Source organism: Tasmannia lanceolata, unplaced genomic scaffold (assembly GCF_043159265.1).
Source record: "Tasmannia lanceolata isolate RefF3 unplaced genomic scaffold, GAP_Taslan_0.1 ptg000003l, whole genome shotgun sequence".
Lineage (NCBI taxonomy): Eukaryota > Viridiplantae > Streptophyta > Magnoliopsida > Canellales > Winteraceae > Tasmannia > Tasmannia lanceolata.
In genome coordinates this window covers 17,302,335-17,374,423 of record NW_027518680.1, presented here as the reverse complement: position 1 = coordinate 17,374,423, position 72,089 = coordinate 17,302,335, and the positions used below count along the sequence as shown (strand labels likewise).

The following is a 72,089-nucleotide window of genomic DNA, read 5'->3' as shown; positions in this document are numbered from 1 at the left end:
AACATGAAGTTATGAAGCATTTTGGCCACGGGTATGAGGTCAGAAGTTTGCACAAGCATGTTGGGCCGATAGTGCTTGGTAATTCGGTCAAACACAGTGTCGTGATCAAGATCTGGGAGGGAATGGATCTCATTGCCTTGCCAAAAGTAATGGTCAAAGTCGTCGGAACTAATTGCGAGAATCTCAGCAAGTTGATGAATATTGACTTTGATGGGGGTGTTATTGACACGAGATTCAATTTGGAAGTAAGAGGGACTGATAGTGAGATTGGTATAGAAAAGACGAACTAACCGAGGGTAGACAAGCTCGTGGAGATGAAGAAATTGGGTCCACCCAACGGCTTCAAATCGCGCTTGAAGGTCGAAATGGTGGAGAACGTCGGGCTCAATGAATCGGCCGGTGAGGATGCCCCGATTAGCCAGTTTTGGCCATGTCTTCTTGGCTTGGGCAGAAGAGAAGTATGAATCAGAAATAAGCTCCGTTTCCGGAACCGGAGCTTTAGCCTTGGCTTTCTTTCTTGATGGTCCTTTGTCGTCTTGCCCGCCGGAGGAACCGCCAGGGTTTGAATTTTTCATTCTAGGCATGGTTGGAAAATTAGGGTTTGAAGAGAAGGACAAAAAGAGAGAAAAAGATGGATTTGAAGCCGTAAATGGAAGAATATGATGAAAGAAGGGGAGAGAAGGAAGAAAAACGGGTTGGATGTAGGATGGAGAGGAGAGATTGGGGAAAAGAAGAGGCAAGGACACCTAAAAGATGAAAAAATGAGAGAAAGGGGAAAGGGTTTCAAGAAAAATGGTGTGGGTAGGGTTTAGGAGAGAAATGTAGGGTTTGCTAAGGAAGAAGAGGATCGAGGATGGAGGGAGGATGGATGGTGGATTTAGGGAAAAAAAAACAAAAACAAATGAGGTTTTTGAGATGGAGGAGAAAAAGGGAGAAAGAAATTAAAATGAGTTGAAGGAGTCGGTCGAGACATTAAGCGCGCCTGGGCCGACTCTCGGAATTCCGAAAAAATAATTCAGAATTCCGACACCCTTTTTTTTGCGTAATTGGGTTACTGCGGAATTCCGTGAGCGAAATTCCAAGAATTTCGTGGAATTCCGCAGTAACATATTCATCTGTTGGGGTTTTGTATATGGCTGTAAACACCCCATTTTGACCGTACCTTGAGCCTCCCGTGTTTGAGCAAAAACCCAACCAAATTAATCACTTAGGGTCCCAAACTTCACCCTAAGCTAGGTTAGGGTCCCATCTAGCTCACCGCAAAATTTTGTCGAAGTCCGAGCTCGTTTGCCTAGTAAACGAGCCGAGAGAGGACTGTGGTGTAAATTTAGAGGGGGGGTGAATTATTCTGGAGTGAGCCCGCATGGATCCAAATGAGACACGATTCGGGCGTGCGCTCATCTTTTTTTTGCGCCAATCGCGCGCCTATCAAAATTAGTAGTGCCGATATCAACTCCCAAAATTGCTATAGATACAAAACTTAAGCTCATTTTTCAGAGGAGAGGGATTTTTCTAACCTAGCAGAGAGAGAGAGAGAGAGAGAGAGAGTTCTATGTGATATTCTCATTTGTCCGGTCATCTTCTCCGGCCACTACGTTGTAACTTCGGCCAATGTCGGCATCATTTTGATGTTTTGTCCTTTGAATCAAAGATCCAAAACTTTCAAACCCTCATTGCAAACCCTAATCTTTTCCCCCTTTCTTCTCTGCTCAATCTTCTCCGGTGTGTTGGCCGGAGCTTCGGGAGAATATTTTATTTCAACAACACCGGCTCTTCTTCTCTTTCTAGTTTTTTCTTTTCTTTTCTTGCACAGATTCTCCACAGAAATCCTAGTCTTGCATTTTTCCTTTTTCAACAATCCTAATTGCCTTTAAAACCTTTGAACTTAGTTTAGAAACCCTAACCTTAGCTAAAAAGCTTAGATCCATCACTATTACCATTTTGATTGCTCGATTTTTGATAGATTTATTCACTGCTGTCTGAACGAAGCTTATAGCTACACAGATCTGGTTTTATACGGTTCAGATTTCTTGCATTTATGAGATTCATCATAATCGTGATTTTATTGCTGGAATTTTCTGCAATTTTGGCTGACAAATAGAAGTTTCAAAAGAGGAAAGAAGAATACAGGTATGTTCATCTAGATGATATTTTATTCTGAGTTGAAGTGAGTATATTATATTTCTTATCATTTGTTGTGATCATATAGAGGTATTAGTGTTCGTTTCTGTAAATTTTGGTTTAGAGTATGAATTTGTTAGCTAGAACAGAGCATCCAATATTTTCTAGAATTTCAGTAGATGAATATTGAAAAATGAACGGATTCTAAAATTTTAGTAAAGAGATTTACAGAGTTTTAATCATTTTCTGAAGTGTATTTGGAAAATCAATCACTCTTGTCACTGTTGGTTTAAAATTTAGAAAATACAATATTCGAGTAAAACCTCAACTTTCTGATTTGTGAGTAGCTATCATTGGTTTTATGGCTGAATAATTAAGAAATTCTCTATGATAATGAGTAGCTCATAAATATGCAGAAATAAGAAAATTAATTAATTAAGCCTTACTGCATGTATTTTGGTTGTCACTTGTATGGGGTAGTTGAGTCAAGGTAAACACTTGTCATTATTGGTTTTATATGTTGCCATTCCTAAATTGAATCCATGTAACCTTGTGCTAACAAATGGGATCAAATCTCTTAAAAAATGACACTTGTTATTGATCCTTTCTGTAAGCCCAAGGGTCTACTCTCCTATCTTGTTTTGATGATTCTAAACATAATTGATTGTGTTTTTGAATACTAATCAATTTGCTTTGAAGTGTTGTGTTTGAGATAGGATTGATCATTGAAGAAACCAACACACAACATGGTCATGCTTGGAGATATCCCATACAAGAGTCAAAGGAGCTAAGTGAAGCTCACCTCATCTCTCAAGCAAGCATACACAAGATGGAAGATCAATTGAAGACCAAGACTAAAGAGAAGTTGAAAGCTACATAGGTATCATTGTACATCCTTTCTCTTTAGATTTCCAAGTCAAGGCAAAGTGTTTTCAAAATGTTTTTCAAAGAACACTTAAGAACTTAAAATGGATTAGTGAATGCTTATGTGGTGGACCAACATGTTGGGACCCTCATAAACATTCCAAAATAATCATAGGAGATGAGTTCCAAAAGCCAAAAATCAAACAAGAAATAAAATCTCAAAATATGTGGATTTTTAGGCTTCTCGGAACTCCGAGATTTTTTCTCGGAGCTCCGAGCTCGGAACTCCGAGAGTTCCCTCGGAACTCCGAGAAAAGGTCCAGTAGCGTCTGGACATTTTCTCGGAACTCCGAGAAATTTTCTCGGAACTCCGAGAAATGGTCCAGTAGAAAAATTCCATTTTCTGGCCGTTGTCTCGGAACTCCGAGAATATTTCTCGGAACTCCGAGAACCTTGCGACAGCTCAAAAAAGAGCCGTTGGGTTTTGATTTAAAAATTGTTTTCTTATTCTCTTAAGCCCAAACGGTCATATTTTGAGGAGATACTATTTATACAACTTCTAGAGGATTATTTCCTCTCTCTTGATTTTTGAAAAACCCTCTTAAGCACTCAAGCAAACTTGCAACCCTTTCAAGCTTAAGATTTTGTTTTTCCAAACTTGCCTTTCACTTGTGAACCTATTGAGTTTGGATTTAGAGCTATCACTTGCAATCTTTGTTGAAGAGCAATCAAGGAACTACAAAGGGCATCAAGCTTTCAAGAAGAAGCCAAGCTATCAAATCTTCCATATCTTGTATAGGTGGCTAGGGCATTCCTTTTTTAATTCCCTAGAGAGCAACCGCTTAGAACTCGGCGGAGAAGGAGAGTCTTTGTAAATGTGTAAGGGCATCCTTGTTTAATATCCCTTGGAATTGTAACCGCCTCGGAGCCGGGCATCGTGGAGGTCTCCAATAGTGGAATCCCTCAAGTGCGACCTTGAGTAGAGTGGAGTAGGCCGTTGGCCGAACCACTATATATCGGTGTGTCATTTCTCACTCTTGCATTTCCATTATTGTTTGGCTTGGCATTTCACTTTGTTCTTTCAATTATATTTGCACTAACCAAATATTTAATTAAGTGAAGAAAAATTCCAATTAGGGTTTATAGATAATTTTCAAAAGGCCTAATATTGAGTTAAATTCAATTCACCCCCCCTCTTGAGTATTTCAATTGGTATCAGAGCCTCGTCTCTAATTTTTGAAAACCCTAACCGGTATAGAGTAAAGATTCTAAAATGGCAAACTACCCTCAACACCATGAAGGTTATTCAAACACTAGGCCACCCTATTTTGATGGAACAAACTATGGTTTTTGGAAAACCAAAATGAAAATCTTTTTAACCCAAGACTATCAAATGTGGAGAGCAATTAATAATGAATACATCTTACCCACAAGAAATTTAAATGATTGGACCGAAGCCGAACAACAAGCTTCGAATTATAATGCCAAAGCCATGAATTCTCTTATTTGTGCTCTATCTCCCGGAGAATTCAATAGAGTATCAAATTTGAATTCGGCTAAGGAAATTTGGGACACTTTAGAAGTCACCCATGAGGGAACCAATCAAGTAAAAGAATCTAAAATGAACCATCTTTTTCGGCAATACGAACTCTTTCAAATGACATCCGATGAAACAATTGCCGACATGTACACTAGATTCACCAATCTTGTAAATGGATTAAGGGGTCTTGGAAAACAATTTTCCAATAGAGATTTAGTGACTAAAATCCTTAGGTCCTTACCTTTGTCTTGGGAATCCAAAACCTCCGCAATCACCGAAGCCAAGGACATGAACACATTGAACCTAGATGAACTAATAGGGTCCTTGATCACCCATGAAATGATTTTCAAAACAAAAGCACCCGAAATCGAAACTAAAATCGAAAAAGGAAAATGAATTGCTTTTGCTTGTAATGTAGGTGAAAATGAGGATGCAAAAGAAGACATGGAAGATGAAGTTGCCCTCCTAACAAGAAGGATCAAATTCTTGCAAAGGAACATGGGAGGGATGAGAAATAGAAGGACAAACCCTCCATTCAAGAAGAAAGAAGAACTCGGTGATGGATCTTCTCAACCACGATGTTACGGTTGCAAGAAGCTTGGACACATTCGCCCGGATTGTCCACTCAACAATGAACCCACTTCAAACAACCGCTTCAAGAGAAGAGAAGGCAAGAAAGGAATGACCGCCACGTGGGATGAAGAAATTGAAAGCGAAGGCGAACAAAATGATGGCGAAGATTGCTTGATAGCAAGGAACGTATGCTTCATGGCCTCAACAAACGACAACAATGAGGTAAACACTTTAAATGATGTTATTGTTTTAAAAGAAGTTCTTGATTCCCTACAAAATGCAAATGATGAACTTGAAATTCAATTTGATAAAATTGCATCACTTGAAAATTCTCTTGCTAACATGACAAAAGAATTTGGTTGGTTGAAAAAGGATCATGAATTTTTAGATGATAAGAATGAAAAATACAAAGTAGAAATTCATGAGTTAAATGCTTCTATCAAAATCTTAAATAAAAACCGACAAGAACTCTCAAATGAAAACAACAATCTAAAGCATGAAAATGGTAGATTATCTTTTGAGTATGATGAACTAAAGAAACTTTTTGAAAAATTTGAAAATAGTTCATTAAAATTGGATAGGCTTGTAAATCTTCAAAGAATGTCAAGTGACAAAAGTGGACTTGGACATAAATGGAACATCACAATATCCAACTATAAAACTAAACTTGAAAAGGTTTCTTCTAGCGGTACCAAAATTTGCTTTTATTGTGGTCTAGAAGGTCATTACAAGGTTGCTTGCTTACATGCTAAACAAGATAAGATTAAGTTGAACTCTAATGTGAAAACAAATGAACATAGCAAGATTAGGAAGATTTGGGTACCTAAGGGATCTCACTTGCCTATTCATATGTAGGTATGCCTTAAAAGCCATAACAAGAAGAACACATGGTACCTTGATAGTGGATGCTCTAGACATATGACCGGAGACCTTACTCAATTCGCATCCCTATCGCTCAAGGATGGTGGAGACGTTACCTTTGGAGATGATAAGAAAGGAAAAGTCAAAGGTGAAGGCACCATAGGTAACTCTACCTCTCCCATACATGATGTACTATTTGTTGATGGCTTGTCCCATAATCTTATTAGCATTAGTCAATTATGTGATAATGGTTTTGAAGTTGTCTTCAATCCCGATAAATGCATTGTTAAAAATAAGATAGATGGAGTAGTCAAATTCATAGGTTCTAGAGACAATAACATTTACACAATTGGATTAGATGATCTTAGACTCCAAAATGTAACTTGTCTTAATGCCATTAGTGAGGATTCTTGGCTATGGCATAGGAGGTTGGGTCATGCCGGAATGGATCTCATTTCGACCCTCTCCTCAAAAGAAAGTGTTAGAGGATTGCCTAAGTTCAAATTCATCAAGGATCACATTTGTAGAACTTGTCAATTAGGAAAACAATTGAAAAGCTCATTTGCACCTAAAAATATGATCTCAACTTCCTACCCCTTGGAGCTACTTCATATGGATCTTTTTGGACCAATGAAGACTAGTAGCCTAGGTGGAAAGAGGTACGTGTTTGTAGTTGTGGATGACTACTCACGATTCACATGGGTCATATTTCTAGCACACAAAGATGAAACTTATGAAAACTTCCTTACATTGTGCAATCAAATACAAAATGAAAAAGGTGTTGCTATCTCATACATTAGAAGTGATCATGGAACTGAATTTGAAAATGTACATTTTGACACTTATTGTAATGAACATGGCATAAAACATAATTTTTCCGCACCTAGAACACCTTAACAAAATGGAGTAGTAGAAAGAAAGAATCGAACTCTCCAAGAAATGGCTAGAACTATGTTGCATGAAAATGATCTCCCTAGATATTTTTGGGCGGAAGCGGTTAGCACCGCTTGCTATATTATAAACAGGGTATATTTAAGGCCAATTTCTAAGAAAACACCTTATGAGCTTTGGAAAAACTTGAAACCAAATATAAGCTATTTTAGAGTGTTTGGATGTAAATGCTTCATTTTGAACATTAAAGATAATTTACACAAATTTGATAGGAAATCGGATGATGGAATATTCTTAGGGTATTCTTCTCATAGTAAGGCATATAGAGTATTTAATAGGAGAACCCTAGTAGTAGAAGAATCCATGCATGTGACATTTGATGAAAGAGAGCCAACACCACAAGAAATGCCACATGATGAGGATGAACCCATTGAACATCTTTTTCCAAAATTGAGTGCTCCTCCTCATGCATCAACAAGTCATACATTACCTAGTGAGGAAGTAGAAAATGAAAATGATGACTCATTACCTAGGGATAGGAGAACATTGGTAGATCATCCTGAATCCCAAATTTTAGGTGATGCCACATTGCCAGTAAGAACTAGATCATACTATCGTAGTGTGAGTAACAATTTGGCGTTCCTATCCGAATTAGAACCAAAATCCATCAAGGAAGCTGAAAAGGATGAATATTGGTTGATGGCTATGCAAGAAGAGCTAAGTCAATTCGAAAGGAACAAAGTGTGGAGGCTAGTGCCTAGACCTAGTGATCATCCAGTCATTGGCACGAGATGGGTGTATAGAAATAAATTGGATGAAAATGGAATTATCACTAGGAATAAAGCTAGGCTTGTAGCCCAAGGGTACAATCAGGAGGAAGGGATAGATTATGATGAGACATTTGCTCCTGTTGCCCGTATGGAGGCTATTAGGATACTTTTGGCATATGCATCTCATAAAGGATTTAAACTATATCAAATGGATGTCAAAAGTGCCTTCCTAAATGGCTATATCCAAGAGGAAGTGTATGTTGAGCAACCTCCAGGTTTTGAAGACTTCAAACATCCAAATCATGTCTTCAGGCTTGATAAAGCTTTATATGGATTAAAGTAAGCTCCTAGAGCTTGGTATGAGAGGCTTTGCACTTTCTTAGTTGAAAAGGGATTCGAGATGGGAAAGGTGGATAAAACCTTATTTATCAAAAGAGAAAATCATGATATCCTCCTTGTCCAAATCTATGTGGATGATACCATCTGTGGCTCAACTAATCAAAAATTGTGTGATGAATTTGCAACCTTAATGAAAAATGAATTTGAAATGAGCATGATGGGAGAGTTAACCTACTTCTTAGGACTCCAAATTAAACAATACAAAAATAGAATATTTTTAAATCAAGAAAAATATACAAAGGAGTTATTAAAGAAGTATGGCATGGATAGCAGTAAGACATCAAGAATTCCCATGAGTACTACTGCTAAGCTAGAAAAAGATGAATTTGGCAAATCTGTGGATCAGAAATTGTATAGGGGTATGATAGGTAGTTTGCTCTATTTTGACAGCCAGCAGACCAGACATTATGTTTATTGTCTGTCTCTGTGCTCGATTTCAATCGGATCCTAAAGAATCTCACCTATCAGCAGTTAAGAAGATCTTCAAGTACTTAAGAGGAACCCAAAGTCTAGGACTGTGGTATGAAAGATCATCTTCCTTCACTCTCATCGGATATTCAGACGCAGACTTTGCTGGATGTAGAGTAGATAGGAAAAGCACTAGTGGGACTTGCCAATTCTTGGGTAAGTCACTTGTTTCATGGTTTAGCAAGAAGCAAAATTCAGTAGCTCTGTCCACAACAGAAGCAGAATATGTGGCAGCTGGAGCTTGCTGTGCTCAAGTCCTATGGATGAAAAGCACATTGATGGACTATGCAATCAAAATGGAAAATATTCTCATCCAATGTGACAATACTAGTGCTATATGCTTAACAAAGAACCCCATACAACACTCAAGAACAAAACACATTGAGATTAGGCACCACTTCATCAGAGATCACTCACAAAAAGGGGATATTTGCTTAAAATATATCAACACTGAAGATCAATTAGCGGATATCTTTACAAAACCCCTTAGTGATGATAGAATTTGTTATATCCGAAGTGCTTTAAACATTTGGAGTGCGGATCAAATTAAAGAAATTGCCAAATAAATACTTTGTGCCTTTAACCAGCTTATTTATATAGTATTTATATATATAATCTTTGTTTGGTAGTATCTGCATGAATGAGATGTCAAACTTTTAATCTTAAAAATCACTCAATTGATATTCTTAGCCTTCTTAGTTTTTCTAAGTTGGAGAGGTATCTTCACTTTAATTAAAATACCTAACATCTTGACATATGTCAACATCTCGATCATGAACAGGTATATGTGCATTACTTGGTTAAATATTTTTATACCATAAGCATTGATTTAGGGGGAGTTATCTACTCCTAAATTTTTTTTTACACCCTTTCTGTCGATGACAAAAGGGGGAGAAGGTTTGAAATTGATTATCTATTCAAATTTACTATATGCACCTCATGCTTATAACTTGTATCATTTATATGTGTGCATATATTGAGGGGGAGTTCTAGTATTCACTTGCCTACTATGTCACTCCACACACACCTCATAATCAATTTTGTTTGTCATCATCAAAAAGGGGGAGATTTTAAGCCCAAGGGTCTACTCTCCTATCTTGTTTTGATGATTCTAAACATAATTGATTGTGTTTTTGAATACTAATCAATTTGCTTTGAAGTGTTGTGTTTGAGATAGGATTGATCATTGAAGAAACCAACACACAACATGGTCATGCTTGGAGATATCCCATACAAGAGTCAAAGGAGCTAAGTGAAGCTCACCTCATCTCTCAAGCAAGCATACACAAGATGGAAGATCAATTGAAGACCAAGACTAAAGAGAAGTTGAAAGCTACATAGGTATCATTGTACATCATTTCTCTTTAGATTTCCAAGTCAAGGCAAAGTGTTTTCAAAATGTTTTTCAAAGAACACTTAAGAACTTAAAATGGATTAGTGAATGCTTATGTGGTGGACCAACATGTTGGGACCCTCATAAACATTCCAAAATAATCATAGGAGATGAGTTCCAAAAGCCAAAAATCAAACAAGAAATAAAATCTCAAAATATGTGGATTTTTAGGCTTCTCGGAACTCCGAGATTTTTTCTCGGAGCTCCGAGCTCGGAACTCCGAGAAATGGTCCAGTAGAAAAATTCCATTTTCTGGCCGTTGTCTCGGAACTCCGAGAATGGTTCTCGGAACTCCGAGAATGGTTCTCGGAACTCCGAGAACCTTGCGACAGCTCAAAAAAGAGCCGTTGGGTTTTGATTTAAAAATTGTTTTCTTATTCTCTTAAGCCCAAACGGTCATATTTTGAGGAGATACTATTTATACAACTTCTAGAGGATTATTTCCTCTCTCTTGATTTTTGAAAAACCCTCTTAAGCACTCAAGCAAACTTGCAACCCTTTCAAGCTTAAGATTTAGTTTTTCCAAACTTGCCTTTCACTTGTGAACCTATTGAGTTTGGATTTAGAGCTATCACTTGCAATCTTTGTTGAAGAGCAATCAAGGAACTACAAAGAGCATCAAGCTTTCAAGAAGAAGCCAAGCTATCAAATCTTCCATATCTTGTATAGGTGGCTAGGGCATTCCTTTTTTAATTCCCTAGAGAGCAACCGCTTAGAACTCGGCGGAGAAGGAGAGTCTTTGTAAAGGTGTAAGGGCATCCTTGTTTAATATCCCTTGGAATTGTAACCGCCTCGGAGCCGGGCATCGTGGAGGTCTCCAATAGTGGAATCCCTCAAGTGCGACCTTGAGTAGAGTGGAGTAGGCCGTTGGCCGAACCACTATATATCGGTGTGTCATTTCTCACTCTTGCATTTCCATTATTGTTTGGCTTGGCATTTCACTTTGTTCTTTCAATTATATTTGCACTAACCAAATATTTAATTAAGTGAAGAAAAATTCCAATTAGGGTTTATAGATAATTTTCAAAAGGCCTAATATTGAGTTAAATTCAATTCACCCCCCCTCTTGAGTATTTCACTTTCCCCTTTGGTTACCTACAAGACTTTGCTACAACACCTCACCCTTTACTTTGGATTTGTGTCTGTTAAGTTGCTAAATTGTTTGGCACCACACGGTCCTTTGTGCCTTGGTATTAATGCATCATGTCTATTTTAAGCTCACTGTTTAGAACTGAAATGGCATTTTTTTAGACATGATTTTCTCATATGAGAATTAGTTATTTTAATAAGTTTCATCGAAGATATCACCACTTCATGTGTAGTAGAAGTCAGGCATGTCATCTTGAATTGCCCTTTTGTAACCACCATTACTTAACTACTTAGTGAGAGAAGGGTTAGAACTGTTGGATGGCAGCCCTCACCTCCTTTGTATTGGCAGCCACCTCACCTTTTTTATAATATCAGCCCTCTCACTTTAATATTGGCAGATACCTCACCATTTTGATAACAGGTAGCCCTTTCACTTTAATATTAACATCCCTCACCTCTTTTGATATGGGCAGCCCTCACACCCTTAATAGTAACAGCCCTCATTTTCTTTTGATATGGAAAGCCACCATTTCACTTTGATAATGGCAGCCCTTTTCGTTTTTTTATATAGTAGCAGCCTTTACCCCTTTGCCTTCTCATTTTTTTTACAAACAGCCCTAACCATTTTGATAGTAATAGTTTTTTTTAAAAAAAAATATTAGCAGCCGGATGAATTGGATGAATGTAACATTTTTAGATTATGGTGCATGTAATATTAATATTATTATGATGTTTAAGATATTTTAACTCATCCTGTTCTATTAATAAGAAATGAAGCAAAATGTATTTTTAGTTTGGAAAGGTTAGTGTATACGATAAAATGTGGGCAATTATGTTGTCATAGTCATTTTGGAATGTTTTGATAGAAAGTGCTATTTATCTAATCATGCTTGGTGATTGTATGTTTGGCTGCCTTTGGTTTATGAAACTTCCTTAGGTGATTAAAATGACAGTTTTGACAGATACTCAAATACTTGAATGCAAGCTTTAGGTTGAAGGAATGAAGCATGGTAGTGTACACACCATTTCCTTATCTGGTTCATGAGAATTGCCTTTATGAGTACTGTTAGGATTTTGACAACCCTTAAACTTTGAAATGCAAGGAGAATTGGTGTGGTTTCTCTTCTGAGACTGGTTTAGTCTTTTAAACACATTTAATCATTAAATCCTCTTTATCATAGTAAGAAGGGCGATGAAGGCGCTAGCCCAAGCCCATCTTTTAGGGAGACCTACTTGGTCCATGTAGTATCCCTCTTTCTTTTGTCTTTTATAAAGACAGCCTCAAGTTGTTAGATCCTTCCATTCATCGCAAGGGCGATGAAGTCGTTAGCCCAAGCCCATTACAAGTAGCACTCCTCTCTCTTATTTAAAAGACTTGCCCAAGTCTTTTAGATGTGTATCCCTTAAACATTAGAATCCCCTCTCATTGCAAGGGTAATGATAGTGCTAACTGGAGCCTACCCCTTTTAGGGAGACAAGCTATGTCCCAACATGAATGTCAAACCCGTTTAGAGACAGCCTTTGTCTCATTAGAGCGCCAACCCTTTTAGGGAGACAAGCTATGTCTCACGAAAACATGATCAAATCCTTTGGAGACAAGCTTTGTCTCATTAGCAAGTCATACATAGGAGACTTTCCAAGTCTCAAATAGAACACTTCCTTTAGGTTAAGGACCGACTTGATCTGTTAAAACCATCCCCTTTTTATCATTGCAGGGGCAATGGAGCCCATCTCTGTGTTTAGGAGACTTGCCTAGTCTCACTAGCACCCTTATTATATCATCTTCTTTTAGGAGACTAGCCTAGTCTCATTGGCACTCCCCCCTTAGGGTTGTGCACTAGGAGTCAGTCCTTTCGTATAGGATTCAGTCATTTAGCATAGGATGTCTATCCTTAGTTAGAGAGTCAGTCCTTCTTTCCGGAGTTAGTCCTATCATCATAGGGGTGAGGATTCTGTCCAGCCTCTCATCAAATCATGTGATTTTTTTATCCGCTCCTGCAAGGTATAGGATGCTGTCCAACCCTTGCAGAGTTGTTATTCTGTTCATTCCCTCGCAAAGCATAGGATGCTGTCCAACCTTTGCGGGATATCAAGAGTCTGTCCTCCCCTTATGATGATAGGATTCTGTACTCTTGTGTCAAAAACATAAAAAACATTTCAAAAACGAAAAATCTTAAAAATCTTGAGTCATTCAGAGAAGTTAGGAAATTCTGGTCCGAACTACGTTGGCTTGATCCCTTCCAACAGGGTACGTAGTGCAGCTTGGGATCCATATCCCAAGTCCAGCCAAACCTTTCAAAATAATCATTTCAAATTGTTAGCCCAAGGGTTCAACAAGTACTCCTATTGAACTGTTTTGATGATTAACAAACTAAATTTGTTTTAAAGGTTTTATACACTAATGATTTCCATTGGCAAAGTTATAATGTTCACAGTGTACCATCCTCAAGAGTGCATGACAAGGTTGAACTCAAGGTTGAACTCGAGGTTGAACTCAAGCACAAGAATGGCAAATCAACTCAAGCATCAATGGAGTTGAGTGAAGACATGTCAAAGCCTCTACAAGGTGCCAACAAGATTGAAGACCAAGTAAATTTAGAATATAAATGGTCCTCAATGTTTAGTCTAGGTCTATGGCACAAAGGAGAGTTAAAATCAACCTAGATAGAATTTATTGGGTTTGTGAATGTTCATAGTGGTGTCTCAACATTGTTGGACCCTCATGACACTCCATTTATCTTGAAAAGTCAAAGTTCCAAAAGCCCAAACAAAATCAGCAAAAATATAAGGAAAATCTGCTGGCCGTAGGCTTCTCGGAACTCCGAGAATATTCTCGGAGCTCCGAGCTCGGAACTCCGAGAATTGTTCCAGGTTAAAAAAAAATAGCCGCTCGGAGCTTCGAGCCCGGAGTCCGAGACGACCGTTGGGGTGCGAAAATTTTGTGTTTTTTGTCCCCTCTATTTATATGAACCTAGGGTCTCTTGGGTTTTTTACCTAAGGACATTACAAAGATTTCAAGAGCACAAAAAGCCATTTGTTCTCCTTCTCTTGAAGATCTTCACTCTCCATCTCTCTCTTGTGCCATTTACCTTAGATTATTCTTGAGAGACCTTAGGACCTTCACTTGTTCAATCTTGTTCTTGTGAGACTGAGTGAGCTTTACCTTAAATTAGCCTATCTAGAGGCAAGCAAGCTTTTTCATTTCATCTTCTTTGTATTTGGCACAAAGGGCGCCGTAGAAGACCCTTGGAGCGTGGAGCTCGATTTGTACAAGGAGGAAGGAACGCCGTATTTAAGTTCCTTGGAGAAGATAGTGGAATCCTCAAGGAAAGTAACTTGAGAAGAGTGGAGTAGGTCTTGAGCTAAGACCGAACCACTATAAAAATCTTTGTGTCAAAGCTTCTTTGCCTCTTCTCCTCTTCTTGTGTGGTAAGTTTTCACTATTGCTTTGAATACTATTTTGGATTTCCTATTCAATCTAAAACTAGTGCAATCTAAGTTTTCAAAAATCTTAAAATTAGGAAAGAAACTCAATTCACCCCCTCTTGGGTTGCTAAGTGGAATTTCACTTGGTATCAGAGCATAGGCTCTTACATAGGAATTCTCTTTGAAAACCTACAAGGGAAAGATTCAAATGGCAACATTTTCTCATAGCAATGAGGGGCAATCCACCACTAGACCTCCCTTCTTCAATGGCTCAAACTATCCATATTGGAAAGCTAGAATGAGAGTGTTTTTAAAATCTTTGGATTTTGATGTTTGGAGAAGTATCCAAAATGGATATAATGAACCTAGTGTTGATATGGAACTATGGGATGAAAATGAAAGAAGATAATCCACTATCAATGCAAAAGCAATGAATGCCTTGATTTGTGCCTTATCTCCCAAGGAGTTCAATCGAGTTTCTACTCTTGAAACCGCTAAGGAGATTTGGGATATGCTAGAGGTAGCTCATGAAGGGACAAATCAAGTGAAAGAGTCCAAGATGAATCTTCTCTTTAGAGAGTATGAGCTATTCATGATGGACCCAAATGAAACCATTGCCGAAATGCATACTAGGTTCACAAACATGACAAATGGGTTGAGATCCTTAGGTAAACAATTGTCTAGCAAGGACTTAGTTACCAAAATACTTAGGTCTTTACCTAAAGATTGGGATCCCAAGGTCACCGCCATTGAAGAAGCAAAAGACGTATCAAAAATGGGCTTAGAAGACTTAATAGGTTCCTTAATAACTTATGAAATGATTTTAAAAGGAAGAGAAACCTTAAACAAACAAAAGGAAGATACAAAAAGGAAAGGAATAGCTTTCAAAGCAAGAGTTGAGAGTGAAGAGGAAGAGAGTGAAGAAGACACACAAGATGATCTTGCTCTCTTCACCAAGAGATTCAAGAAATTTCTCAAATTCAAGAAAGGAGGCAACTCTAGCCAAGGAAGAAATAGGCCCTCAAACAAAGAGGAGATGAGATGCTATAAGTGCAACAAGGTTGGTCATATACGGCCAAATTGCCCACTCATCAACAACAATGACAAGGATAGGAAGAATAGAAGACATGGCAAAAAGGCTTTGTGTGCGGCGGCTTGGGATGAAGGGAGTGCTTCATCCGGAAATGAATCCAACGGAAAGGATGAAGATGACCTTTGCTTCATGGGACTCGCCGATGTAACACAAGATATCTCCTTATCCGAGGTAAATGATGTTGATGATATGTCTCATGAATTCTCTAATGATGAACTAATTTTTGCTTGTGAAAAACTTCATGAAAATTTGGATTTACAACTCGCCAAAAACAAAACAATGAAAAAATCCTTACAAAATATCACTAGGGATTTTGGATTCTTGAAAAAGGAATTCGATTTGCAAACCAATACAAGTGAAAAATTGATTTTGGAAAACAAAGCTTTGAATGAAGAAGTAGACAAATTAATCTTTGAAAACAAAAGCTTAAAAGAAGAAAATGAGAAACTTATTTTGAAATGCAAAGAACTTGATTTAACATTTAAAAAATTCTCATGTGGCAAAAATAAACTAGATGAAATTCTTGAAAATAAGCTTGTCTCTCTAGAAAAAAATGGTCTTGGTTACCAACCCTTTTCTAAAGGAAAAGCCTCATTCAAAAATAAAGCTATAGGAAATTTCTCCTACATCCATGCTAACACTAGTGCCTTTATTCCCACTTGTCACTATTGTGGTAGAATAGGACACTTAAGGTTTGCATGCAATGTTAAGAAATCAAAAACAACAAAATTTGTGTGGGTTAAAAAGAATGAGCTTTATGATGTTGCTAACCTTGAAGGACCCAAGAAAAATTGGGTACCTAAAACTTCAACATGAGCTTTGATTCTTGTAGGTGTGCTTGAAAGGAAAACCCTCAAAGGACAAGTGGTTTTTGGATAGCGGTTGCTCAAGGCACATGACGGGAGATGTAAGCAAGTTCGCCTTTGTCACCATGAGTCATCAAGGAAATGTCACCTTTGGGGATGATACAAGAAGCAAAATCCTTGGTGAAGGTACCATTAAAATTAAGGACATTAAGGTTGAACATGTCTTGCTCGTTGACGGTCTTTCATTTAATTTGATAAGCATTAGTCAACTATGTGATCTTGGTCACAAAGTTCTTTTTGAAAAAGATAGATGTAAAATTTTGAATTCTAAGAATAATGAAGTTGAATTTGTTGCATATAGGGATGGCAATATGTATTCATTAGCATTAGAAGACCTTGAAAATCAAAACATCCAATGTCTCTCCGCCATGGATGATAACCCTTGGTTATGGCATAGGAGACTTGGTCATGCTCATATGGATTTAATTTCAAGATTATCTTCTAAGAATCTTGTGAGAGAGTTACCTAAACTCAAATACATTAGAGATAAAGTTTGTAGTGCTTTCTTTCATGGAAAACATGCTAAAAACTCTTTTAAACCCATAAGTGTATTATCTACCTCTTGTCCACTCCAACTCCTTCACATGGACCTATTTGGTCCCATGAAGACTAGTAGTAGAGGAGGAAGTAGATATGTATATGTGATTGTTGATGACTACTCTAGATTCACTTGGGTATTATTCTTAACTAGTAAAGATGAAACCTTCAAGAAATTTGTCAACTTGTGCAAGCGAATTCAAAATGAACAAGGGGTTTTCATAAATGAAATTAGAAGTGATCATGGAACCGAGTTTGAGAACTTTGAGTTTGATACCTTTTGCAATGAAAATGGAATCAAGCACAATTTCTTGGCTCCAAGAACTCCCCAACAAAATGGGGTAGTTGAAAGGAAAAATAGATCTATTATTGAAATGGCTAGAACCATGTTAAATGAGCACAATGTTCCAAGAAACTTTTGGGCGGAAGCCGTTCACTCGGCTTGCTATATTTTAAATAGAGTGCTCATTAGACCTCACCTTAACAAAACACCTTATGAACTATGGAGTGGAACACCCCCCAAAGTTAGCTATTTCAAAGTTTTTGGTTGTAAATGTTTTATATTAAACATGAAAGACACCTTGCATAAGTTTGATTCAAAATCCGATGAAGGCATCTTCTTAGGCTATTCAACCCATAGTAAAGCTTATAGAGTCTATAACAAAAGAACTCAAATTGTGGAAGAATCCGTGCATGTCAAATTTGACGAGTCATTTGAACCTCCGAATGTCATTAATGAAGATGATGATGGTGTCAATCTTCTAGAGCCTCTTAGTCAAGTAGAGTCCATTGTCCAACCCTTAGAAAATCTTAATTTAGAAGGTCAACCTATAGAAGAACTTGAAGTAGAAAGTCTTCCTAAACATAGTAGAATCATGTCTAGTCACCCCTCTACTCAAATCATAGGTGAAACCTCACAAGGAGTTAAGACAAGATCTCACTATAAGAATGTTTGTGCCAACATGGCCTTTATCTCCCAAATAGAACCCAAGTCCATAAAAGAAGCTGAAAAGGATAAATTTTGGATGATTGCTATGAATGAGGAACTAAACCAATTTGAGAGAAACCAAGTATGGAGATTAGTTCCTAGGCCTAGTGATCACCCGGTTATTGGGACTAAATGGGTGTTTAGAAACAAACTCGATGAGCATGGAGATATTCAAAGGAATAAAGCTAGATTGGTAGCCCAAGGTTACAACCAAGAGGAAGGTATCGATTATGATGAGACCTTTGCTCCGGTTGCTAGATTGGAAGCCATAAGGATGCTACTTGCATTTGCATCCCATAAAAACTTTAAGTTGTATCAAATGGATGTGAAGAGTGCATTCCTAAATGGGTATATTATGGAGGAAGTTTATGTTGAACAACCTCCCGGTTTTGAGGATTTCAAATACCCTAATCACGTATATAGGTTGGACAAAGCCTTGTATGGTCTAAAGCAAGCTCCTAGAGCTTGGTATGAGAGGCTTAGCTCCTTCCTATTAGAGAGTGGCTTTCAAATGGGCACGGTTGACAAAACCTTGTTCATTAAAAGAAAAGGAAAAGATATGCTTATTGTTCAAGTCTATGTAGATGATACAATATTTGGTGCTACCAATGATAAGATGTGTGAAGAATTCGCACAATCCATGCAAAAAGAGTTTGAGATGAGTATGATGGGAGAGCTTACCTATTTCCTAGGACTTCAAATCAAACAATGTAAAAATGGAATTTTCATCAACCAAGAGAAGTATACTAAGGAACTCCTTAAGAAATTTGGCATGGATAGCTCCCAAATCAAGCCAACCCCTATGAGCACTTCCACCAAATTAGAAAAAGATGAAAGTGGGAAACCGGTTGATGAGAAAAAGTTTAGAGGAATGATAGGTAGTCTATTATATTTGACCGCTAGTCGGCCCGATATAATGTTTAGTGTGTGCATTTGTGCTAGGTTTCAATCTGGTCCTAAAGAGTCTCACTTGAGTGCCGTTAAGAGGATATTCAAATATCTCAAAGGAACTCCTTCTTTAGGATTATGGTATGAACGATCGAATGAATTCAACCTAGTAGGATTTTCGGATGCCGACTTTGCCGGTTGTAGAATTGATAGAAAAAGCACAAGTGGCACTTGTCAATTTCTAGGAAGGTCTCTAGTGTCCTGGTTTAGCAAAAAACAAAACTCGGTAGCCTTGTCTACAACCGAAGCAGAATACATTGCGGCCGGCGCTTGTTGTGCACAAATCCTATGGATGAAGAACACTCTCATGGACTATAATCTTGCATTTAGTAATGTTCCAATCCATTGTGATAATACAAGCGCCATCAACTTGACAAAAAATCCAATTCAACATTCTAGGACTAAGCACATAGAGGTAAGGCATCATTTCTTAAGAGATCATTCTCAAAAAAGGGATATTGAAATTAAGTACATCCACACCAATGAACAATTGGCGGATATCTTCACAAAACCCCTTAATGAGGATCGATTTTGTGACCTTAGGAGTGGACTCAACATTTGGAGTCTAGATCAAATGAAAGAGTTTGCACATGAAGCATGAATAGAAGACATAATTATCTTTGTATATATATATCTCATATTTTGATTGTGACTACATGGTTTTTGATGATCCAACCCTAACTCTAAAAATCACTCAATTGGTACCCATAGCCCACTTCATTTCAAGGGGGAGTCGGTACCATCACCCTAAATTAAGATACTTAAAACTTTGGCCTTGCGCCATCATCAAAACCCTCGGAAAGTCATCTGTGTGTTCATGCATTGGATCATGGTTAAGTTGCAATTCAAAATATCACATGTAACTATGTTCTCCTCCCATTCAATTCAAAAAAAAAAAAAAAAAAAAATCTCGGAACTCCGAGATTTTGTCTCGGAACTCCGAGGAAATGAACAGAGGGCTCTGGAGCGTTTCTCGGAACTCCGAGATTTCTTCCAGGCTTCTCGGAACTCCGAGAAAATTTCTCGGAACTCCGAGAATCGGACAGTAGAAAAATAAAAAATTGCGTGTGTTCTCGGAACTCCGAGAAAATTTCTCGGAACTCCGAGAATCGGACAGTAGAAAAATCAAAAAGTACGTGTGTTCTCGGAGCTCCGAGACTATTTCTCGGAGCTCCGAGAATCAGTCCAGGAGCGTTAAAACCCCTGGATCCGGTTCATTTTTACATTTTCTCATCTCCCCTTTCCCTCTTCCTTCCCTTTCTCCTAAAATCCTACCTCCATTTTCGTTCTTTTTCTTCATTTTTCTCCTTCCACAACCCCTTTTCCTCCTTCAAACCATTTCCTTTAACTCTCTTCTTCCTACCAAACCATTTTTCTTCTTCAAACCCTAGAATTTCTCCCTTTTTCGTTTTTTTCTTCTTCCTTTCTCCCCTTCTTCTATTTTCTTCCATTCTAGGGCTATTTCCTTGTTTTTAAACCATTATCCTTCTCTATTTCTCTATTTTTCTCTATTTCTCTCTATTTCTCTCATTTTCCTTCATTTTAGGGCTATCTCTCCACTCACATTTGTTCTCACAATGCCTCCCAAAACCAAAAATCTCAACATTGGAGGCTCCTCCCAAGCTGCAGACCCTGAATACTTTCCTGAAGAAGTTCCCGAGGAAGAAGGGCCTTCTCGGAAGAAGGCAAAGGCAAAGGCTGTAGCGGCTGAGGTTGTGCCTAACTCATTTTTTACTGGGGATAAAGCCAAGAAACTCTGGGCCGACATCGGCACTAGGGGCATCCTCACCGGCAGGTACATTGATCCTCCTGCCCTTCAAAATTTCGACTTACAGGCCAAATTTGATGCCCTTCACTGGACATCCATCCTACACCTCAATGAACCAGTATACCCTCGATTGGTGCGTCTCTTCTACGCCAATCTCACAATTTCTCCTTCCTTCTTCAAAATTGAATCCAAAATCAAGAAAACAGTGATCAAACTCAACTATCACACCTTTGCCACTCTTCTTGGGATCAGCTCTGATGGCCTCACCCACTATTTCTGGCCGGAAGATGGGACACATTCACTTGATGATATCGATCATGACACGGTCTATGGTCGGATCACGCGGCGCTACCACTCAAATATGCCTGTCCAATCCGGCGACCTCATACCAGTAGCGCGCATGCTTCACAATTTCATGTACCACATCTTCATCCCTCGTGCTGGGATGCGTGAAGCCCTCAGACCCTTAGAGGCCTATCTTATCTATAGCATCCTTGAGGGCCGCCAGCTTTGTCTACCGTACATCATGTTCCGCTTCATGTTTCAGACTCCTGGCCGCTACCGCTCTTCGTTGCCCTATGGCATGGTCCTCACCCGTGTCTTCCGTCACTTTGGCATCACCTTGGATGGTGAACTGACCATGACTCCGACTGCCCCGTTTGATGAGCAGACCTTTAACCGCATGGTTTTGAATCAAGTAGCGGTTGACGTTGTTCCTGCCGCTGAAGGCGGCTACGAAGCCGATGCTCAGGCTGCACCGGCCCCGCAGCCATCACAGGATCCATCTTCATACTGCACTCGCCAGGATTTGGCTCAGATGCAGGAGGCTATTGAACGATCCATGGCCTCACAATTTGCGCAGCTATCTACCCATGTTGACTCTGAGATCTCTGCTCGCTTCCAGACCATGACTACAACGTTGATGAGCAGTGGGCCGCTTATTATCGCTACCTCTCCGGTGACCAGTGGGGCCAGGCGCCGGGCAGCTCTTCTCATCAGCCACCGCCTCCTCCGCCTCAGTAGATGGCTCGAGTTCTCTGATGCTCAGATTTCTATTTCTATTCGGTGTATCTATCTGTTCTGTTTTGTGTCGATAGTCTTTGGACTATACGCTGGTTGTATGGATCTTTTTTTTTGGGATGTATTAGGTTTATCTACATCTGTCGCCATTATGCTGTGTCATGAATGCTATGTACGCTGACTGATTGTATGCACTTTTCTGGATGCCATTTCACATCCTCTATATATATCTCTATGTTTCATTCTTTTTGCTTGCATACCTTGTATTATGCCTACTCTCTCTATCGCATTTCACGTTACTTGTTCATTTGCTCTCACCTACCCTCACTCCTTTTGTTCCACCTTTTTGGTGATGACAAAAGGGGGAGAATATTTGAGCTCCCAATGCATATATTAAGGGGGAGCAAAGCTCTATGCTTAAAATTTTGCAATCAAATTTTCATCCTTAAAGTAATGCCTTAAATGTTCAATTAAATCAAACTCTTAGGGGGAGCCCAAAGTGTTTTATTCATCCCTAAAGAAGGGGAGCTCCTACCCTAAAACAAATTATGTTTGTCATCATCAAAAAGGGGGAGATTGTTAGCCCAAGGGTTCAACAAGTACTCCTATTGAACTGTTTTGATGATTAACAAACTAAATTTGTTTTAAAGGTTTTATACACTAATGATTTCCATTGGCAAAGTTATAATGTTCACAGTGTACCATCCTCAAGAGTGCATGACAAGGTTGAACTCAAGGTTGAACTCGAGGTTGAACTCAAGCACAAGAATGGCAAATCAACTCAAGCATCAATGGAGTTGAGTGAAGACATGTCAAAGCCTCTACAAGGTGCCAACAAGATTGAAGACCAAGTAAATTTAGAATGTAAATGGTCCTCAATGTTTAGTCTAGGTCTATGGCACAAAGGAGAGTTAAAATCAACCTAGATAGAATTTATTGGGTTTGTGAATGTTCATAGTGGTGTCTCAACATTGTTGGACCCTCATGACACTCCATTTATCTTGAAAAATCAAAGTTCCAAAAGCCCAAACAAAATCAGCAAAAATATAAGGAAAATCTGCTGGCCGTAGGCTTCTCGGAGCTCCGAGCTCGGAACTCCGAGAAAATTCTCAGAGCTCCGAGAATTGTTCCAGGTTCAAAAAAAATAGCCGCTCGGAGCTCCGAGCCCGGAGTCCGAGACGACCGTTAGGGTGCGAAAATTTTGTGTTTTTTGTCCCCTCTATTTATATGAACCTAGGGTCTCTTGGGTTTTTTACCTAAGGACATTACAAAGATTTCAAGAGCACAAAAAGCCATTTGTTCTCCTTCTCTTGAAGATCTTCACTCTCCATCTCTCTCTTGTGCCATTTACCTTAGATTATTCTTGAGAGACCTTAGGACCTTCACTTGTTCAATCTTGTTCTTGTGAGACTGAGTGAGCTTTACCTTAAATTAGCCTATCTAGAGGCAAGCAAGCTTTTTCATTTCATCTTCTTTGTATTTGGCACAAAGGGCGCCGTAGAAGACCCTTGGAGCGTGGAGCTCGATTTGTACAAGGCGGAAGGAATGCCGTATTTAAGTTCCTTGGAGAAGATAGTGGAATCCTCAAGGAAAGTAACTTGAGAAGAGTGGAGTAGGTCTTGAGCTAAGACCGAACCACTTAAAAATCTTTGTGTCAAAGCTTCTTTGCCTCTTCTCCTCTTCTTGTGTGGTAAGTTTTCACTATTGCTTTGAATACTATTTTGGATTTCCTATTCAATCTAAAACTAGTGCAATCTAAGTTTTCAAAAATCTTAAAATTAGAAAAGAAACCCAATTCACCCCCTCTTGGGTTGCTAAGTGGAATTTCACAAATCTTCCAAAAATACAAAAATTCTTCAAAACCTTTTCAAAAAGATCTTCCCCTAGAGTTAGGAGTCTGTCTTAGCTGTTTGGGGCGTTTTAGAGTTAGGAGTCTGTCCTGATTTGTATTGACATGGTGTGTCCTGTCGTGTGAGTGTCCCTAGAGTTAGGAGGCTACGAGTTGATCGGTTAGACATTTAGTCGAACCGATGGCTAGACTAGGAAGCATATAGTCAGCCCATGGTTTTCTTTAGGATGCACAGCCTAGTTACACATAAGATGTAGGGCCCACCTGCATTAGCTTAAGGCTAACCAACTTGCACTAGTTAGGGCATATAGAGAGTCCTAAAAATTACAATTCACATGAACTTAAGCAATTGTACAAAAAGTTTTAAAAAGCAGTCGAGTCTAGTGGATCGAGTCTAGGATAGTGGTTCTAGATGGTTAGGCATCGTAGTTAGAATAGGTCATCGAACTACGTTGACTCTGATTCTTCCCGAGGCCGGGATACGTAGAGCAGCTGGGATGGACGGCCATCTTGGTCCGAGTCAATATATTAGAGTTTTAGGATTCATTTTATCCAGTTATGTTTAGAATTGAATTGTGTTGTGTGTTTTGTTGTGTTTTCTTACTTTCATGTACAGATCCTATACCTTTAGCTGTAGGATGCATGTGTTTGTACACCAGAACTCAGACACCAATTAGGTATGACACTCATAACCTAGCTATTATTAGGCGACACTTCTTTCACTTCTTTATGTTTGCTTATTATTCATCTCCGAGACATGCATGATTCGATAGACGTCTTCTCGGAGATATTTGTTCCCATTTCATATGACTTTCGCCTAAAACTCTTCAAAATCAATAAATAAATGGCATAAGAGACCAGGTGTTTGTACTTGGGCGGATGAGGTGCTCTTTAGACATTCCGAATTTGTAACCAGGCACGAACCTTATTTTATATCTCTGGTTATCCGTTGCAACAGAGCATAGTATGGGATCCTTGGCCCACTTCCTTGGATGGCGACTCTTCTTTGTTTAAGGTACGCCTCGAATCTGGGCTAGTCCCCGAATCGAGAGGTATCTCACCTTTGTATCACCACTCATGCTGTGAGGGGCACTTCTTTCAAGAGTTCCTTGGTAGAGCTCTCCATTCACGTGGATGATCCATAGAGACTTAGCGTGTGGGGCACGTCCTCCCGCGCCTCTCTCGGATCGGGGTCCACAATGGCTACTGTGGAATTCCGAAGCTTTTCTCGGAATTCCGGGTTCGGAATTCCGAGAATTTTGTCGGAATTCCGCTTCATCTGTTTGGACGTTGGTTTTTTATTTTTTTATTTTCCAGTTTCCCCAACCGAGTCTGGGTTGAAAACTGATTATTGGCCACAAATTTACTTTTATAACTTCGACTGAAGTAATCAACTTTCGGCTTACATTGGATCTCAAAATCTTAAACAAATTTATAGATTACAAACCATCATCCATGTATTTGATAAGATCCACATATAGAACAACAGAGATGTTTTCGTGTCGGAATGTGTACCACTTACATATCCGTGTAAAGCCTATCTTATTTACAACAACATTTTCTGGTTGTTGGTACAAAAAGACAAACCAAATACAATGTTCCCAGCCTTTACCCACATATAAACATTACAAGGAGATTGTTTCTTACAAGCCTACATTTGAAATGGAATTCAACCTCGCCATGCCTGCCTGTTCATCAACTCCTACAAGTTCAGAACCGTGCCACACCGGCCTTCTAAGAAATCCTCCAACAATTGTCCTCTCATCAGCTCTATATCTGCCTGACTGAACTCTGGCGGAACGTCACGTGCCAGGCAGTCCATCTCCTTAAGCACAAACAGCCCGCAATCATTGCTGCAAAACAGCAACACATCATCGACCACGCTCTTCCACAATTAATTTAAACTTCCAAACTGATTTTAAGTGAAATTTATTACCTGTTGAGTTGTAAGGACCTCTTCTCGATTTCCACCACTCTAAACTTGCTTACATCCAAATCCCACATACTTAAGTATAGCCGTTCAAGGTATCGTATCTATAAAACAATCCATACAAGGTAAGGATTTTATATACATTGAAATATAACCAAGGAAAGTGGGACCCGGACTCACTAATGGTACAACATCTCTATAGTAGATCTGCTCTCTCAAGGAGTTGAAGATGTAGAACTTCTCATCCACCATATCGAGGACCAGGAGAATCCAATGCTGAGGGACATGCACCGGGAATAAGACTCTTTTTAGGGTTTCCGGCTGGTACTCGTTTAAGCCTTTCACAAACTTCATAAGACTATCGGAGCCAGTGTAGTCTTTGCTAGTTAGACAATCCTAAAAAAATAATACAAGAGAAGTTAATGGAGTGAGCAAAACAAATTCGAACCTTGTGAACAACCACCTATAAAGAAAATGATTGGGAATGAAATACTATCTATTCTTACATAGAGGAAGGTAGTAATGGCCACACAGGCTCTTTCTCCAGGCTTTCTTTTATTTTCGTCCCGGACGTTTAGATATTCGGCGTATACATTCATAACGTACGTAAAATAACATATAGAGATTTGAGACAAATATCGATGGTGAAAGAATTCAGCTCTAGAATAAATAACCAAATTATTTACCGGAGAACTTAACCACTCTATGGGGTTGTTAAGGATAAGCAAGTCCTCGGCACACAGGAACTCCTTGTTGACCTGTATAACTCGTTCGCTGCAAAACACCTGATAGTTTAGGATTTACAAAGGCTAGATAACTATATTGTAAAAGGGCTCCAATCCAATTTACCTTGGGGGAAGCGCAAGAAGCTTTAGGAGCAACCGATGGCATTGCGGCTCTGCCACCAGTAATGCTTTATCATTGACCTTCTTAGTCCCAAAGCAGTATACGGCGAACTAGTGTATTGAGAGGGTTTACTTTTCCTCAAACGCAGCTTCACTCCTCTCTCAATACTCCAAATCACTTTTGCCACAGGTTTCAGTGGACTGTCGGGGATGGAAATCACATTCTGTTTTATTTCCTCCTCCAAGGAATCCTGGCTGGGGATGACTACCACCCCTCGGTCATCCCCTCCCATCATCTCCCCCTTTCCTTCATCCTGCGATTCAGCCTCCATTCCACCGGAGGCAATGATCCTCTTAAGCTCGGCTATTTCATTTTCATGTCGTACTGACCTCCTTTCAAGTTCTCTAACCCTCTCCACTAACAAATCAAAATCAGCCTTGCTTATAGACACATGGTATTCCTTCACTTCCCTGTCAACATCTCTTTTTCTCCCTGTCCTCCCCTTAAAAAGTATGCTCCTCTGAAAAGTGGAAATGAAAAATTAGTAACATATCACCCAGAGAATGTACTCTATAGTAATTGAAAATAGACTTAAAATTCAGTACCTTAAGTAACATATCACTCAGAGACGCTATCGTTTCTTCCTCTAAAATCCGAATGTCTTGGAGGCATTCCTCAACTGTTGGGGCGGTCGCAGAAGCTTCGTTCTTATAAAGTTATCAACAATAGAGAAAATTTAGATAACTTGAATATAACGACCCTATGCAAGAAAGAGAGTGATGTTCGTTACCTCTCCCATCAGAGTATCAGCCTCATCTGCCGTGAAAGATAGCAGGCTCTCTTCTCGAGGAAGAGGTAGTAGGCACCTCACAACCTGAAATTGAATAGTTAATCTCGGTTAGAAGAAGTGAGTACTAGGGGAGTACAGAAGCTCTAGGTCTAACCTGGGTCTTCTTTAGCCTCCCATCACGGATCTGTCTGATAAGGGCTGCATGGTCACTCCTCCGTGTATCGATCCCTGTGATCCACTTTAATAGGCGTGGATGTGCATCTGGAGCTGAAGGTGCCCACAAGGTAGTATGCTCAAAGAGCCACACCTGGAATGAAGACAGACAGTCAGCCTTTAGAGAACAAAAAACCAAACTTACAAAAGAGCAATCATGTATATAATATATGTACTCTTCACTTGTAGCACAATAGCGCATCCGGTGATATATGCTGTATTTCCGTTTTTGGAATATGAATCCAATGACTACCAGGAAGTCGTAGACAGGGTATGCCCAAGCAATTCTTCCCACAGTCTCTGCTCCTAAGTAGGGGAAGAGGCAGGATTTCGTCCTATGATCCACAAGTTCAGCTCGGGCAAAAAGCACAGAGCAGCACAGAAGCAGCAAGACATGACTCACTGTTGCGTGGACCGGTGCAATCTCATCCGATCTGGACTCCGTCCTTATAACATCTGCAATCTCACCAAATCTCGCCCAAGCACCGGAAAACCTCCAACCTTCGACCTCCTCTGTCGAATGCCAGTCTATTCGTATTCTATCTCCTATAAGGCTTAGGCTCAATGCCAATGCTAAATCCCTGACCTCAAAGGGGAGTAATATGCCACCTATTTTAAATGCCCTAGACTTGGGTATCCAAGATCGCACGAGGACGGTCACTATTGCCTTGTGCAATTTCAGACCTTCCAAATTAAGTAAGGCTCCAAATGGGCCGCTCTCTAGCATATTGGTATGTGCTTTCCTCAACTCAAGGGACCTGAAGAAGTCGTCAAACTTAGAGGGGCAGCATCTCGACGTAGCATAAGACACCTGCAAAACAAACCATTATTAGATATATACAACATTTTAAAAAATACAAGGCTTAAAAGAATAACGAAGGCATTACCATGGTTTGATGAGATGATCACTAGGGGGAAAAGATGGAATCAAATCCACTAAATCAGATTTGGACCTGTTCAAACATAATGTGATGAAAAAAAGTTAACAACTGATTTAAACCAACTAATTTCTCAAATATTTCGGGTTTAAAATAATGATTTCTGATCAATTTTTGGTTTAAACTATTGATTTTTCAAGATTTAGGGGTTTAAACAAATGCTATATATCAAATATTGGTTTAAACCATTGTTTTTCAAAACTTAGGAGCTGATTTCAAAAATAGAAAGGGTTTAAACAAATGATTTCTCAAAAATTATTGATTTAAACCATTTATTATTCAAGATTTAAGGGTTTAAACTAGGGCTGCAACTCGGGTCGGGCGGGTCGGGTTTTGGAGAACCCAACCCTACCCGAGAAATATCTCGGGTCGGGTCGGGTCGGGTCGGGTTTTTTTTCGGAAAACCCACGATTCCCAAACCCGGCCCTACCCATCATAAATCTCGGGTCGGTTCGGGTCGGGTCGGGTTTTTTCACGTTGACGCAAATTTTTAAGGAAAATTCTTGTTTGGCAAGGCAACTCAACTCATAGAAGCAGAAATTACACTCACATTACACTTGAATCAAACAATGATGCAATTACACTCACATCATACTTGAATCAAACAATGCTGTAATCAAACAATGTTGTAATTACAATCAAACAATGCTAAATCAAAGATTGAATCAACTCAACTCATAGAAGCAGAAATTACACTCACATACAGTAACAATGGGTGCGTGGGTTTTCACTTTTAACTTTGAGATAATTACATTTACACCCCCTCTAGTTTCTGACACATCCACTTCCACCCCTATAGTTTAAAACGTGAAAAATACACCCCTGTAGTTTCAATTTGTTTAAGGTTTGCCCCCTCAGCTGAAGGTTCGTCCATAGATTGAAGGGTTAGGATGATCCGATGGAGCTGATTTTTTGGGCACACCATATCTATGTCAGGACCTATCAAATGAACGCTTTGGGTCATCCAAACAATGTGGATGTGTCAGAAACTAGAGGGGGTGTAAATGTAATTATCCCTTTAACTTTTAACTAACAATAAAAAAAATGTACATACAATAACTTATGTAACTCGGGTCGGGTCGGGCCCCTTCAAACCCGGCTCGACCCGAGATTCATGCGGGCTTTTGAATGCTGAACCCGGCTCGCCCCAAAACCCATGAAACCTGAACCCGACCCAGGCTATTTTCGGGTCGGGTCGATGCGGGTCGGGTAAAACCCGGCTCGAGTTGCAGCCCTAGTTTAAACCAATGATTGCTTAGAAATTATTGCTTTAAACTATTGATTTTTCAAGATTTAGGAGTTTAAACCAATGCTTTATATCAAATATTGGTTTAAACCATTATTTTTCAAAACTTAGGGGCTGATTTCCAAAATATTAGGGGTTTAAACAAATAATTTGTCAAAAATTATTGATTTAAACCATTTATTATTCAAGATTTAGGGGTTTAAACCAATGATTGTTGAGAAATTATTGGTTTAAACTATTGATTTTTCAAGAATTAGGGGTTTAAACCAATGCTTTATATCAAATATTAGTTTAAACCATTATTTTTCAAAACTTAGGGGCTGATTTCCGAAATATAAGGGGTTTAAACAAATGATTTGTCAAAATTATTGATTTAAACCATTTATTATTCAAGATTTAGGGGTTTAAACCAATGATTGCTCAGAAATTATTGGTTTAAACTATTGATTTTTCAAAAATTAGGGGTTTAAACCAATGCTTTATATCAAATATTGGTTTAAACCATTATTTTTCAAAACTTAGGGGCTGATTTCTGAAATAGAAGGGGTTTAAACAAATGATTTGTCAAAAATTATTGATTTAAACCATTTATTATTCAAGATTTAGGGATTTAAACCAATGATTGCTCAGAAATTATTGGTTTAAACTATTGATTTTTCAAGAATTAGGGGTTTAAACCAATGCTTTATATCAAATATTGGTTTAAACCATTATTTTTCAAAACTTAGGGGCTGATTTCCAAAATATAAGGGGTTTAAACAAATGATTTGTCAAAATTATTGATTTAAACCATTTATTATTCAAGATTTAGGGGTTTAAACCAATGATTGGTCAGAAATTATTAGTTTAAACTATTGATTTTTCAAAAATTAGAGGTTTAAACAAATGCTTTATATCAAATATTGGTTTAAACCATTATTTTTCAAAACTTAGGGGCTAATTTCTGAAATAGAAGGGGTTTAAACAAATGATTTGTCAAAAATTATTGATTTAAACCATTTATTATTCAAGATTTAGGGGTTTAAACCAATGATTGCTCAGAAATTATTGGTTTAAACTATTGATTTTTCAAGAATTAGGGGTTTAAACTAATGCTTTATATCAAATATTGGTTTAAACCATTATTTTTCAAAACTTAGGGGCTGATTTCCAAAATAGAAGGGGTTTAAACCAATGATTTCTCAAAAATTATTGATTTAAACCACTTATTATTCAAGATTTAGGGATTTAAACCAATGATTGGTCATAAATTATTGGTTTAAACTATTGATTTTTTAAGAATTAGGGGTTTAAACCAATGCTTTATATCAAATATTGGTTTAAACTATTATTTTTCAAAACTTAGGGGCTGATTTCCGAAATAGAAGGGGTTTAAACAAATTATTTCTCAAAAATTATTGATTTAAACCATTTATTATTCAAGATTTAGGAGTTTAAACCAATAAGGTGGGAGAAATTATTGGTTTAAACCATATATTGTCAAAATATTAACGGTTTTCTCAACTAATTTTCAAAATTTTGAGGTTTTAACCAATGATTTAGAAGAAATATTGGTTTAAACCATCATTTTTCAAAACTTAAGAGCTGTTTTCCGAAATACAAGGGATAGAAGCTGTTTTCCGAAATAGAAGGAATTCAAACCAATGATTTTTCAAACATTATTGGTTTAAACCATTTATTATTCAACATTTAAGGGTTTAAACCAATAATGTGTGAGAATTATTGGTTTAAACCATATAGTTCTGAAAAATTAGGGGTTCTGTAAACTGAATAGGAGTTTTAACAAAATATTTCTATCAAATATTGGTTGAAACCATTATATTTCAAAACTTAGGGGATTTCCAAAATATAGGGTGTTCTCAACTGATTTGGGAAAATATAGGGTTTCCTAAACTCATTTTCTCAATTTTAAACCAATGATTTATAACAAATTATTGCTTTAAACACATAATTTGTGAAAAATTTGGGAGCAATTACGGGTTTAAACCAGACTTTAGGGCTATAAACCATACATTTCTAAAAAATTAATGGTTCAAACAAAACTTTAGGTCTTTAAACCATATATTTCTTAACAAAATAGGGTTTTAAACCAAACTTTAGGTCTTTATACCATAGATTTCTAAAAAAAATAGGGTTTTAACCCAAACTTTAAGGCTTTAAACCATAGATTTCTAAAAGATAGGGGTTTGAGAGATAGAGAGAGAGAGTACTGATTTTCCCAAAACCCCAAAACTGATTTTCTCAAAACCCCTAATTTTTTGTTTCTAAACTGATTTTCTCAAAACCCTAACTTAATATCTGAAAAGCTAACTAAGAGGGAGAGACTACCAACCTGGGAGAGAAGGTTCGCTCAGAATCAGAGGCTACCGAAGAGAGAGGGCCAAAGAGAGGGTGCCTTCGAGAGAGAGGGTGCCGTCCAGAAAGAGCGTGCCGTCGACAGAGAGGGTGCCGTTGAGAGAGAGGGCCGGAGAGAGGGAGAGAGAGAGGGGGTTCCGTCGACAGAGAGGGTACCGTCGAGAGAGAGAAACGCCGGAGAGAGAGTGCCGGAGAGACAACACCGACGGCCGGCGAGAGAGAGAGAGAGAGAGAGAGAGAGAGAGAGAGAGAGAGAGAGAGAGAGAAGTGAAAATAAAAAAGTAAAGTTTTTGAGGGTAAAATCAACGATTTTTACCTGAAGGTAGATTTGTCTTAAAAATTTCAAACCAGTCACTATCACTCTACATTGGTCATTTGCAACTCTCCCGCCTTGACACGTCATTATCACATCAAACCCCTTTTTTTGGTCATTTTCTCTATTTTTTTTATTTGGAGGACAAAATCACCCCCTTCAACTATAAGGTACTTACGTTAAGGCCTCAATGGGGAAAAAAGTAAAGAGACTCAAAACCCTAAATCTGCTAATAGAGAAAAGCCTAAATCTCTCTTTCTCTCTAGTTGCTCATCTCCCTCCCATCTCTCTGCCTGTCAAAACTCTAGATCTGCTAAAGTGGTAACTGCTAATAGAAAAAACTCACTTTTCTAATTGAAAACCCTAGATCTCTCTTTGTCTCTCTTTGTTAATCTCCTTTCCCATCTCTTGCCTTGAACTTGTGGAGAAGAAGAACAAGAACACCAAGGTATGGTTTTTTCTCTTTCTTTTATGATTTTTCTCACTAAAAACGTGAAGGGGGTGATTATTTGGGCCCTTCTTTGTTTTTTTTAACTTTCTTGCCTGTGAATATATGATTATTTGGGCCCTGTTTGTTTTGGATTTTGAAAAAAAAAGGGTAAACCCAGAACCGAACCGAACCGATCGAGTTCACTTCCGGTTCGGTTCTTTTCTGTGGAACCATGGTTCGGTTCCGTTCCAAAATTTGGGAACCGACAGGGATCGGTTCGGTTCTGGGTCTAGGGCAGAACCAAACCATTCCGACCCATGTCCACCCCTAGTATTATGGTTATGGTTATGGTTATGGTTAGGGTTATGATTTGTGGAGCTTTAAAATGGATGGATAGAAATTAGGCTCCTATAGATCGAATGGTTAGGATTGCGGTATGGTGATAGTTTGTTAGGGACACCCTATCTATGTGATGTCCTATAGAATGGATGGGTTAGATGAGTCAAACAACATGGAGATGGTGTATTTATGGAGCTCTACCTTAGGCTGAGCTAGAGCTCAGAAACCTCGCCCTCATATATATGGGGGTGAGGTTTCTGAGGTATCGCATAGGCTGATAAAGCCCTCTATATACACCATCTCCAATGTTGTGTGACTCATCCTACCTATTCATTCCATAGGACCTCACATAGATAGGGTGTTCCTAAGAAACCACCTCCATACAATCATCCTAACCATTCGATCTATAGAAGCCTAGTTTCTACCCGTCCATTCTAAAACTCCACAAATCATAACCATAACCCATAACCATAGCCATAATCATAACAATAACCTATAGAACTAATGGATTGGATGAGTCAACCAACTATGGGAGATGGTGTATTTAGAAGGCTGCTCAGGTTGCACGCAGAAACCATATCTCCTACAGTTGTTTGAGTTATCCAACCCATTAGTTCTATAGGTTATAGTTAGGATTATGGTTATGGTTATGGTTAGGGTTATGGGTTATGGTTAGGGTTATGATTTGTGGAGTTTTAGAATGGATAGCTAGAAACTAGGCTTCTATAGATCGAATGGTTACGATGATTGTATGGAGGTGGTTTCTTAGGAGGACCCTATCCATGTGAGGTCCTATGGAATGAATAGGTAGCATGGGTCACACAACATGGGAGATGGTGTATATACAGGCTTGCTCAGCCTATGCGATACCTCAGAAACCTCGCCCCCCCCCCTATATATATATATATATATATATATATATATATATATATATATATATATATTAGTTGCAGTGCACGGGGCGTATCCGTTGAGATAGAGAGAAAGAGAAGTGCCATTTGGGTTTTGACTCTTGCTTAGGAATATGAAACGTGTTTGAGACAGGAACGGAGAAAAATAAGATGGGCCGTCTAACAAAATAAGTGAAAGTTAAATTATCAACAATATAAATATCAATAATTTATTGATTAAGGCATTAGGAAACGTGCCATGTAATTTGGAAAGAGTAAGTTTTGGAATTCCTTGCGGTATAATCCTTAAAAAAAAGACGTTTTTAAACAAGGGAATGCAAGCGTTTTTAAATTTTGGGGTGCCACGTGGCGACACCCAGCTTACAACATTCAGTTTATTGATTAAGGCATTAGGAAACGTGCCATGTAATTTGGAAAGAGTAACTTTTGAAATTCCTTGCGGTATTATCCTTAAAAATCATTTTTTAATAAGAGAATGCAAGCGTTTTTTAATTTCGGGGTGCCACGTGGGGGTGCCACATGGCGACACCCCAGCTTACCACATTCAGCTTTATAGATATAGAGAGATATGTAAGGTATCGCATATATATATATATATATATATATATATATATATATATATAAAAGAGTTTCGGTGCTCGAGCGTAGGTAGGCTATTTGCGCTCGAGCTTTAAAGACGTTTCTCAAATGCTGTTTTGAGTGGGTCCTGCGAGAATTAGTTAAGGGAAAAACAATTTCCAAAAAGACAGTTGAGTCCTCACTTAAGAAAAAGGAAAAAAGACAGTCGAGTCTAGGGCTGCACATGGTTCGGACCGGTTCGGTTTATGGAGGTTTTTTGAATCGAACCAATCACATCGGTTTGGAGAAAATTCAAACCATAACCAAACCGATCGGGGCTATAACCAAACCAAACCAAACCGATTTTGACCGGTTCGGTTCGGTTTGGTTCACGGTTTATCCGGTACAAATCCAAATCAAGTAGTTAAATACATTTATCTATAAAAAAAAAAAAGAGGCTTATCTATCCAAATCGGCCGTCAACGGTGTGCAACGAGACCGACAAGCTCTCTAAGGAAGCTCTTTCTGCCTCCCCCCTCTCTCTCTCTCACGAAACAAAAAATGAAGAGACCCCTCCCTCTCTAACCCTAATCGAGGGCCTTGGACAACCCCTCTAAGTATTTAGGACTATTCTTTTTACACTTCTAACGTGTGGTCTAAGGGGAAGGGGTGAATGTATTCTTTACTTTTGAATACAGGGAATTGATAGACACACCTCCCTTGTTTAAATCACCCCTCTTCTCTTTGCAAATGAAATAACTCACCTTAGATTTGATAATGACCCAAAATCAGTTCGTCTTTTCCTCCATTTCTCGGTTCGGTTAATTTTCAGTTTAAAAATCTAAAACCGTGAACCGAACCGATGGGATCGGTTCGGCAAAATTCTAAACCGTGACCGAACCAATGCGGAGAAAAATCAAACCAAACCAAACCGAAAGGCCCGGTTCGGTTCGGTTCGATTTATCGGTTTGGCCGGTTTTTTGTGCAGCCCTAGTCGAGTCCCCTTTAGCGCAAATATTTTGAAGACAAAATGCTATCTAAAAGATTTCGAAAGGGGTTTTCTCTGCTAGGGTTTCGTTTGTAGAAGAAAAAAATCTAGTTGGGTTTCGCTCTTCAACCACTGTGATTAAAGAAGGAACCAGTGAAGCCAATGCTTGAACAAGTTTTTGGGTTTTCTTTCCTATGGTTTCAAGCTTTAACCACAGAGATTCAAGCTTCGATCTTCAACAGAGGGGTTTCGAAATAAGTGGTTGATAAACCATTGCCTTTGTTTGGAGAAGAAAAAGGGGGTTTTCTCTGCTAACTGATCAAGCTTCAACCACCGAGGGGTTTTCTTTTTTTTTAGTTTCGTTTTTCCAAGTTTCTTCTTTCTGTTTCATCTTCCATTTTATTTTTAATTTTTGTTGTATAAATCGGTAGAAGAAAAGGAGCTTCCATGTTAAACCCTTGCAGATATTGAAGATTAGTTTGGGATTCTTTTTTTTCGTCTTCCTCTTTTTCAGTTGTAGAAATCCATTTTTTCATCTTCCTTTTTCCTTTATGAGTGATACAGATGCCTAAGAGGACTCGACTGTCTTTTTTTCCTTTTTCTTAACTGGGGCCTTGACTGTCTTTTTCAAAATTATTTTCCCAATAACTATTCAAAAGATATATATATATATATAGGAGAGAGAGAGAGAGAGAGAGAGAGAGAGAAGTGTTCCTGGGCAGCTGCTCAGATAGCTTATTTGAGTAGCTGCTTCAAAAAGTCATGTGGCCCCACATTTTTGGGGTGATCCAAAGCATTCATTTGGAAGGCCCTTCCATGGGTAGGGCGTGTACAAAAAATGAGCCATTTAGGATCCTAACCCTGCCATTTGTGGAGGGAAAAAAAATGAGCCATTTAGGATCCTAACCCTGCCATTTGTGGAGGGAAAAAATGGTCAGAAACAGTGTCTGTCCATTTTCCTAGGATGATCCTATAGGGCTGATTTTTGGTACACACCCTATCCATTGAAGGGCCTTTCAAATGAATGCTTTGAATCACCCCAAAAATGTGGGCCACATGAGTTTTTGAAGCAGCTGCTCAGATAGGTATCTGAGTAGCTGCGCAGGAGCACTATTCTCATATATATATATATATATATATATATATATATATATATATATATTAGGAAAAGGTTTTTTGAGCTCGAGCTCAGCCTAAGCTAGAGCTCAGAAACCCTATCTCCCATAGTTGGTTGACTTATCCAACCCATTAGTTTTGTAGGTTATAGTTAGGATTATGGTCATGGGTCATGGTTAGGGTTATGATTTGTGGAGGTTTAGAATGGATGGCTAGAAATTAGGCTCCTATATATCGGATGGTTAGGATTATGGTATGGAGATGGTTTGTTAGGAACACCTTATCTATGTGAGGTCCTATAGGATGAATGGGTTGGATGAGTCAAACAACTATGGAGATGGCGTATTATGAGCTCTAGTTCAGGCTGAGCTAGAGCTCAGAAACCCCGCCCTCTATATATCTATTATAATATAGCTGGATGGGGGTTTCACTGTTCATGCTGACGTGGACAGCTCCCCCATCCAGCTTTCAATCCAACATGGCACAAGGTATTTACTCAAAATTTAAAACCGTATATTTAGGAAACCAAATCGGTTTTCAACCCAAAAAATCATTTATAATAGAAACGAAATCTCCTTTACCTATATTTTATTGCTATTAAATCTCTCTCTATATACATAGAACGTTTCCATATTTGACTCTTCTTAATAATCAACTTTTCTAAATCCGTTAAAATTAGCACCTCTATCTAATTCTCTCTCTTGAGGAATTTCGGCAACTTTTTAGAGTTTTTATACGGTGTGTAAGCTTGCATAGTTCAGTACTTGCAGGATATTCCTAAAATCCCTAAAAAGTCTCTCTTAGAATCAGCAATTAAATTAGAAAAGATATTCCTAAAATATCTCTCTCCCTCTCTCTCTCAACTCTATTCATACGAGGAAATATAAGTCTAGGTGGAAATTCAAAAAAAATCAAAATTTCGGGAAAAAAATAAATGACGAATAAGATAAATTTGTACAAATCAAATCTATCCCAATAAATCATACTAATTCCACCCATTCGTTTCAAATTTGACTGAACGTGTAAGGCCTAATAATATCCATGTAATAAAGATTCTTGCTACTCTTTTCCACATTCCAAAGACAAAACTGGAAACCCTTCCCAATCCAATCGTTACATCCTGATTAATTTCCAGTGTACGTGTAAGGCCTAATAATATTCATGTAATAAAGATTCTTGCTATTCTTTTCAATATTCCAAAGACAAAACCGGAAACCCTTCACATTCCAATCGTTACATCCCAAAAATGAAGTAAAATCAAAACCCAACGTTACCAATAATAATAATAGCTCCTTTAAATGGCATTAATCAATGTTTACATATTGTTGAAGACTACGCAACCCATTAAGCAACGTCTCCAAATCCCTCCTCCATTCATAGCACTCGAAGATGATCGGGCCTAAAGTGAGCATCTATTGCAGCATCGAGAATAAGGGTTTCTACGAGAAGTGCAGATTCAAAGATAAACGTATCGCTGACATACAGATTCCTATCCCTACCAAAATTTATGTTTCTAGCTTTGTATGCAATTTAATTGTAGGTTTGTTTTCTTTCTCATAGATGGTGTTTCTTTTTGTGTGTGTTGAATAATTGATGGTTTTGATTGAGGATTTTGATTTCATGTAATTGTTGACTTGGTGTTGATTTTTTTTTATTACATGAAAATCAATTGGGCTTTTTTTTACCTCCAGTTCTATAAATTTCTTCATAATGTTTGTTATACCCAGTTTATTGATTTATGCCTTTGATAAACCCTTATGTCATGTTTGGCAACCATTAATTTCTTTTTCATTGAATATTTGATTAATCAATGGTTGTCAATAAGTTTTTCTTTAAATTTCATTTAAGCATAGGATTAAATTCTATGAGTATTGCATGGTCTTCATAGATTTTCTTCAATTGATGGTGGAAGTTTTTTTCAGGGTCAGTAAGTGGAAGAATCTGGAATAATCTTTTACACAGATGATTGTGGGGAGGACATTTGTGAAGGATATGATTAGGGCCATGGTTTCTGCATTGCAAACAATTTAGTGTCAAAAGGTAAATTACGTATTCACTTTTGAGTTTTATATATTTTTTGTCGAATGGCATGTTTTAAACTTGTATGCATGGTTCATAATTTACATTTCTTGAGTGTTATTTATTTGCCAAGGTGCATTGATTCTCAACCTCGAGGTCGCAAATTCGATTTAAGCTTACCTACCGAAAAAAAGGTGCATTGATTCAATTATCTCTTCTTTTTCAGATGTGATATGATTTAACTGATGTATGCCCCCCCCCCCCCCCCCCCCTTTCCATTTAGAGGATGGTTGGTTAGGGTGCCTATGCATTTTTTATGTTATAATTTGTTATACTTAGGGTTGTATTTGGTCATGTTTTTTTGAAAGGGATGAGTATCTTTTTATTTGGAGTTTGATTGATGCATTTTTTTTCTCTGTGTTTTAAATTATTTTGATTGGTTAGATTCAGTAGGTCGTTTTCTTTTCAACTTAACCCTTTCTATACAATACTAACCTACTAATATTTGCATGGCCATGTTTGATAAAGAAAAAGCTAATCTAGAGTAGTTCTCGATGTAGAGTTCTAATATTTGCATGGCCAAGAATCTCTCTGAAGCTTGGTTTTTTAGTTTATGGTTCCTGAACCCATACTTTGCAAAAAAGGTGGGCAAAAAACATACTTTTCAAGGTTTTTTGCCAAAAAGGTGGGCAAAAAACATACTTTTCAAGGTTTCTCATGATGTACAAGGTGTTTTTGTTTTTATGAGCAGATTTCTAGAGATTCTTTTTGGGGAGATGATATTTTCAATACCCCCCATGCGCCCCCCTTATAACCTGATTTGACGTTAATAGTGGCCAACTTTAATGCTTTTTGACGTATAATCAGGTTATAAGGGGGGTGCATGTGTAATGCAGGGGGTGAAAATATCATCGCTCTTTTTTTGTGGTCTGGATAATTCTTACTAAATTTCAACATTTACAAGGTGTTATTATTATTTTATTTGGTGGACCTAATCTCGATAAGTCATACCTTAAAAGGAATCACCACAGGATGATCTTCATCTATTGATTAGAACAAAGCAAATAGTAAGAAAATTTTAAGAACCACCGATTATAGCATATTAACCCATTATAATCTAAATTTTCTATTTATCATCATCTATTGATTAACCATGTTTTAATGTTTTGTGTGTCTGCTACTAGGGCTGCAACACGAGCCGGGTAAAACCCGACCCGCATCGACCCGACCCGAAAATAGCCTGGGTCGGGTTCAGGTTTCATGGGTTTCGGGTCGAGCCGGGTTCAGCATTCAAAAGCCCGCATGAATCTCGGGTCGAGCCGGGTTTGAAGGGGCCCGACCCGACCCGACCCGAGTTACATAAGTTATAGTATGTACATTTTTTTCTATTGTTAGTTAAAAGTTAAAGGGATAATTACATTTACACCCCCTCTAGTTTCTGACACATCCACTTCCACCCCTATAGTTTAAAACGTGACAAATACACCCTTGTAGTTTCAATTTGTTTAAGGTAGGCCCCCCCAGCTGAAGGTTCGTCCATAGATTGAAGGGTTAGGATGATCCGATGAAGCTGATTTTTTTGGCACACCCTAACTATGTCAGGACCAATCAAATGAACGCTTTGGATCATCCAAACAATGTGGGCCCACATTATTTGGATGATTTTTTGGTAGTGTTTGGATTCGGGTAGGGGCCCACATTATTTGGATGATCCAAAGCGTTCATTTGATGGGTCCTGACATAGATATGGTGTGCCCAAAAAATCAGCTCCATAGGATCATCCTAACCCTTCAATCTATGGACGAACCTTCAGCTGAGGGGGCAAACATTAAACAAATTGAAACTACAGGGGTGTATTTGTCACGTTTTAAACTATAGGGGTGGAAGTGGATGTGTCAGAAACTAGAGGGGGTGTAAATGTAATTATCCCAAAGTTAAAAGTGAAAACCCACGCACCCATTGTTACTGTATGTGAGTGTAATTTCTGCTTCTATGAGTTGAGTTGATTCAAGTGTTTGATTCAGCATTGTTTGATTGTAATTACAACATTGTTTGATTACAGCATTGTTTGATTCAAGTGTGATGTGAGTGTAATTACATCATTGTTTGATTCAAGTGTAATGTGAGTGTAATTTCTGCTTCTATGAGTTGAGTTGCCTTGCCAAACAAGAATTTTCCTTAAAAATTTGCGTCAACGTGAAAAAACCCGACCCGACCCGAACCGACCCGAGATTTATCATGGGTAGGGCCGGGTTTGGGAATCGTGGGTTTTTTGAAAAAAAACCCGACCCGACCCGACCCGAGATCTTTCTTGGGTAGGGTTGGGTTCTCCAAAACCCGACCCGCCCGACCCGAGTTGCAGCCCTATCTGCTACTGTGTATATAAGTTTCTGTTGATTGGGTTGTAGGAATTTTTGGAAAAGTTTGGGAGCTCACAAAACTCATATGGGCATAGCTATCCACTCCATATCCCACTGTCAAGCTATCATTGAGCATCCCTCCATCTCCACTCCTATGTAAACACCACGATGCCAATAGAAGTCATCTTTGTCACCCATATTAATTTCACATGTGTTGGACAAATTAGATGTTGTCCAGTAGGGTCTAATATATGGCTTGATTGAATCCAGAAATTAGAAATGTAAATAAATCAGTACTTAGCTTTTGTAGAAAACGTTTATGTAAAACAGATCGAGAAGAAGAAGGCTGAATCGTGCCACTGGTCACTCTCCTTAAGAATCGTATCCGCCCCCTACCGGTGCAAACCGGGATCCGCGAACCGATGCTCCAAGATAAAACAGCCAAAGTTGGCTCCAGTCCTCGTGCACTCGCTAACTGGTCCACCCAGAATCATCGTAGAACTGTGCTCAGATCAGAACGGAGGAAAGGAAGAAGACAAGCAGAAACTTTGATGTTTTCTGTAAAAAACTATGTTCTCCAATGGTGTTGTTCTCTTCTTTTTATAGATGAGAATATGACTGTTGGAGGATAATTAATCACCATTAAAAGACAAAAACGTTTCTCTCCAACAGTCATATTTGTGACTGTTCAAATTTGAAACGGTTTTGCAATTAAGGGGTGTATCTTTATAAAAAACATGGGGTAAAAAGAAAAACCGTTTTTGGGCAATAAAAATAACCTTTTTTATTTAATACCCAAACCCAAACCCGAACCCGAACCCGGACCACGGGCCACGGCCACGGCCACGGCCCAGCCAGGCCCGGCGAGGCGAGGCGCGCGCGCGCGCGTGTGTGTGTGTGATTTACATATGGGCTTGTGCTCTTCTAAAAGCCCAAGACCCAACAAATTCTAAAGCCCCTTGAAGGCTCAAGCCTTTCTCCAACTCTCCATCTTATATGGATGAGAAGAATTTTCTTCCAAAGCGATGTGGGACTATTAATTTGCCTTTGGTTTTGAAAACACACCACAAGCACACTCACCAAGATCTTGGGTTCAAGTCCCCACACATGCAAAAGTCTTTTGCTTTAAAACAAAAGAGGGAAATATAATTTGAATCTTCCCTCCAAATTTTTAAACAAAAAGAAAAAGCATCTTTGACTTTTCAAATCTTTTATTATTATTTTTGTTCAAAAATTCTAACAATCCCCCACAAGATTCAAAATACAGTTGAAAATTGAAAACGGAAGTATCTGAGCACATTAGAAAATAGAGTGGATTCATACCGGTGTCTTTTGGACTTCAACCGATATTTAGGATAAACAGATTACGTTACCGAGTACGGGTAGAGTTAGACTCCTTCAACCTTTCCTCGTGGGTGTAATTGACTAACCTGTTATCCACACTCTACATTCGATTCCTTGGTGATTCATTCACAGTTTTGGAACATTTTGGCCTTGTTCCCCTCTTGGTTCTCATGAATGTTCTAGAGAATTACTCGTTAAATTCTCATAGGAAGCGGCCTTACCTCCACATTCACTTAGGTCAGTCATCAAGTATGCACTGCAAGTAACATACCACCCAATACAGGTTATGATCTGATTAAGAGTCTATAACTCATCCTCTCTCATTTGCAGTGAACACTATCTTTCATCATTTTGCATCTAGGAGTAGGGGTGATAGTGTTAACAAACCATCCGGTGACTTGTTAGTACCCATTGAACCAAATTCCAGGGATCTCCTTTCACATTGGTTGGGTGTCCATCACTAATAGTTCATGCCACGAGCTTTAACCCCATTCCTTGCGATGTCTCATAAACCACCTTGTTTATTTGTGGCTTTGTCAGAGGATCTGCCAGATTCCTCTCCGACCTTACAAAGTCGAGTGTTATTGTTCCCTCACTCAAGTATTGCTTTACCAAATTATGCCTCAGGCGTATATGCCTTCTTTTGCCATTATAGGTCTTACTTTTGGCCTTGGCTAAAGCAGCTTGACTATCACAGTGTAAAGACACTGAGGGAACCGGCCTTGGCCATAAAGGCACATCTGCCATAAAATTCCTGAGCCATTCGGCTTCAGCTCCTGCTAGGGCTAAGGCTATAAATTCCGCTTCCATAGTGGAACTTGTACTACAAGTTTGTTTAACCGATTTCCAAGAAATCGCACCACCACCAAGGGTGAATACATATCCACTGGTAGACACTGAATCTCTTGAATCAGAGATCCAATTCGTATCACTATAGCCTTCTAAGACAGCAGGATACCCCTTAAAGTGCAGTCCAAAGTTTATTGTACCTTAACAACCTAGTCAAAGCCTGCCAGTGTTCATGTCCTGGTCTATGAGTGTGTTGACTAAGTTTTCCAACTGCTAGAGCAATGTCAGGTCTAGTACAGTTCATCAAATATGACACTGAACCTATAATCCTTGAGTATTCCTTTTGGGATACCATCTCACCTTTGTTTTTCTTTAGGTGTACCTGACAATCTAAAGGTGTCTTTGCAGGTGAACTATCATATTGTCCAAATTTCCTTAGAATGCTCTCTACATAATGAGACTGAGACAATATTATTTCATTTTCTTTTCTGATGATCTTCATCCCTAAGATTACATCAGCTTCACCCATATCTTTGGTTTCAAAGTTTGACATTAAAAATCTCTTAGTAGATTTTACTATGTCCAAATTAGTACCAATAATTAGTATATCATCTACATATACACAAAGTATTACACCTTTATCCCCATTGAACTTACTATAAACACATTTGTCGGATTCATTTATCTTATATTCATTTATAATTAAGACACTATCAAATTTGTCATTCCACTGTTTAGGTGCTTGTTTCAAACCATACAGTAACTTAATTAGTTTACAAACTTTGTTTTCATGACCAGACACAATGAATCCTTCAGGTTGTTTAATGTAAATTTCTTCTTCTAAATCTCCATTTAAGAAAGCTGTTTTTACATCCATTTGATGTATTACCAATTTATGAATAGAAGTTATAGCTAATAATATCCTAATGGTGGACAACCTAGCAACAGGAGAATAGGTATCAAAATAATCTATCTCCTTTTTCTGTCTATAGCCTTTAGCTACTAGTCTTGCTTTAAACTTGTCAATTGTCCCATCAGGTCTTAGCTTCTTTTTAAATATTCACTTGCTATCTAGTGCTTTTGTTCCAGGTGGAAGGTCCACTAGTTCCCAAGTGTGATTTTCTATTGTGGAATCTAATTCACTTTTAATAGCTTCTTTCCAAAATACAGCATCTGGAGATGTTACAGCTTCAGAGTAAGTTACAGGATCTTTATCTATTAGATAGGTGAACATCCCATCTCCTAGATTTGTTTCTTTTCTTTGTCTTTTACTTCTTCTGAGTTCTTGAAACTCAGAATCCAATTCCTTTTCAGTTTCAGGTTGATTTCTTGAATCATTACTAGGTTCTTTAGGAATTTCTTTCTTCATAGGGAAGTGATGTTCAAAGAACTCAACATCCCTAGATTCAATTATAGTGTTATATTCAAGGATATTTTGAACTGATTTCAAAACTAGAAATCTGTAGGCTGTATTATTTTGAGCATATCCTATGAATACACAATCACATGTTTTAGGTCCTAGTTTTCTTTTCTTAGGTTCTGGTATTCCAACCTTAGCCAAACAACCCCAAACTCTCAAATGAGATAAACTAGGCATTTTGTTATGCCACAGATCATATGGTATTTGACCCTTTTTCTTTGGAGGTATCCTGTTATATATATAACAAGATGAAAGAAGTGCTTCCCCCCACAAGTTCAAGGGTAAACCAGAACTTATCAACATAGCATTAAACATGTCCTTTAATGTTCTGTTCATTCGTTCTGTTATACCATTTGATTCAGGTTGGTACGGGGCTGTGGTTTCATGGATAATACCATTATCATCACAAAACTTAGTTATAGAGTATTCTGTACCTCTATCTGTTCTAAGTCTTTTAATTCTTCTATCTAACTGATTTTCCACTTCATTTTTATATTTGATAAAGGCTTGTTCAGCCTCATCTTTAGTTCTAAGAAGATATACTTTAGTGTATCTAGAGTAATCATCTATAAAGGTCACATAGTACCTTTTACCTCCTCTAGATTCAAGATTTCTAAAATCAGCTAGATCACTATGAATTAACTTTAATAAGTCAGATTTTCTTTCAACACTAAAGTGAGGTTTCTTTGTGAATTTTGCTTCAACACATATTTCACATTTTTCTTTACTAGGTTCAATTTTTTCATTTATTAAACCTAAATTACAAAGTCTTTTAATGTAAGGTGCACTTCTATGTCCTAATCTACCATGCCAAATATCAAAGGACTCAACAATGTAAGCAGAAGAAGATGATACTTTTTCATTCAGGATTTCAAGTACATTAAGAACAAATAAACCATTTGCATTGTAGCCCTTCCCTACAAACACATTATTTTTGCTAATGATTGCCTTGTCTGCTTCAAAATTGAGCTTTAGTCCATTCCTGTTCAAGAGCGCACCAGACACCAAGTTACGCCGTATATCCGGCACATGCAGCACCTCCTGAAGTGCAAGTACTTTCCCTGAAGTTAACTTCAGCAAGACCTTGCCCTTACCAACGACTTTTGAGGTCTGTGAGTTCCCCATGAAAACTTGATACCCTTCTTTAACTAAGGTGTAGTTGTAGAAGGAGTTTCGGTTTCCACAAATGTGCTTGGTAGCACCAATATCCAGAACCCACTCCTTTGGATTTTCCACTAGATTTACCTCAGCCACAACCGCTGCAATCACATCTGCCTCGGTTAAATTAACCTTGGCACTGGACGAACCAGTCTTTGGGTGTCGGCAGTCCTTCTTGTAGTGTCCGGGTTTTCCACATTCAAAACAGACTCCTTTCTTTTTGGGTCCAAATTTCTTGAAGTTCTTTTCCTTCTTCGGTTTCAGATTCTTAGACCCATCATTCTTAGTCTCAACAATGTTTGCCTTAGAGGTATACTCTTTGGCATTTTGTTGCTTATCTTTTAGTCTGTTTTTCTCTTCGATTTTAATCCGAACAACTACTTGGTCTAAGGTCCATTCTTTTGTCTTGTGCTTCATTCCGATTTTAAAATCTTTCCAAGACAAAGGCAGTTTCTCAATAAGAGAACCAGCCACGAATGTGTCAGGTAACTTCATACCTTCCTTAGCCAATTCTCCAATTAGGAACTGATACTCATCTATTTGAGCAGATATAGGTTTCCCATTTTCCATAGCAAAGTCTAAAAAATTCCCTATCACATATTTCCTATTTCCAGCATCCTCTAAATCATATTTAGTTACCAATGCATTCCAAAGATCAGCAGCATGTTCAAATGAATAGTATACGTTATAAAGGTCATTTGACAAACCATTCAAGAGATGGTTCTTGCAAATATAATCAGCATTATTCCAGTTTTCAAAATCAGCAGAATCTTCAGATGGTTTTGATTGTATAAGAACAAAAGCGGCACCAATTTGTTGTAGAGCAAACAAATCTGTTTTTTCCATCTTTTATAGTTCAATCCAGTAAGGCGTTCGATCTTGGAAAAATCTGGAATGGTGTTGAGAATTCTGTTCACAACAGAGGTGCGAATAACCGTTGGATTGGAATTCTCAACAGAGATGGTATCAACAGAAGTTGGGTTCGGATTATCAGAAGCCATATGATCAGATTTGAAAGATACGATTCTTAAGATTGTTGGACAAATTAGATGTTGTCCAGTAGGGTCTGATATATGGCTTGATTGAATCCAGAAATTAGAAATGTAAATAAATCAGTACTTAGCTTTTGTAGAAAACGTTTCTGTAAAACAGATCGAGAAGAAGAAGGCTGAGTCGTGCCACTGGTCACTCTCCTTAAGAATCGTATCCGCCCCCTACCGGTGCAAACCGGGATCCGCGAACCGATGCTCCAAGATAAAACAGCCAAAGTTGGCTCCAGTCCACGTGCACTCGCTGACTGGTCCACCCAGAACCACCGTAGAACTGTGCTCAGATCAGAACGGAGGAAAGGAAGAAGACAAGCAGAAACTTTGATGTTTTCTGTAAATATATTCTCCAATGGTGCTGTTCTCTTCTTTTTATAGATGAGAATATGACTGTTGGAGGATAATTAATCACAATTAAAAGACAAAAACGTTTCTCTCCAACAGTCATATTTGTGACTGTTGAGATTTGAAACGGTTTTGCAATTAAGGGGTGTATCTTTATAAAAAACATGGGGTAAAAAGAAAAACCGTTTTTGGGCAATAAAAATAACCTTTTTTATTTAATACCCAAACCCAAACCCGGACCCGAACCACAGACCACGGCCCGGCGAGGCGAGGCGCGCGCGCTTGTGTGTGATTTACATATGGGCTTGTGCTCTTCTAAAAGCCCAAGACCCAACAAATTCTAAAGCCCCTTGAAGGCTCAAGCCTTTCTCCAACTCTCCATCTTATATGGATGAGAAGAATTTTCTTCCAAAGCGATGTGGGACTATTAATTTGCCTTTAGTTTTGAAAACACACCACAAGCACACTCACCAAGATCTTGGGTTCAAGTCCCCACACATGCAAAAGTCTTTTGCTTTAAAACAAGAGAGGGAAACATAATTTGAATCTTCCCTCCAAATTTTTAAACAAAAAGAAAAAGCATCTTTGACTTTTCAAATCTTTTATTATTATTTTTTGTTCAAAAATTCTAACAACATGTTTTCTAGGGGTGCAACTTGGGTCGGGCTCAACCCGAACCCGACGAGTTCAACCCGATTTTGGCTCCTGTTAGGTTGGGGTTGGGAAAAGCGAACCCGATTTAGTTTCAGGTGGGTTATGGTTGAGGCCTTGGAGACCCAACCCGATCCCAACCTTTGTCCTCTAATTTTCTCTTGATTTTCTTTGGACCCAACTTGATCCCAACCTTTATCCTCTAATTTTCTCTTGATTTTCTTTGGGTGATAGTATTTTCCTGTTGGGGTCATCGGGTCGGATTGAATTGGGTTGGCTCAGGTTCAGATTGAGGGAATGCTATCTTGGGTTGGGTTACTGTTGGCCTCAACCCGATCCAACCTAACCCGAGTTGGACCCCTAATGTTTTCTTCTTTCATTAAATTATAGGGATTATATCTTGGATACACCGTATTCTATGTTCATCCAGATTAATGCTTGCAGGTTCAAGAGGTATTTGTTTTCTTCCTATCCTTTGTAGCTCTTAATGTAACCTATTTAGATGGTATAAATTTGTTTTGGTCTTTCACTATTTCATTCCACTATCAGTTTTGTTCTTTAATAAACTTCTAATTTCTTTCCAATCTTAATTAACTTCCAAACCGTGCATCGCACGGTTGGCCCCATTAGTGTGTGTGTCTATATAAATAAATAAATAAATATATATATAAATAAATATATATATAAATAAATAAATATATATATATATATATATATATATATATATATATATATATATATGTGAGGAAAGTGTTTCTAGTCGGTCGGCTAGAGAACCTTCTCTAGTCCGCCGACCAAAAACACAGTGGGCCCAAGTTGTTTGGATGATCCAAAGCATTCATTTGATGGGCCCTGGCATAGATAGGGTGTGCCCAAAAAATCAGCTCCATAGGATCATCCTAGCCCTTCGATTTGTGGAGGTTAAAAATGGACAATGGAGGTTAAAAACACAGTGAGCCCATGTTGTTTTGATGATCCAAAGCATTCATTTGATGGGCCCTGACATAGATAGGATGTGCCTAAAAAATCATCTCCATAGGGTCATCCTAACCCCTTCGATTTATGGAGGTTAAAATGGACGCGTATAAACTCCACAAATCAAAGGGTTAGGATGATCCTATGTTGTTGATTTTTTGGGCACACCCTATCTATGCCAGGGTCCATCAAATGAATGCTTTGGATCATCCAAACAACATGGGCCCATTGTGTTTTTGGTCGGCGGACTAGAGAAGGTTCTCTAGCCGACCAACTAGAAACACTTTCCTCATTTATAAATATAAGAACTATCTCCTCTTACCAACAATGGCTGAGAAAATGCAGCACCACTTCGGCAGTTCAAGGTTGTAAGCCCCATAAGGGTTGTAGATTGCGGAGATTAGAGCGGTTCATCAAGAAATTGGGATAATTTAGCCTATTGATTCCCTCAATGTTATAAAATGGCTGAAAGGATATCTCATTCTTGGCGGTTTGCTCATTGGATACATGAAATTATGGATCAAGTGGTAGGAAACTGCAACTTCTTTCATTATGTAAGAAGATCGGCTAATAGTGACGTCGATAGATTAGGCAGGGTGGGAGCCTCTATGGTGGCCTTTGGAAATGTTTGACTTCCTTCCCTTTTGTAGAATATTGTGAACAAGAATACCAAGAACAAGAATAGAAGAGGGCTAACACAAGAGGAGAATAAAGGGCTATTACTGATGAAACTAAAGAAGAAAACGTCCCTTTTTATTTTTATTCATCTTGGAAAAACTAAAACATCTGAACCATGGTTTATATAGTTGAGGCCGATTAGTCCATCAACAGCTCAACATTGACACACGATTCTAATTTTCACTTTCCTAATAGAACTCTGACTCAAGATAAGAATAAAAAATAATGATAGACATAAATCAATAGACTCATAAGTTTGGACTCTCACTACCGACTTGGATAGGCTGTGTGGGCCCTACATGGTGATCCACCGTTTGAATTAAATTTCCAACACGCCCCCTTAATTCAAACTAGGCGAATGATTGTACTCCCATCATATGACGAAATTTCTTGAACTTCTCTTCTGGCAAGGCTTTGGTGAAAATATCCGTCACTTGATCTTCTGTGTTGCCATGCTTCAATTCAACTTCTGCTTTGGTTGTGACTTCTCGAATGAAATGGTGACGAATCTCAATGTGCTTCGTCCTTCCTTGATGAACTGGATTTTTTGTTAAGGCAATTGTGGATTTGTTGTCGCAAAACATCCACGTAGGTCTGCCTTATTCGTACTTGAAATCACGCAAAATCCTCAGTAGCCAAATTGCTTGACAAGCTGTAGTTGTAGCAGTAATATACTCGGCTTCCGTGCTTGAGAGCGCCGTAGTAAGTTGCTTCTTGGATGCCCATGCTATGACACCCGATCCAAGGCTAAAATAATACCCCATTGTGCTTTTACTATCATCAATGAAAGCTGCCCAATCACTATAAGAAAAACAAATTAATTTATTGTTAGTGGCTTTTGAGTACACAATACCAAAATTGATTGTGCCTTGGATGTATCTCATAACTCTCTCTGCTGCCCCAAAATGATGCATGCTTGGACTATGCATAAACCTGAAAATAATGCTAACTGCAAACATAATATCCGGCCTTGTGAATTAGATAAATCAAACCACCAACAATGCTTCTAAAAATTTTCTCATCTGCCTTTTCAACTCCATGCAAAGTAAGTTTCTCATTAGTATTCATAGGTGTTTTTGCAGGTGCACAAATTGTCATACTAAGCTTTTTCAATAAATCCAAAGCATACTTTTTCTGACATATGAAAATCCCATTAGATCCTTGAATGACTTCAATTCTAAGAAAATAATTCAATAGACCCAAATCTGACATTTTAAAATTTTTTAGCATGCCCTCTTTAAATTCCTTAACCATATCAAGAGAACTCCCAGTGTATATCATATCATTTACATATAAGCAAACAACTAGGATATAATTACCATGAATTTTAACATAAAGAGTTGGTTCATTAACACTCTTTTGAAATAAGCTTTCAAGGAAATACCTATCAATTTTACTATACCATGCTCTAGGCGCTTGTTTAAGCCCATAAAGTGCCTTCTTCAATTTGTACACTTTATGCCCCATGCCTTTGATTTCAAAACCTTGAAGTTGATCCACATACACTTCTTCCTCAAGTTCTCCATTAAGAAAGGTTGATTTCACATCAAGCTGAAAAACTTGCCAATTCTTTTGAGTTTCTAAAGCCAAAATAGTTCTAATAGTATCCATTCTAGCAACAGCTGCAAATGTTTTAAAATAATCAATACCTGACTTTTGTGCATAACCCTTTGCAACTAACCGAGCTTTGTGTCTTTGGAGAGAACCATCTTCATTGAACTTTGACATGTGGATCCACTTAAGTCCAATTGCTTATTTGTTTGGAGGTAAATGGTGACTCATCAGGATTTGGTAAACAAACATCAAGAGAAGGTGTCTCATATGATATATTTTCATTTAGAACACATAAGGGGGCTTCAACATCGTTTTTCTAATTCCAAGCTTCTTTTTCATTAAAAATAACATCACGACTTATGATCAATTTTTTGTAAATAGGATCATAAAGTCGGTACCCTTTTGTCTCCATACTAGCCAATAAAAATACACTTTCTACTTTTATCATCTAACTTTTATCTTTTTTCAGTGGAACAAAAGCATAGGCTATAGAACCAAATTTTTTAAAATGACTCACATTAGGTTTTCTTCCACTCAAGCCTCATATGGAGTTTTCCTTGAACCGCTTTTGTAGGAGCTCGATTGCATAGGTACACCGCTGTGGCTACTGCTTCAGCCTAATAATCATTAGGCAACCCTTTGTCTTTTAGCATGCTCCTTGCTGCCTCAACAAATGTTCTATTTGTTCGTTCTGCGACTCCATTCTATTGTGGGGTATAACTCGCCCTCATCTGTCTTTTTATTCCACTTTCTTTACAGAAATCCTGAAATTCTTCACTTTGATTTCTTTGATAACCACTGAATCGGCCTCCACCTCTTCCTCTGCCGCGGAATCCACCACGTCCACTGCCTCTTCCTCCTCGGAATCCTTTATTTGAATCATTAGATCTATTCTTCGAATCAACTTTTGATTGAAACACTTGTTCTAGTGGATTTTCTGTAGTCCTATTCAATCTCTGCTCATGTGCTTGCAAAGAACCCATTAATTCATTCATAGAATATGTAGATAAATCTTTAGACTCTTCTATGACAGCAACTACATGATCAAATTTATTTGGAAGACTTCTTAACACTTTTTTAACAATTTTTTGATCATCTAATTTTCCCTATAAGTTCTAATTTGATTTACAATAGAACACACTCTAGAGAAAAAAAACTTGAATTGATTCAGAATTTTTCATCATCAAATTCTCAAAATCACGACGAAGAGTTTGTAACTTAACAGAAATTACCTTCGTAGTACCTTGGTATTCTTCTTGAAGCAAATCTCATGCTTCTTTTGATGTAGTTGCAGCCATGATCCTTGGAAATATTGGTTCATCCATGGCTTGTTGGATGAGGAAAAGAGCCCTTGCATCTTTCTTTCTACTCTCCTTCAATTCGTTCTTTTGTGCCGTGGACAATCTTTCCACTTCTGCAAAATTTTCATAACCATTCTCCACCAATTCCCATAATTCATAAGACATAAATAACGTTTTCATCTTAACTGCCCAAAATTGAAAATTTTCACCATTAAATAAAAGAACACTTTCCTGAAAATTTGAAGAATTGATGTTACCTGCCATGATGTGAACTTACCGAACCCTTGCTGGTGTTTTTTTGAATTCGCCCTGGCTTTTCTGCTCTCTACTTGATTGAGAGATCCCAAGACCTTCTGCTCTGATACCACTTTGTAGAATATTGTGAACAAGAATAGAAGAGGGCTAACACAAGAGGAGAATAAAGGGCTGTTACTGGTGAAACTACAGAAGAAAACGTCCCTTTTTATTTTTATTCATCTTGAAAAAACTAAAACATCCGAACTATGCTTTATATAGTTGAGGTCGATTAGTCCATCAACAACTCAACATTGACACACGATTCTAATTTTCACTTTCCTAATAGAACTCTGACTCAAGATAAGAATAAACAATAATGATTGACATAAATCAATAGACTCATAAGTTTGGACTCTCACTACCAACTTGGATAGGCTGTGTGGGCCCCACATGGTGATCCACCGTTTGAATTAAATTTCCAACACCCTTGACAGGTCTTTTGTTTGTGTTCTTTTCTTCCCCCTCGTTTGCTTTTTTGTATTGATCATTTGGATCGTTGGGGTGCCCATGTTTTTAAAAAAAAATCAGAAACTTTAATCTAAGGATTTCATGTGGCCATGCATATATGTTGAAGTGCCGCATATATGTTGAAGTGCAATTATTATTCTTGTATTAGGCCATTCTGAAAGTTCCCATGGTTAAAATGAATCATATTATACAAAACACTGTGAACATCACGAGTTTCAGAAATGGGAGAAAGCATTTATGTGGCACATGAAACCTCCATGAACTCGCATACAGAAGCATTCACACTGATCTGCATCTTGCAAGATCGGCTATAGTTATAACTAATATATATAGTAGCCCGACGTTTCGGAGCTCTCCAGGTCTGAGTTGGTAGATGTTGGACTACCCTTGTTCCTTAGGACATGTAGCTCATCGTCCACATGACTAACGCTACTGGATGGACTCCCCTTTCTCTTCTCCTTCTTCTTCCTCCACTCTATCTTCCTTAACCAATGCCTCGCTAGGAGCAACGATAAAGTCACAAAAACAGTCCCCATACATCCCCCTCCAACTAATAGCAAAATGACTAAAACCCATCTGGTTCCCCTACCAGTTGGCATGATCACCCACATCGCTGCTATGTAAGCCATTGCCATGAAAGACACAGCCACCCACATGACCTTATGTGTCATTACTAACAATTTCACCATTGATTTACGTCGGAAAGGTATGATGCTTACAAGGATGATAACAATGCCAAGTGACAAGAACAATGCCATGTTGTTGCTGACTAGGAACACCTTGAAAGGGGTAGTTCTTCCCATTGTTGATTTTCCAGCCAATGTTCCATCTTGGTAGACACCACCCGGTGGGTTGACGCCGGCAGCAAAGGTGACAGTGGCAATAAGAACAGCGACTATCGTTATCGTGTTTCGGGCATTTCGGAGCCCTTCAAAGTGGATTTCGATTTGCTTTTCTTGGTGATTGTGATGCCGTCGGCGATGCGAATTGTTGTTTGAGGAATTAGGAACCTTCTTTGCTGGCAGTAATGGTCCGTTCAAATTCAATTTGGGGAACCTTGTAGAGGAGGTCTCTATTGTGCTTTGTATTTCAGGTGATCTGGGTGGCAAATTAGAGCTTCCTTTACCACCAACGCCCTCTAGTATGGAAGTAAGCTGGAGCGCACCAGAATTACTAACATCAGTCTCAACGATGTCAAGAGCCGTTGATCCACTGTGATTCAAGGCATTGATTTCAACATTGGTCTTGCTGACAAGGTATCTCACCATCTGTGCTCAAAAAAACCAATTCTTTCATCATGTTGGCAAGTTTCCAAATTTTATATGAGAATAAAACAAGAGATATATTAATAGGAACTGGTTATCCCAACCATAACTTATAGCGTTGACCCTAACTTAGACCTTTGTTCCCACATAGTTCACGTGTGGTCGGGATTATAAATCTTGTGTGCAATCACATGGTGGCCCGCATAGTCCTTGTTAGATGCCGGAGAGAACTTCCATTTATTTATGAAACCAATATTTTTGCAACTCTATATGGAACTTTAAACATTTCTCTATATCAAGGGGTTATAATCATCCTTATCTGTTGGCGGGATTGTGTCCTTTCTCACAACTCGAGTGGATTATTCCTAGTTTGACTAGGGGTTGTACCCTCCTGTAGGTTTGGATTTTATTAGAAAATAAAGATAGAAAGTTCTGATGTGAGAGGCTTATACTTAGGTTTAGACGTAGTCTATATATGGTATGAAATACCTTATGGTACCGGTTGTGGGAGAAGAGAATTTCTCTTTGTTTCTTTTGGTTTTCTATTGTGAAGAGATGTGTTGGGTGTTGGTTGAGAGAGAAGAGAAATTGTTACAGATTGTGGGTTTGGGGTTAATCCTATTATAATCTTGCATTATTTATTTTGCACAATGAAAGATTAGTTCTCTGAGTCCAAAAAAGGATCTCTCCACATGGCCATATAAACTTTATTGTTTTTTTATTAGTTTTCACTTGATCAGATCGGGTTTTACTTTTTAGATTTTTTACAAAGTGGTATCATAATTGTTGGTTCAAACTAATCGAAGAACAATAATGAAAGGTAAAAGCTTGTTCAAGAAATTCTCATTGGGCATAGTGTTCTGCGACGATGTATTTATCATCTATATTTCTCCGTGATTTTGAAAAGTTGTTGAATCAATTGTTTAGATTTATCAACGTGTTGAAAGAGAATTATTTGCTCGTCTTTCTCAGGTTTCCTTGCTTTGTGGGTGACCGAATTTACGACATATTGTTTAGAAGTGTGGGGTGATTTGGAATGGAGACAAAGGGCTAAACCTTGAAATTATTGAAAATTTTGATGAAAAGTGTAGGTTCACTCTTTATTGTAGGGAGAGGTAGAATGCCGGGCTGGATGAGTCGAGGGTTTTCAGCACTATTTGATTATGGCTACAAGATAACATTATGTTCAACGTTATAGGGAAAGAAACAGTGCCAAAATTATGGGATAAGTTGGACAAACTTTATATGTTGAAAAGCTTGTCAGAATGAGGGAGAAATCTTATGAAAAGAATGAATAGGTTCAATGAGATTGTGGAAACTCTACAAGGCTGATGAAAAGATTAATGAAGAAGGCGCACATTGATCTTTTTCTTCCTTTCCATATTTAAACCCACCTCCCCTCAACCGCCGGAAAAAGTAAGCCGAACAACTCTTCCTTCCGACTAAAAAAAACTGTTGCCGCATCAACATGGAAGAATCAAAGCCAGTCTTGATATTGTTTGAAGCGGATCTTCGAAAAGAGAAGAAGCAGGGTTGTTGTTTAACTTTCAAAAAAAAGAAAAAAAGAAGCAGGGTTGTCAAACAAAGTGGGAGAACTGAGAAGTGAACCTATTCAAATGGAGCTGTAGTCAGTCATTTGGCTGTGGTAGAGGTGGTTAGCATGTGGGCACAGGTTCCACTTAGGAGATACCCTACTCTTTCATAAAGGGCTGTATTGCTTCTTACTTTGCTTCATGATTCGTACAATAATATGGTGAATACGCTACTATAAGGGAAGGCAATAAGGAAGTTTGAAGATGTCACGACAACACTATTGTCAAATGAAATTATGAGATGGCCTAATCAAGATGATTGTCAGGACCATATATTGATTGTTCATTAGGAGAAAAAGGCAGGATCCAAGGTCGACGAAAAGGCGTGTGTGTTATCATTGCAATAGTTACAGTTACATCAAGCAGGATTTTCCAAAGTGAACTAACAAGTTGGACGCTGGTGCTCGAAATACAGTGGTGGTGATACGAATGACCAAAGTGAAATGGTTGGAGATGTTCACATTTTCCACAGGTAATCACAATTTTACTTGTCATGAGGGAATTCTAAATTCAAGATGAGCTATTTATATTCTTGGAGGGAATATTTTGATTCATTCCATGAGAGGAGTTGTGTCCTTTTAGGTGTTAGGTTCACTTGTGATGTCATGAGAATTCAGGTATTGAATAATAAGATATTTGATGGAGTAGTCCGCGCTTTGGGTGGTGTAGCATACGTGCCAAAGATATTGAATAATTTAGTGTCTCTAGGCTATATGGACTCAAAGGGATGCATAAATTTAGCAGCAGGTGGAGACATGACAATCACATGCATTTGCATAGTTCTGGTTAATAGTGAGAAGTATGAAGGAGTGTATCCTCTAGTGGGGAACACAGTGAATTGTGATATTTCTTGTACTTAGAAATGGAATGACATTAGCCATGTTGATTGAGTCGGGTAGAGTTAGAACCGAGATGATTCGATTGTGTATAGCTAGCGATTCATAAGGACAATAGTTTGCAATAATAGTTGACCGGTGGTGGCGCCAAGATATTTTCAGGTGGTTAAGAAACGAGCCGAGTTGGAGATTGTTCGGATTGCCACTTGTCTCCCAAAACCTGAGTGGAACCATCCCAGTTTGACTAGGAGTGGGACTTTCTTGTAGGTTTTCTTTTCTATTAAGAAGGAAAGAGAGGAGTATAGGACTTGGGGTTTCTCTTGAAGTTTCAATAGTTGGAGAGAGAGAGAGAGATTTATAGACTTAGGTTTAGAAAACCACCCGCAGAATGAGGTATGAAATACCTTACTTGACGGGTGAGTGTCTTTTGTGAAAAGAGAGAGGTTTTTTCTCTTGATTTTCTATTGTTGTGAGGAGAATGGATTTTTTTCCTTATATTTCTTTAGATAAGAAAAGTGCAAGGTCCTGGTTGAGAGAGAAGTGAAAGTGTTACGGTTTTGGGGCTTTAGGTTAAATATGTTGTAATCCTGTATTATTTCTTTCTCATAGTGAAAGATCAGTTCTTGTCTAATGGACATAGACATTGTTGCCGAACCATGTATAACCATGTATACCTTGTGTTTGAGTTTGTGTTTAGATTTTGATTATCTTTGTGACAGTATAAAAGATTAAATAACGCCTTCTCCAAAAGCTTTAATTAGTAACTGAGAGATGCAGTTTTCATATTGATTATCTTTGTCGAACCATGTATACCTCGAGATGCAGATTTCATATTGATAGTTTCCTTGAAAGGCTGGGATGTGTGGTTAGTTGTAGTTTACACAAGGATTGAAATGTCGGTTTCGATGTCGGTTTTGGCCACAACTGAAACTAATTTATTTTTTTTTAAATTTTGGCCGAAATTTCGCCGAAATCTTGACCGACACCGATTCTATGTTCTCTTGGTGTCGGTTCCGACCGAAATCCGAAATTTAAATCTGTTAAAGTATGAAAGAATAAATAACTCCTTCTCCAACAGCTTAAGCTTTTGGACTAAGTGGTAGTTTAACATGGTATCAGAGCTCCAGGTCCTGGGTTCAAGTCTCACAACTCGCTGTTATTAAAAAAAGTCCACATGCAATGGCCAAACCCAAAAGAGGGGCCACATGTTCCACGTGTATGCCAAACCAAAGAAAGAGGGGCCACACGTGAGGGGGAGTGTTAAAGTATAAAAGAATAAGTAACGCCTTCTCCAACAACTTAAGCTTTTGGAGTAACTCGTAGTTTAACAAAAACTATGTTAGTACAGTTAAAACTCTCACTCCATGCTTATGTGAACTAAAGCTGGTCCTTAATTTGCAAGAGGTTCTTACCGTAGAGAGTTTTGCAGCAGTTGCGAGGTGTAACACGGTGTTCCCATTGTTGTCAGGTGAGTTTACTAGTTCTGTAATGTCAAGCTTTTCCACCAAATACCGAACAGCCTCATACTGGTTGTTCCTCACGCTTAGATGTAGAACCGTTTCTCCCCCTTTTGTTAACATCCAAGCGGGTTCGAGACTTATCGAGAGGATCTCATCGAGGATGGAAACTCGCCCTTTGGTTGCTGCTAAATGGAAAGGTGTCCTTCCCTCATTATCTCTTAGGAAGCAGAGGTCTGAATCGACTCTTAGAAACTCTCTTGTTATCTCCAAGTGCCCTTTGCTTGAAGCTAAATGCAATGGAGAAAATCCTTGCCCATCTCTTTTCCGTGAGAAATCTGGACGACCATTTAGTATTTCTCGAACAATATCTGTAACATTTTTTTTTAATGTAATATCTGTAACAAATTTAATAATTATACTATAAAGAGAAGCATGCTTAGCTGTTTAGGCTAAGTGAAGTTTCTCATTTCTTTTTCATTCTGTTAATAATTTACAGGTGAATGTAAGCATGGCATGACTAGAAAAATCTAACTTTCAAAACAAAAGTGAGGGTAGCTTACATCCAACTCTGGCGTGAGTTAATTTTTCTGGGCTGTTTTACTTGGAAAGATCACAAAGTGAGGGTAGCTTATTCTGTTTTTGAAATTTGGTATGCATCTTATGTTCCTTATTCTGGTGTAATAGTGTTTATATTAGGGAAGATCTGAGTCAAATGTCTAACTCTTGGTGTTTCATTAGGCTTCAGAACAGATTCTAGATGAGGTGACCTAATTTTTTTTTTTGTAGGGTAGTAGATGAGGGTGAATTTGTGTTTCTTTTGCACCAGTGTCTCTGCTTTAGTTCTGTCCTTTTGATGAACATATAGCTGCAAGAATTTTGGCAATGTGTTGGTTAAAAGAGCCCCACAACACTACATGGAATATAGGTTTTGGCAATGGATTTCAATATCTGTCTCTAAAAAATTAATATTTGCGTTAGGTTTCAAAAGTCTGTCGTTAATTTTCCATTAATAGAGAACTAATGTCCATTGCTAAAAAAATATTTTTTTCCCGACGGATTTATACTTGGTTTTGCTTGGAGTGCAAGTAGTAATCCTAGCACTAAATGGAGATTATGGTAAATCAATTCCAAGGCCCATTTATAATCAAATGTGATTAGATGGATGACTAGAGGTGAGAGGTTTCCTTGGAGACACCCAACTTATTACGGGGATTTTAGACAATGTTCTACTGTTGGCAGTTGAAGTATCATTTCAGCATATTCTTTGGGAGGCTAATTTTGAGGCTGATTATTTTGCAAATGAAGGGTTGGAGAGCGAAGAACTTGTCATGGGAGATTAAGAACTTGTCATGGGAGATTATGTTGGCATTTGAAATAGAATTACATTTCGTTACTGAAATTTGGTTCCAAATGGTTTTCATATTTTTTCCAAGTGCTACAAAGATTGCTAGCGCTTGTTGTTTATTTATGTGGAAAGCCTTTTACTTGAAGAAGTACAATGGTTTGCATTTGGTTTCAATTAGTTTTGTTGGGAAAGGTGCCTTATTTCCCACCGCTCAATGGGAGGCAAAAATAGAAAGAGGGTTTCATGGGTTTTTAGGAAATCCAGATATAAGTCTCAAAACCCTTCTGTGAATAGCGTGCGGCATGAGACTTGGTGCTTGGGGTGTGTTGGCTGCGCAGAGAGAGAGAGGGCTTCTTGGGTTTCTCTTGGGGTTTCTTCTTGGGTTTTCTCTTGGAAATTCTCGTGGGTTTTTTCTCATGGGTTTCTCTTGTGTACGGTCTCGAGTGAGAGAAGCAAAGAAAGGTTTGCAGTTTGTGGGTTTTGGGTTTAATTCATTATAATTCTTGTATATTGTTTTCTCATAGTTGAAGATCGTGTTTCTCACCCGAGGATTTAGGCTTGGCTGAATCATGTAAATCTCGGTGCTCGTCTTTTGGCTTATGTTTATTTTACTTTTCCGTTAATTTGTGCACGATTGGATCAGCTTTGCCCTGCGGATTTCTCAACAGGTGGTATCAGAGCTGTGGTTGGAGTGATCGTCGAGTCCGGGTGGAGTGATTGTGGCTGTTGTAGTTGGATCACGGCTAGAGGGATCTTTGGGAGTAAAAAGATCGTCCAAGAAAGATTCTCATTCGAGGTGGAGCGCCACACCGAGAAGTGCGGAGCGATCTGAGATGGCGGTAAAATCGAATTCTACCCAATTCAACATCGACAAGTTTGACGGAAAGGGCAGTTTCACCCTGTGGCAGATGAGGGTGAAGGACATCCTAGTTCAATGGGGATTGGCTAAGGCATTGAAGGGAAATGAAGGGAAGACGGAGAAGATGACGGATGCTGAGTGGGAAGACATTGAGTCGAAGGCAGTCATCACGATTCTGCTGTGTGGCAGATAACGTTATGTTTAACGTTGTGGAAGAAGATGAAGCACCTAAATTATGAGAGAAGTTGGAAAAGCTTTACATGTTAAAAAGCTTGGCCAACTAATTGTATCTGAAGCGACGATTGTACTAGTTGAAGATGCAGGAAAGCGGGAATCTTCTTGAACACATTGCGTTGTTCAACGGGCTTGTGGATCAACTCCACAGGATTGATAAAATGTTGAAGGAAGAAGACAATGCCCTTTTACTTCTTACTTTGCTTCCTGATTCGTATGACAAATTAGTGACGCTTTATTGTATGGTAAGGATACAGTAAAGTTAGAGGAAGTCATGGCGTCACTCCCATCGAATGAGATGGGGAAGAAACATGTTCTTGATGGGAGCTAAGAGCATGGGTTGGTTGTCCATGGTAGTAATTAAAGAGGAAGGTTGTCTGACAGGGGATCAGAAAAAGTCATGTAAAGATCTAGGGCCAACGGAAAGGGCATGCAATGTGACTGTTGTAAAAAATATGAGCACATCAAGTGGGATTGTCCGAAGCGAGCCAACCAGGCGAACAATGGTGCTACAAATACAGTGGTGGCCGGAATGGATGAGCAAAGCAAAGAGGTTGGAGATGTTGTCACAGTCTCCACAGTTAATCACACTTCTCATGATGAGATGATTTTAGATTCAGGGTGCTCTGTTTTTGTATGCTCCAGGAGGGAATATTTTGATACGTTTCAAGAGACCAGGGCGAGTGTAGTTTCCTTGGGTGACGGGTCTACTTGTGACATCATGAAAGTTGGAATGGTGAAGATCAAGATGTTCAATGGAGTAGTTCATACTTTGGGTGGTGTGCCCAATGTCCCAAAGACACGGAAGAATCTAGTATCGCTTGGCCGGTTGGACTCCAAGGGTTGCAGGTATTTAGCTACAGGTGGAGCCCTGAAAATCACATGCAGCGGTATGGTTCTGATGAAATGAGAGAAGTGTGATGGATTATATCGTATAGTCGGTGACATGGTGACTAGTGCTCCTAAGATCCCAATGGCTAGCTGGAAACAGAGTGAAAGTGAGTCACGCGTAGGGTCTCTTTCGCAGTTGGTGAAGAGACAGGTTTTCAGGTTGTAGACGATGGTGAGAAGGTGACAGTACCTGCGTTGGGGATGATGGATCAAGTTCCCTCTCCATGGTTAATTGTGTGAGTCAATGGGTTGGCAGCTACACTTGCACTAGCTGTGTTGATCGAATCAAGAGGAGTCAGAACCAAGATGATTCGAGGGTGTGTGGCTGGTACTTTGGAAGGTCAATGGTGGTTTCCGGCCACAGTGGACCAGTGGCAACATCAACATCAAGGTGGAGATTGTTTGGTAAGTTGCCTTATTTCCCACAGCTTGATGGGAGGCAAAAAATAGAAAGAGGGTTTCTTGGGTTTTTAGGAAATCCGGATATGTCTCAAAACCCTTCCGTGAATACAGTGCGAAAAGAGACTTGGGGTTTCTTCTTTGGGTGTCTTCTTGGGTTCCTCTTGGGGTTTCTTCTTCTCGAGGTCGAGGTCGAGGGAGAGGGAGAGAGAGAGAGAGAGAGAGAGAGAGAGAGAGAGAGAGAGAGAGAGAGAGAGAGAGAGAGAGGGTTCTTCTTTGGGTCTCTTCTTGGGTTCCTCTTAGGGTTTCTTCTTGGGTCTTCTCTTGGAAATTCTCTTGTGAGTTTTTTCTCTTGGTTTCTCTTGTGTCAGTCTTGGGTGAGAGAAGTAAGGGAAGGGTTGAGGTTTGTGGCTTTTGGGTTTAATCCATTGTAATCCTTATATATTGTTTTCTCATATTGGAAGATCATGTTTCTCGCCCGTGGATGTAGGCTTGGCCGAACCACGTAAATTTCAGTGTTCATCTTGTGACTTGTGTTTATTTTACTTTTGCGTTAATTTGTGCATGATCGGATTGGATTGCCCGGTGGATTTTCTCATCAACTTTGCATATTGTTTAGAAATGCTTGAAAGATTCCTACCCAAAAATTACCCTAGAGTCTGTTCATCTATGTTAAGAACAAAAATCACTTCACATGTAATGCAAATTTTTGTTCGGATTGGTGGGCCAAAACGTGGTCAAAGCAGATCCTAGTTTCGATCGAGTACTCAGTTGACTTCGTCATAATTGGAGAATCATAGGAGATTACTAGACTTTCTAGAGCAAAAAACCGTATAGAACTCAGCCAAGGTAAAAGGGAGTCGACTCGGGCTAGTCAACCCGCTTTGCGAGAGAGTTCTGAAACTAGGGCTGCAACAGGGTCGGGTTGGGCCGGGTTTTTTAAAACCCTAGCCCAACCCTGGATCCTATTATCTTGGCCATGGCCAGCCCTGACCCTAGTCAAGGCCAAAGAAACCTCAACCCAATGCCCCCCCTGCAGGGCTCAGCGCAACCCTGGCCCTAATTGAGCTGGGCTGGCCCTGATTGCCCCTAGTGCAAATACCTATTAAGAGTGCCAAAAATAAAACAACCACATATCATATAGAACAAAATGATCAATAAACAGAGAAAGGGAACAAAATCAAACAATATGAATTCAACAACAACAGAGACAATAATAATAATCTAAACAAACCTCAATCCAAGATAATAGAAAACATTAACAAAGAAACATGCACAGATGGTTCTATTGTTTAATAGAAAACTTAGGGTTCAATTCTTTAATAAAAAATTTAGGGTTGGGCCGGGTCGGGCTGACCCGAGGTATCAACCCTAAACCCAACCCGACACTGAGTCAAGGCCTAAAAAAATGAACCCTGACCCGCCCTCAGTTTTTAAAAAACCAGCCCAGACCCTGTTCGGGCTTAGGGCGGGTTAGGGCTTCACATGGCCAAACTTGCACCCCTATCTGAAACTATGTTTGTGCTATCTATTAATCAGTTGTCAAAGGCTATTGACATTCCCAAAAAGCTCTCACTAGCCAATTAAAAAAGAAAAGACATGCTGACTTACAAATAGTGAGTCAATACAGCTCCCTTTTCCCAAAATTAACAGTAATAAGAAAGAGTTGAAAAAGAAATATTTTACAGCAAAAGGAAAAAATTTAATTAATAAATAAGAGGGAAAATGACGGGAATAATGGGCTTTTTTCCTCAAATATCGTGCATGAGAGGGGGGTTCTAAATGACCAAAATGAGGGGGTTGGTACGGACATTTGCAACCAAGGACAGAAATGCCCCTTAAAGTCATTTCAACCACTGTTTCCTTTTGCTTTACACTTTACAAAGAAAGGTGATATATCTGCCCCCTTCTTTACTTGCGACAGCCCCCTCTAGTGTATTTATGAATTCACTTTTACACTATAGGGGGTTGTCCCAAGTGAGAATAGGGGGTGGTATATCACTTCACTTTTACTTTACGTTTTACACAAGGAAGTGATATATTCGCCTCCTCTAGTGTATTTATGAATTCTCTTATACATTATAGGGTGTTGTCCCAAGTAAAAATAGGGGGTGAATATATCGTCTCTCTCTCTCTCTCTCTCTCTCTCTCTCTCATCTCTCTCTATGCTCTCTCTCATCTCTCTCTTTCTCTCGTCTCTCTCATCTCTCTCTTTCTCGCATCTCTTTCGTCTCTCTCTATCCTCTCTCTAATCTCTCTCTTAGACACTATGAACGACCATTAGACCCTCTAACCATTATGAACCACTAATTTCACCCTCTGAACCATTATGAACCACTAATTACATTCTCTGAACCACCACGAACCACTATTAGACTCTCTGAACCACTATTTAGACACATCTTAGCCACTATTAGACCCTCTGAACCACTCTCTATATGCTATGAACCACTATTAGACCCTCTGCTTAACCACTATGAACCACTAATTATACCATCTGAACCACTATTTTGACACGATGAACCACTATTAGACACTAGAACCACCACGAACCACTATTAGACCATCTGAACCACTATTTAGACACCTCTTAGCCACTATTAGACCCTCTGAACCACTCTCTATACCCTATGAACCACTATTAGACCCTCTGCTGAACCACTATGAACCACTAATGAAACCATCTAAACCACTATTTAGACACGATAAACCACTATTAGACACTATGAACTACAATTTGAAATGGAATGAGGTCGACTGTGCGGTCGACCTCTTATTAAAACTGATTTAACAGGTCGACCTAAAGGTCGATCATTGAATGTGGCTCATAGAATGTGGTTCATAGCGTCTAATAGTGGTTCATAGGGTCTAATAGTTGTTCAGAATGTATAAATAGTGGTTCAAAAGGTCTAATAGTAGTTCAAAGGTTCTAAATAGGTCTAATAGTTATTCAAAGGGTCTAATAGTGGTTCAAATGGTGCAAGTAGTGGTTCAAACATTCTAAATAGGTGTAACAGTGGTTCATAGGGTCTAAATAGTGGTTCATACATCCTAAATAGGTCTAATAGTGGTTCAGTGGGTGTAAGTAGTGGTTCAAACATTCTAAATAAGTCTAATAATGGTTCATAGGGTCTAACAAGTGGTTCATACATCCTAAATAGGTCTAATAGTGGCTTAGAGGGCCTAAGTAGAGGTTCATATTGTATAACTAGTCGTTTAAACATTCTAAATTGTGGTTAAATGTCGTAAGAGTTCTAATTAGTGGTTCAGAGGGTCTAAGTAGTGTTTCATATTGTATAATTAGTGGTTCAAACATCCTAAATCGTGGTTAACTATCTAAAGAGTTCAAATTAGTGGTTCAGAGGGACTAATAGTCGTTCGAACATCCCAAATAGTAGTTAAGGCTGCCTAAATATTTCTAATTAGTGGTTCAGAGGGCCTAATAGTGGTTCGAGTTATAAAACTACTATTTGCCCATTGTTTTTACTAAGGACATACCCCATAGTCTAAAAGAGAATTCATAAATACACTAGAGGGGGCTATTCCAAGTAAAAAAGGGGGCAAATATATCACTTTCCACCGTAAAGAAGTAAATGATATATTCACCCTACTTGGAACAACACCCTATGGTGTAAAGGATAATTCATAAATACACTAGAGGGGTTTTCTTACGTAAAAAAGGGGGCGAATATATCACTTCCCAGTGCAAAACATAAAGTTCAAACGAAATGATATATTCGCCCCCTATTTTTACTTAGGACAGCCCCTAAAGTGTAAAAGAGAATTCATAAATACACTATAGGGATTCTCCCAAGCAAAAAAGGGGGTGAATATGTCATTTCCTATTGTAAAACGTAAAGAAAAAGTGAAAATGATATATTCGCCCCCTATTTTTAATTGGGACAGCCACATAGTGTAAAAGAGAATTCATAAATACACTAGAGGGGGCTGTCCCAAGTAAAAAAGGGGGCAAATATATCACTTCCCAATGTAAAATGCAAAAGTGAAATGATTGTTGAAGATGACTTTAATAAGCCATAAGGGCATTTATGTTTTCTTTGGCAAAAGTCGTTAATTTTCTCCTTTGGTCATTTCCAAAATACCCCTCATGCACGCTTATTGCACGCTATTTGAGGAAAAGAGCCCATTATTCCAGTCATTTTACCTAAATAAAATTCTTCTTGGAATTTAGCAAAATTTGATAATAGTAATTATTAGATAATTTATTTTAGGGAAATGATGTGAGCACAACCATGTTTTAATAATTGCAATAGCTCTTCTTTTTTAATTGGCTTGTCGCCTTTGACAGCTGAGCTTGCGCACTTGAAAAAGCTCAGTTTGTGCAATTTTTAAAACAAGGTTTGATTTCATTTCCCTTGTTATATATAGAATTTTGCGAGCATAACAACCTTGAAATTTTTTGTCCATCGAACACTTCTATGAACGATTACTATGCCATCGTTTGTGTCTGATTTCTGCTCCATGAATTCAATCAAAATTCCTTTCACTAGGTGTGGGGAAAATTTATTGTATCATTGACTTGCCGGACTCAACTCTTATTTTACTTGACTGAGCTCTCATCCAAGTTAACACTGTTTTGTTGGATGAGTACTCTAAGGGTAAAAGGGAGTCGACTTGGGTGAGTTGGTAATTGACTTGGGGAGCTTTTAAACAACGACCTTAACCCTAAAAACTCCACAAGTTACCGCCAGCAAGGTTGTAGTTAAGGGTGAAACTGTCCTGTCTTGTCGGGTCGGGTTGGGTTGAGGCCAACCTGACCTGACCTAAGGAACCCATTTTTCCAACCCTAACCCAACCCGACCTGATTTCCATCTGACCCAACTTAAGGAACCCTTTTTTCCGACCGACAAGACCCGAGTTTTTAAGCTTAAAAACGTTAAAAATGCATAAAAAATTCCGGGTTTCAGTCGGGTCGGGTTACCAAACTCTCAACCTGAACCCGACCCGAACTCAACCCAAGTTGCACCCCTAGTTGTAATGTTACCTGTATATCCTCCAGCTGCAGCCGCATGAAGAGAAGATGGTGCTCCATCCTCTTCGGACATAAGAAGCAATGAGGACTTGCTCAAAAGATACTTCACCACTTCCAAGTGCCCAAGAGCTGATGCGGCAAAGAGGGCGCTTTCGTTCTTGTGGTTGAGTTTATAGGCGACCCATGGATCATTCTCCAACAGTAGCATCACCACTTGGACATGCCCCTCGCGAGATGCCTCATGCAGTGGTGTCTCCATCTTCTCATTCTCTGATGAAACCATACCGGGCGTTAATCTAATGATCTCCGATGCCAATTCGATATGTCCACACCTCGCCGCAAGGTGCAGCACTGTGTTTAATGATCTGTGAGTCAGTTGTTCGATCACAGCTGAGTTTTCTTGAACTAGACTGAGAAAGGTGAGTATATCACCCCTCAAAGTTGCCTCGTATAGCCTCCGATCCATTTCTGAGCTCCGAGGTCGAAATTTTAGTGAAGAGATGATTACAAAAGATTGAGGTTGCAGACACGGTGCTTAAAAAGAAGAAAAGTTGTACAGTGTTGACTTTGAGCCATAGTCACATATTTGTCTTGGGTATTTCTTGGAAAGGGTGCATCTCGAGATATTTTAATATGTTTTGTTAATTTTGGTATTAAATTGGAAAAGGCCAAAAATAAAATATATAAATATTTAAAATTTAAGAACAAAATTAAGACAACAGATAATATTGTGAATCAGTCATGTGTAAGAAGCATGTTGATGATTCTTCAAAATCTTGGGGAAATTTTGGGATAATGTGGTTTTAGTAAGAAATAAATTATATGATGAAGGGCCATATAAACACATACTCATCATCCCATCCTTACCACCTGTATGCGTTTATAAGACCCTTCATCGTATAATTTCTAAACGAGAAATTATATGATGAAGGGCCTTATAAACACGTACTCATCATTCTATCCTTGATATTTGATCCAACAACAGCTCACCTTTTTATGGAGCTGCTGTTGGGTTAAATATCAAGCGTGGTACTTCTATCGTACCACATTACGTGTTTATACGGCCCTCTGTCATGTAATTTCTTGTTTCATAAAATGAGGGAGATATTTGTGACCATGCTTTTAGCCGCCGAGAGAAGGTGAAAGTTATCAGTACTGTAGAAATGAAGAAAAAATGAGCTGTGAGTAGCTGCTGCGAAGTTTCTTTTGCATACGTGTGAAGGGGAAGGAATAATAGTGATCTGGCATGTCTGTTTAGACCCTAAAAGTCAACTGGATTAACAGTCTTCTAGAAGGGACCACACGAGAGAAGTAGGCCAACAAAAGATTAGGATATTGGTGGCTGAGGAAATGCTTCAGTAGGGCGTCACATCATTCTAATATAATGAGGCACACCTAATAGGGGGTGACCTCATTCTTATAACATAGTAAGCCCAACCTTTGATTAATCACGAGCGTTCATGAGTAGGACCTATATTGGATCCCGGATATTAAGATTGTCTAAATGGATTAATTTTTGGGACATTGGAGATCCAACATAGATTCTGCGGTCCAAAAAAGTGGATCATAATACTTCTGCAACAGTGTGCATGCCTGAGTATATTATAACTACAACCCTTTTGTCTAGCAGAAATGCCTCCATTCAGTGGCTTTATGACCAAATGGGGGAGGTTATTTAAGGACTGCTAGCTTTTTCGTTATCCTCATTTTTTAAGGCAAAAAATTATTGTCTACAAGTGGTGAAAGAGTAGGGTGGGTAGATTTGAGAGGGGACGATTGAGATGAGGGTGAGAAGTGGCTAAAAAACATGAAAATGTCTTTTTTTTGTTTCCTGATTTTTAGTGACTTCTCATCACTTGGAGACACTAGTTTCCTGATATTTAGCCACTTCTCACCACTTGGGGACACTAGTTTCCTGCTTTTTGTTTCTAGATTTTTAGCCACGTACTTGATGTGTTGCCATGCCCCAATCTTATACACGGCCTAAGATGGGACAACGTTGTATACCTGCAAAGAGAACTCTACAAGTATACAAGGCTACCAAAACGATATTAGAACCATCTATGCCAAACAAATTCTAAAGAGATAATAAGGTCGTACATAAATCAATAAATCAAAACCTCTCACTCCTACTGCCCAAAATTAACATTTGAATGTAGTCTTATACAATGGTTTACATCATACTCACTATCTGAAGGTTCAAATAAAACTATCAAAGACTCCAAAAGCTATGCCTCCGCTTCCTCGTTCTCACTCCTACTGCCCAAAATTAACATTTGAATGTAGTCTTATACAATGGTTTACATCATACTCACTATCTGAAGGTTCAAATAAAACTATCAAAGACTCCAAAAGCTATGCCTCCTCTTCCTCGTTCACACCACGAGGATCAAAATCTAAGAAACTGTTAAAAACCACAGTCAGCCGAAGCCCGGTACATAATAGCATGTTACTTTAGTTTGGGGGTCTAAGCATGTCAAGAACAAAAGGTTAAACAAAGGGGCCAATATAGGGTACCAGATTTCAGATATGGTTTACTTCATAAAGCCACGGGATATGCATCACAAAATATGGTTAAGCACATGAGCAATGTGATCCAATCAAAATCAGAACATGGACACCAATCCAAAGAGAAATTGGATGATTCCAGGATTGGTTCTAAATCGTTAGATCTGCCATCTTCCATCAAGAAGATCTCAACCGTTGATCATTATACTGGAGTAGGTCAGCTTAATAAGACCGTTATGTCCCTGCCCATTGTGGGCCCCGGCCAAATTTGAATTCAGATTTCAAATTTCTAAGTGATGAGGTTGGATGTCAACAGCCTAGGGTGGCGCTCACAGTGAAGGATACATGTGGCTCTGGTCATGAGCCTAATTTTTCGGAAAAACTGATAAGGACCGTAAGGAGTCAGACCATTGTACTCAGGACTCAGGCAGGATGAAAAAAAAAAATTAAAATGAACCAAAATAGCATGGAGTGCGTGCTTGTAAGCCCTTAGCCTATGGTACCACACCACCTGGTTCCATAAAAAACAGAGTATCTGGCGGACCTTGGTGTTGAGAAAATCTGCCGGGCAATCCGATCCGATCGTGCACAAATATAACGGAAAAATAAAATAAACAAGCAAATCAAGCCACAAGATGAACACCAAGATTTTACGTGGTTCGGCAAAGCCTACTCCACGGGCAAGAAACACGATCTTCCACTATGAGAAAAAATAATATACAAGGATTACAATGTATTAATCACAAACCCACAAACCCGCAACCCTTTCCTTGCTTCTCAAATCTAAGATCGTACCCAAAAAAAAACCCAGAAAGAAAACCCTGTATTCTTCTTCTTCTCCCTTTGTCTCTCTCTCTTCACTTCTCCTTTTCTTTTTCTCTCTTTCCCTCTCTTGATTTTTCCACACTCCAAAGAAGAAAGCCACTTCCTCTTTTTAGTTGTTTCCAAGAAATCCAAATAAGAGGGTTTCTATCTTTGTCTCTTGCCTTCCCACCCAAGCCACCTACGGTGGGTGGGAAATAAGACAACTTTCCAACAATCTCCACCTTGGCTTATTTTCCAGCCACCTGAAGATTTTCCGTTGATGTCTCCACCGGTTCACTATTACCGCAAACCATCATTGGCCTTCTAAAGTACCAGCTACACACCCTCGAATCATCTTGGTTCTGACTCCTCCCGATTCGATCAACACGACCAATGCACATGTGTAGTTGCCAACCCGTTGACTCACCTAGTCAACCTTGGAGAGGGATCTCGATCCATCCTCCCCAACGCAGGTACTGTCATCCTCTCACCATCGTCTGCAACCTGGAAACCTGTCTCTGCATCAACTGCGAAAGAGACCCTATGCGTGCGCACGTCATTACCCTGTTTCCATCTAGCCATTGAGATCTTAGGAACACTAGTCACCGTGTCCCCAATCAGACGATATAATCCACCACACTTCTCTCCTTTCATCAGAACCATACAGCCGCGTGTGATTTTCATGGCTTCACCTGCAGCTGAAAACCTACAACCCTTGGAGTCCAACCGGCCAAGCGATACTAGATTATTCCGTAGCTTTGGGACATACGCCACACCACCCAAAGTACGAACCACTCCATCGAACATCTTGATCTTCACCGTCCCAACTCCCGTGACGTCACAAGTGGACCCGTCACCCAAGGACACTACACCTGCCCTTATCTCCTGGAGTGTGTCAAAATATTCCCTCCTAGAACATACATGAACAGAGCAACCTGAATCTAGAATCCACTCATCATGAGAACTGTGATTACCTGAGGAGACTGTGAGAACGTCTCCAAACACTTCACTCTGTTCTCCCGCCACCACAGCATTCGTAGTACCATTGTCCACCCGGTCAGCTCGCTTTGGACAATCCCGCTTAATGTGGCCATATTCCTTGCAATGGTAATATTGCACGCCCTTTCCGCCGACCCTGGATCTTGACCTGCCTTTTCCTGATCCCATGTCAGACGACCTTCCTCTTTGATTCCCACCATGAACAACCAACCCTTGTTCTTCACTTACACCAAGAACAGGTTTTTTCCGCATCTCATTCGATAAGAGCGATGCCGTGACTTCCTCAAACTTTATCGTATCCTTACCATACAATAAAATCGTCACCAAGTTGTCATACAAATCAGGAAGAGAAGTAAGAAGAAAAAGGGCTTTGTCTTCTTCCTTCAACTTTTCTTCTACCTAGTGGAGTTGATCCACAAGCCCGTTGAACATCGTAATATGTTCCAGAAGATCCCCGCCTTCCTGCATCTTCAGCCCGTACAATTGCCGCTTCAGATACAACCGGTTGGCCAAGCTTTTTGACATATAAAGCTTTTCCAATTTATCCCATAATTTAGGCGCATCTTCTTCTTCCATAACGTTAAACATAACGCTATCTGCCAGACATAGTCGAATCATGCTGACCGCCTTGACTCAATGTCTTCCCACTCGGCATCCGTCATCTTCTCCGGCTTCCCATCCTTTCCCTTCAACGCCTTAGACAAGCCCTATTGAACTAGGATGTCCTTCACCCTCATCTGCCATAGGGTGAAACTTCCCTTTCTGTCAAATCTGTCGATGTTGAACTGAGTAGAACTTGATTTTACCGCCATCTTAGATTACTCCGCTCTTCACGGTGTAGCGCTCCACCTAGAAACGAGAATCTTTCTTGGACAATCTTTCTACTCCAAAAAATCACTCTAACCGCGATCCAACCACAACACCCACGATCACTCCACCCGGGCTCGACGATCGCTCCACCTGAGCTTTGATACCACTTGTGCAGAAAATCCGCCGGGCAATCCGATCCAATCATGCACAAATATAACGGAAAAGTAAAATAAACAAGCAAATCAAACCACA

The 72,089-nt window shown here is 38.9% G+C and overlaps 1 protein-coding gene across 1 annotated transcript; it reads right to left on the bottom strand.

Annotated features, from left to right (window-relative positions):
- Positions 1-52,957: 52,957 nt before the first annotated feature.
- LOC143853016 (uncharacterized) lies at positions 52,958-67,359 on the bottom strand. The gene is made up of 3 exons (XM_077362716.1): positions 66,729-67,359; positions 57,948-58,363; positions 52,958-54,110 (listed from the first exon to the last, which is right to left on the bottom strand). The coding sequence occupies exons 1-3, from the start codon at positions 67,180-67,182 to the stop codon at positions 53,163-53,165; spliced, it is 1,818 nt and encodes a 605-aa protein (XP_077218831.1). The 5' UTR covers positions 67,183-67,359; the 3' UTR covers positions 52,958-53,162.
- Positions 67,360-72,089: the final 4,730 nt, after the last annotated feature.

What these genes read in the sequence shown, in the direction of transcription:
- LOC143853016 (XM_077362716.1), bottom strand. Translation starts at nt 67,182, where the DNA reads ATGGATCGGAGGCTATACGAGGCAACTTTGAGGGGTGATATACTCACC. An exon ending in TGCAGCTGGAGGATATACAG is followed by an intron (nt 58,364 to 66,728) that starts GTAACATTACAA and finishes AAAATGTTACAG; the next exon opens with ATATTGTTCGAGAAATACTA. An exon ending in CTGCTGCAAAACTCTCTACG is followed by an intron (nt 54,111 to 57,947) that starts GTAAGAACCTCT and finishes TTTTGAGCACAG; the next exon opens with ATGGTGAGATACCTTGTCAG.